The sequence below is a fragment of the Alligator mississippiensis genome, chromosome 2, assembly GCF_030867095.1.
Source record: "Alligator mississippiensis isolate rAllMis1 chromosome 2, rAllMis1, whole genome shotgun sequence".
Taxonomy (NCBI): domain Eukaryota; kingdom Metazoa; phylum Chordata; order Crocodylia; family Alligatoridae; genus Alligator; species Alligator mississippiensis.
This window is the reverse complement of record NC_081825.1, coordinates 82,811,551-82,883,639: the sequence shown is the minus strand read 5'-3', so window position 1 is coordinate 82,883,639 and position 72,089 is coordinate 82,811,551. Positions and strand designations below refer to the sequence as shown.

At 43.5% G+C, this 72,089-nt stretch overlaps 1 protein-coding gene across 1 annotated transcript; it reads right to left on the bottom strand.

Annotated features, from left to right (window-relative positions):
- Positions 1-22,300: 22,300 nt before the first annotated feature.
- Positions 22,301-71,249, bottom strand: MFAP3L (microfibril associated protein 3 like). The gene is made up of 3 exons (XM_019481393.2): positions 70,605-71,249; positions 33,781-34,182; positions 22,301-27,185 (listed from the first exon to the last, which is right to left on the bottom strand). Exons 2-3 carry the CDS (start codon positions 34,052-34,054, stop codon positions 26,323-26,325), a joined length of 1,137 nt encoding a protein of 378 aa, XP_019336938.1. The 5' UTR covers positions 34,055-34,182; positions 70,605-71,249; the 3' UTR covers positions 22,301-26,322.
- Positions 71,250-72,089: the final 840 nt, after the last annotated feature.

Genomic DNA, 72,089 nt, shown 5'->3' with positions numbered 1-72,089 from the left:
ATATGGCCCTCAATAGCTTGCCAAAACTTGGTAAGCAGCCCTCCACCTGAAATAACTGCCTGCCCCAGGGATAGTGCAACCCTGCTAGTGATAGTTAGGCTTCATCTAGTGCACAGGTTCTCAACAGCCGTACCTAAGTGATGGTTGCTCAAAGCACCTGGAACCAGAAGGCTTCAGAAGTAAAGTAAATGACAACCTATGCAGGACAGGGTAAGCATTGCACACAGTGTAAGATGTGTCTGGGGACAAAAGAATATTAACAAATATTGCTGCTGGTAAACATGAAACACAAGCCAATCAGTCAGCCTGTGTATTACAGGATAACAGTGCAGGGAATCAATGAATTGGACAAGCACCTGGCTGGGGTCATGTGACCCCAGCACTCTTTCCTGCCCAGGGCAGGGGGTTGGACTCGATGATCTAATAGGTCCCTTCCGACCCTAAAAATCTATGAAATCTATGAAACTGTAGTCCATGGACCACACCTGGTCCACAAGCTCCATTCAGGTGGTCTGCAGAAAGGTGACATAGAGCTAAAGCTGAAGAACATTATACTCGGCTTCCCAGACCTTTGCTCAAAAAAACAGGCACATCAATCACATTAGAAAGGTAAGACTACTGATATTAAAATATAAATTGTGGGTTTTGATTTGTAGAACAAAAAAAAATTTATTAAGTGGTCCACTGAGCACATCAGCAATTTTCAAGTGGTCCGCAAAAAAAATGTTTGAGAACCACAGATCTAGAGTATTGTGTGCAGTTCTGGGCTCTACATTTTAAGGTATGGAGAGACTGGAGAGAGTCCAGATGTGGGTGACAATAGGGTTGGAATGCAAGCCATACGAGGAATGACTGAGGTAATTAGGTATGTTTAACTTGGAGAAAAGGAGATTAAGATGACATGACAGCAGTTTTCAAATATTTGAAGGGCTGCCATAGAGAAGCCTGAATATTTGGGCACATTTTAAAGTTTTTTGTTCATAACCATAACATTTAGAAACTTATTTTTAAAATTAAACATGAGATTCTGGGAAATGAAAGCAAGCGAGTGTACCTTGAAAGAGGCGTTGGTACAGCACATGAATAAAGAAGAGCTGTTTTTGAATTCTGTCAGATTCTATTAAAAGATTACGGTTAGAAAGTATAGAAAGCAATGCAATGGCTGTACATTGCAGTGAAGTAGATATAGAACAGAACCTGGGGAAATGTCCTTACTGTTAGAACAGTGGAACAGTGAGGCAGTGGAATGGATTGCAGAATCTCTAAGAGGAGGCTGGACAGGGTGATTTAATAATAGTGTAGCAGGCTTACCTTTTGGAGCTTGGGCTGAGTCCCAGGCTTGAGATTCTGCTGTTTTGATTGGTGGAGCCCATCCACCAATCAGGAGGCAGCAAGAGGACTTCCACCAGCGGGGAGCTGCGGATGGCTCCAGTGGTTAGGTTCTTGGTGCATAGCAAGGCATCCGGACCCTGGGAGCTGCATGAGGTGGCTCGGGTCTGCAACCTTTGGCATGCGGCCAGAGACACAGTGCACAGACCGGTACACAGAGCAGGATTTTTGTAGCCACTTGGGCAGCTCAGGTCCCCAACCTCCACACAAGGCCGGGAGCTCGGTGCAAGAAGGCACTGCATGGAGGGTGAGAGACCCTGGGAGCCACTTGAGGTGGCTCGGGTCTACAGCTGCTGGCACGGGGCAGCAGCTCAGTGCAGACAACGCTGCGCAGAGGGTCCAGGAGCAGACTGAGCCCCAGTGCTGCACAAGGCTGCCTGGGCCTCCAACCCCTAGAACAAGGCAAAGTGCCTGCTACACACAGTGGTGCATGTGGCCCTAAGCTGGGCCAGTGGCAGCAGAGTTGGGGGTCAGGAAAGCCCGGCAGGGAACAGAGCTCAACTTGGAGAACGGGAGACAACCCTCTGGGACTGTGGAGTAGTAAGTTACCCTGGAGAGAGGGACCCACAGGGGAGGGACACCCAGGGTTGTGAAGGGGCACCATGTGGGCCGCTCCTGGGTGATAGGTGGGGGCTTAGGAGCCTTTGGGGTCTTCCTCTTCTTTTCTTTCCCCCCACCTTCTTCCCTGTAGTAGTACCTTGGGAGTGGGGCCCCTGCCCTGGAGGGTACCCAGGCAGTCTAAGGATTACTTGTTATATTTGTAGACTGTGCCCTATAGTTTATGTGAATAAGTTGAAGTAACAGTTTGTATATTTATAGAGTTATAAGGTTGTCCAATCAATATCCTTTGTTCTGGGTTATTTTATTGTTCACTTGTAGTTTTGAATAATAATTAGGGGTGTGTGTGTGTGTGTATTATTACAACAAAACCATTAAAGGGTAAGGACATAGATTATATATGTGTACAAATGTACAAAACAATAAACCCTATACCGTATTGTATATACGTATACATTACATATATATAATATGGTATAGGGTTTATTGTTTTGTACATTTGTACACATATATAATCTATGTCCTTACCCTTTAATGGTTTTGTTGTAATAATAAATTTGTATATAGTTAAGTAATTGATTGACTGGGCCTGACTCTACAGGGGACAGAGGCAGCCATGGGCTGCTGTGTTCCTCCATAGCACACTGCCCTACCAATAATTCCCTCAGTTGGAGAGGGGTGTACAAACCTGTGTACACCTGGGCTACAATAGCATTACTGTATTTGTTCAGAGGGGTGGGCCGAATGACTCTCAAAGCCCCTTACAACCATACACTTCTATGATTAAAATAAAATTCCATTAAAAGAATGCTGTGGAGGTGGCAAAGCCACGGTCTCAAAAGTGAGAATTTACAAGAGTTAAGGCTGACTGCACTTACAGCCATGTCCACCTATTCATGAATCCTGTCTGACTTCAGAAGCTAAGCAGTCCTAGGTCTGGTGGGAGACCACTTGTGAGTCCTACATACCATAGTCATATTCAGCAAGGAGATATACTTACCGTAAAGGAGCGAGGTGCATTCTCCACATCCTTAACCTGCCAGGCCTTGTTTTTACCCCTTGTTCTGTGCCATCTCACCCACTTCAGTAGCTTTACTGATACTGTCACAATTTCCACTGGCTAGCAACCCCTCTATCCTCTCTAATGTGATAAGGGCCTAAAATAGGAGGACTAAGGTCCTGCCTGTTCCATTGAATTCCAACCCAGGGGGACTCAGCCAAGCAGGCCTCTCACAGCCATGGCAACACACAGTACTTTGGGTTATTTCCTACTCCTGGTACTTCTCCTTTTTTGGAATTCTGTCCTGCTCCTTCCTCCATGGTTAAAACAGCTCCATCCTCTCCAGGCCTTCAGTACAATCCCTACCTAGTTCCCAATGAGGTGGGCCGCAGGTTCCCTATGTGGTGGACCCGTGGTTAAACATTCCCAGGCATAACTAACTCTTCTGTCCTGTCTTTTAGTTTTTATACTTTAGGCCATGTCTACATGAGATGCTGACTGCATAGTAGCTGGATACTACTGTGCAGTAGTGTCACGTGGCAAAAACTGTGACACAATGCTACTGTGCAGTAGTATTAGGCTTCTGAGCAGTAGTATCACAAAAAAGATATTTGCCAGAACTACTGCGCAAAAACTCAGGTTACTGCACATTTATTTAGTACTTGTTTATACAAGTACTAAATAAATGTACAGTAATGACTCTACAGTAGTGTCTTGTGTAGACACAACTCTGCGAATCTAAAGCTGGAAGTAATCAGTCACCTGAACCTTAAAGAAACCTTTATTTCTGGCTCATCTGACATGTTCCTCTTATAAACTTACATAGGGTTTACAAACTTCAACAAACTGACCACAAACTGAATGAATGGAAAGATTTCATTTGGCCTTATTGTGGCTCATGATTGGGGAATAATAAAAATAATGACTGGCTGTGTGTACAACCTTAATTCATAATCCTTGTATTTAAGTATCTATGATGCGAGCATCTTTAGTTGCAAAAGCACATACAAAAATGGAAAAGCACAAAGAAAAGTATTAAATTTCATAGTATTTTTTTCCCTAAGTGAGCTGAGAGAATTGTAGGGTCTTTCCTAGCTTTATCATCAAGATTTAATTGCTGGACTCTCAATAGTGCAGCACAGACATCTGATAACTCAGCTAAGAATTAACTAAAATAATTTATAGAAGGAGTTGGCTATTATTCTTTGTGAAACAGCCACTAGAGTTTATGGAATATGAATAGCCTTTGTATAAAGGCAGCCTAACCAAGCACATAGATTTGCCAAGCTCATTTTGAGAGGCAGTATCCTGACTGGGTCTCTATGGGTCTTCTATGGTCAGTCTCTTTTATGTTCTCATTGTTTATAGCCTGTCAGTAGGTATCAGGTCTTTAGTCATATGGGTTTTAAAAAGCATAATATAATTACCATCAGTTAAAAGTTTAATTTAGAAGTCTTCTGGTCCCTAGATCAAAGGGTATCTTAACAGAGTAAAGCAGGAAGAGGTAGAAAAGATGAAGACTGATTTTGTCTGCGTCCTGTCCAGAGGTTCAGTTCTATGTGGCCTGCAGAACTGAGATACTTTAGAAAGCAAGCTCATTGTAAAGGGAATGTTGAGTACACCTATCTGTGAGCCTCTGGCAAGTTATACAGAACTTTATCAACCTGTAAATGGTGACTTTAGCAGCTCTTGCTGAAATCTGAATCAGTATTCCTGGGAACACAGGAGTCATACCTCTACCTGTTGAGGTACCCCACTAGGTGGTTTCAATGACCTGCTGCAAATCAGGAAGTGTTAGAATATTTCAGAATAAAAGGTTGGAAAAGGAAGTGTAATCGCGCACATTAAACCATATAACTATCAGAGTCCTTGTCATGCCTAAAAATACTCCTAATTTTGGTTAGCTCTTGCACTTAGTCTCTGAAAACCTGCTGCTACAGTTTTACACATGCACAGACACACACTATATTACTTATTATTTTAAATACATAAATTGTATATTGGAAAATTAAAAGGTTAGAATGGAATGTACTATTTTTATGGTATTAAATGATTTTTTTAGCATTATGGGTTAGATTATGTGACTTGTTCAAATTTTACAGCATGGGGTGAAGTGGATCCACACTACTCCATATGCAGCACTGGAAGAATGCCTTTTGGGAACAGAGGCTGTGCCCCCAGTACTACATTCCTTAGCATTTTCCTGCTACTGGCTGGTGTGTGGGGTTTGAACCATATTCCAACCCCTTCTAGACTGCTAGATGTCTACAGCAGGAGTCAGAGGAGTTTGAGTTATTTTGAATTCTTTGGCACAGTATCTAAATATTTGCTTCACCATTTATGCAAGTCAAGGAAGGAGAGGGACAGGGAGGCATTATACAACTACTCCCCCCCAACGTATGCCTACAGGCCACACAGAAGGTCCAGTTTTGGCCTAGTGATTTCTGAAGTGAAGAGAGCAACTTGACTATTTTAAATATGTCCTGCTTTTCTCTGCACGTTTGTGCCTCATTTGTGATGTCCATGCATGTGTTATCTTATGGTAGAGTTCAAATTCATCATATTGTAGCATTCAAATTGACAAGTATACAGCATTTTTAAGTAGATATTTCTACCCTGAAAATTTTAGCGTACATAAAGATGAACTCTCTGGGGATTCTATCATTATTGTATTAGTTGACTGAAATGGGAAGCAATTATCTACTGAAGCATTTACGAGGAATTAGAAGATCCATTAAAAAGAAGGCATTTGTTAAAGTAATACAGACTAAACACCAAGCTGGCGGCCCTACTCTTGGAGGTTCTGAATGTTGCATCCTGTCATTGAAAGTAATGGAAATGCAAAGTGTTCTGTATCTTTCAGGAGGCACTAAGCCCCTTACAGGATCAGGCTTTATCTTTGTATCAGCTTTTCCCTTTATTGCTATACATAATTGTTTACTCTAAGTATTTTCTTGCTGTTGCTTGGAAACATTTGATATGACGGCAGTGTAATCGCATCTCATTTAAGATTCACCTAGAATGAGCTTTAGTTTAGTATTACATGTATTCAGATTTTTTTTTAAGTACCATTATGTGAGGAGTGCCTTGCCTCAGTGGGGGTTCAGTGTCTCGTAATTCATTTGATCAAGGCATCAACATTTAGATAGCAGCTCAGGTGTTTGTCCTTGATCCTGCACTCTGCATAGGAAAAAATCTCTACCAAAAGCAATGGTCCTTCTGTCTGAATAAGCAGTCCAGAATTGGCTGTGTTGCATGCATTACATGTAGTTAACTAATTAGCAGTCAGTGGCTCTTCAGTTTATTGTTTTTTTCCCCACTCCTTGAGTATATGCATAGAAAGCTGTGTTTTGCCAATGGATTTACAAATCCATCCCTGATACAGTAGTGCATGGCACAGGCATTTTTCCTTTGAGCATTCCAGGGGTTTGAGTCTACAAAATACCCAACACCTCCTGGGAGATGCATAGCTACATCCATTTCCCTTAGAGTCTGTGGAATGTAAAGGTGTACAGCAAGCATCAGCATTTTGTAGTATTGGGCCCAGGTCACTGGTTTGGGGGAGCTATGTCAGGAGCCGGGGCAGCAGGCAGGCCTACATTTTCCCCAGCTGCTCTGCCCCCATCTCTGGTTCCTCAGTAGGCTTGACTGTCAGCAGCCTACCTACTTCCAATTGTCCCCAGTTACCTTCATGAACATGGCTCTCTGTTTATAAGCAGCAGCTCTTTCTGTGCCCAGCAGTCTGCTCAACACACTGTTTAGCCTTGGGTTCTTGACTCCTTGGCCCTGGTTCTTACCTGTTTATTCTTAAGTGTCCTAGGTCCTGCTTGTTATCTTCTAGTTTCCTCTTCCTTGGGTTCTGTGTGTTGGCTTCCTGGCTTCATCCTTGTTCTTCGTTTCTGTCTGTTGACTCCTTAATCTAGACCCCTTTGCTCTAGATTGACTTCTTGCCCCCCGTGTGGCTTGAGGTTTGGTTTGGTGATCACCATGTCCTATATAGCTGCCTGTCCTGGACCTTCTGGTTAGTGACTCTGGTCTGGATCTCTGCTTTGCATTCCCGATGCCCCTGGCTTGTGGTTCTGCCCAGGGTCACCTTGGCCTCTTGACCTGCCTGCTTCTGATCCACCTCACTCTAGTTGGAAGCCTTGTCTCCTGAACTTGTCTGTTCCTGATCCCCTGGGTGCTGACCCTCTAGGATCAAGCCTCTACCACCCACTGGTCATACCCTTGACAACCTACAAGTCATTCACATGTGATGATAAATATTTTTTTAACAGGGATGTAGCCTGATGAAGAAGTGGCACCTAGCCACTCCTTCAAAGAGGGAGATAACTACATTTTGGCACATATATGCACTAGTACTTACTTTAGACTGATCTTCATGAGTGCTGGCAAGAGTGTAGACATTTGTCTGGCTCCACAGTCAGAAATTCATAGGCCTAAAATAGTACTAGTCAAATCATTAGATTATATCAGATCTCTGCAGGATTTCTGTTCCTGGTATCTGTGAGTTATGGGTAATACTTACCTTTAATTGTTTATTTTTTGTACAGGACAGAGAGGAATATGCCAACACTTATCAATCAGATGCTTTACAATACTGTTCATGGATCAAGGAATAGGGCCAGAAGGTTCACCTGGTAGTGGATTACATTGTGCTAGGACAGTGTAGTCCAAAACCCCAGGAGACAGAAAGTTTTTCCCAAATGTGAAAGACCTTGTACTATCTCTTTATACATTGCAGACCTTATGAGTGATAAGGTAGGCTTCTTTCAAATAAGACAGTTCTGAAACTACATTATGTCAGCTGCACTCCCTTTACTTCAGCATCTGCCTACAGTTCCCTAATTAAATGAGAAAACACTATTCTTTTCTGCATAAGAATTTCAGGCTGACTGACGCATGTTATTCTCAATATGCATTATGTAATTGAGATTCAAAGCACCGCAGAGAACTAGTGCCACATGAGCTCATTGGTCAACTGGTCTACAGTTTAATGAGAAAGATACTCCAGGGATACCCAGGGAGCTGTGAGTTCAGGACCCTGCGACATGCTTTCCAATTCTGTTTATACATTTTATCCAATGCAAAATGCATTAACAGCAGGATGAGCCAAATCCAGGGCTTTTTCTGTACCTCTGGCTGTGCCCTCACAAGCAGGGGCATGCTCTGTGACCTGTGGGGTCCCTCAAGACTCTGTCCTTGGACCTACTTTGTTCAACCTCTTCATTAATGGTGTGGACATTGGAGTCAGAAGCGGACTGGCCAAGTTCGCCGATGATAGCAAACTTTGGGGTAAAGCATCCACAACTGAGGACAGGGGTGCAATCCAGGCTGACCTTGACAAGCTCAGGAAATGGGCGGATGAGAACCTGATGGTGTTTAACACTGAAAAATGCAAGGTTCTCCACCTTGGGAGGAAAAACCTGCAAAATGTCCATAGGCTCGGCAGTGCTACGCTGGCTAGCACTACGGACGAGAGGGCTTGGCAGTCAGAATTGAACATGTACAAGATGAACATGAGCCTGCAATGTGATGCTGCTGCTAGTAAAGCAAGCAAAACCCTGGCTTGCATCCATAGATGCTTCTCAAGCAAATCCCAGGACATCACTCTCCTGTTGTATTCGGCGGTGATGAGGCTGCAGCTGGAGTACTGCATCCAGTTTTGGGCTCCACAATTTAAAAAGGATGTGGAGAAGCTTGAGAGGCCAGAGAAGAGCCACGCAGATGATCAGAGGTCAGGAAAACAGACCTTACGACAAGAGGCTGAGAGCTATGGGACTCTTCAGCCTGGAAAAGCGCAGGCTCAGGGGCGATTTGATGGGTTTATCAGGGGTGCTCATCAGAATCTGGGGGAACGTTTGTTCACCAGAGCGCCCCAAGGGATGACAAGGTCGAACAGTTATAAACTCCTGAGAGACCGTTTCAGGCAGGACATAAGGAAGAACTTCTTTACTGTCCAAGCCCCCAAGGTCTGGAATAGCCTGCCACCGTAGGTGGTTCAAGCACCTACTTTTAAACACCTTCAGGAGAAACCTGGATGTTTAACTTGCTGGAATCCTGTGACCCCAGCTGACTTCCTGCCCCTGGGGTGCGGGGGCTGGACTCAATGATCTTCTGAGGTCCCTTCCAGCCCTAATGTCTATGAAATTTGCAGCAACTACTTCCACCGTTACTTTGTGCTGCAGTGTACACCCCTGCTTATGTGGTTTGCACCAGGACACATTGTCCTGCTGCTCCATGTGCTGCAGGGGGTGCTGACTGGGCACAGGGTGCCTCAGTGTAGGGCTTGCTGACAGGCAGCCCCCATACTGAGGCACCCTGTGTCCCAGCCAGGTAGGGAGTGGCATGTGGAGACAGCTCATCTGCGATGCTTACACAGCATAGCCCCCACACTGAAGAACCCTGTACCCTAGCCAGCTGCTCCCCACCCTGGCTGGGGCACAGAGTGCCTCGAGATGGGGGAGCAGGCAACCCTGGGCTGGTTGCTCCCCTGTCTCTGTGTGCCTCAGCGTGAGAGCTGCATGCTGAGGCACATGGAGCCCCCATCTTGAGGGACCCTGTGCCTCAGCCAGCTCCTCCCCAGCTGGCTGGAGCACAGTGTGCCTTAAGACATGGGAGCAGGCAGCTCCCTGGGCTGCTTGCTCCCCCATCTCAAGGCACACTGCACCCCAGCCAGTGGTTCCACCCTGGGCTGCCTACTTCCCCGTCTCCACATTTTTCTCTGCCCATATCACTTTGGTGTGCTTTGCACTGCTTTTTTTTTTTCCAGGGTTTTTTTTTTTGCTACTGGGAAATCCCGGTAGTCAATTTTGTATCAGCACTGCAAATTAGCAGTGTCAGGCATGGTTTAACATGCATCCTGTGTGGTTTGTGGCACCCCAAATAGGTCAGCAGTGCCACTAACCACACATGCCTGCATGTCTGGATCTGGCTAGAGTGTCTGCCATGCTAGGCTAGTCAGGATTTCTCTTGATTGATTTCCTTCTGGCCCTATGGCTCTTTGTTCCTTTTTTCCCCAGTGGTCCAGCTTTAATGTTAGAAATGAAGGATGCTCATAGCTGTACTTAGCAGATAGCCTAGTGGTAGGACACTCTTGGGAAATGGGCCATGTTTGTTCAAATCCGTTCTGTTTGAACAGGGCTTATAGCCCAAGTTTCACTTCCTGGACAATGCCTTAACTACTAGACAAAAGTCCTGGTCCTTCCCAGCAGACTTGGATCTCAAGATGACAAAGGTGCCTACTTTGCAGGCCTGAGTGTGATGGCTGAGTGGTGGAAATGCACTTGTCATTTCCCACTGGCTTCCTGAAGGTGATTCTCCACATGTTTTTGAGGTACATATGCCAGAATGAAAGAGATCTATGTCTCCCGAGTAGACAAGAATCTTTCTCCTTAAGTGAGAAGCATATTTTTGTGGCTAGAAGTAAGGTAATGAGAAGCAAAGAACTGCTCGAGGAGAAAGGAGGATAGTTAATACTGGGAAAGATTCTAAACTATAGCTCTACTCGGACTACTCAGATACTTAAAACTGAAACAATATATTGATGCATTTTTCTGGATTAGGATTTAGCTGTCAAGTTCAACCACTTTCCATCAGAAAGTAAATGCAAGAAGAAGGAAAATAAGGCTTTTTGCTCAGGTTTCTCTAGTTTAGGGTATATTTCAAGCCACTATATCACCTACTTGCTGACCTTAAGGGAAATCTATGAAAGAACCCAAAAATATAGGCTGGGAGGAAAAATGTTGTCTACCTTGCTGTTTAGGAGCAACCCAAAGCCTTAGTTACCATGTCTAGGTACAGACAGTCAATAAGCCCAAGGCTGAATTGATTCAGTCTTTGCAGATTAGTCTAAACTGCTGAGATTAAACTGAAACGGAAGTGAACAGACCTTTGATTTAGGAAATGCAGCCACATGCCTACAGTGGCTCAGGCCAGAAGATTGGGGGAGGGTAGAGCATAGCTCTCTGGCTGTGTGTTCATTTCCTCTTCCTGCTTCACCTGCAGTCTCTGGGATTTGCAGTCCAAAATTACAGACTTTGCAGGGTTGCTCATCACGTCCTCTTCCCTCTGTCAGGTGTGGGACAGAACTTTCATAAACTGGTTTGACCCAAATCAGTTAAGTGTGATACTACATTCAACCAGGTTTATCTTAAACCAGTTTCAGCCATTTTGAACCTGGTTTATGTGCATTGAGCTTCTGTTTTGTTACAGGTTTAAATCAGTTTCTGATCACTTAAATTGGTGTGTGTGTAACTTCTGTCCCTAGCTCATAAGCTGTTGCTCCCTATCTATCTTTTACTCTGCAGTCTATTCCAAAGTTTTCCTTTTCTTGAGTGCAGCCCTTCTATTTGGGATTACTTGTCTCTCCTGAGCTTGGCTCTAATTACAGTTAAGAGAGGCCTGTGCCTATTTGCTATGTAGGGAGCAGTTGGCCTAAGCTCACGAAGAAACCTGTAAGCCTCCCTCAGGTAGGGAAACCACTAGATACACAACAAGTGAATCTGTGGGACAACAAAAGAGTTTTCTCCAACAGGGATGGGAGTGATAGTCACAGGTTCATAATGAGGGTTCCCAGGGGGAACATGGAGCAGAGAACACCGGCCAGAACCCAGCGTCCTTTGAACATGTCCAAGGATCTGTGGATGCTGCCCAGTGAAACTCAGTCTGGGACATGAGTGGGGGAGTGAAAAGCAAACAGCCTCACAGTTGCCCAGATTCTCCTTGCCAGGGCAACAGAGACAGGAAATGAGGTACAGATAGGCTGGAAGCCAGGAACAGGTTGTTGTGGGATTGCTGCTGCAGGACTTCATGCAATTGTTGGCTTGCAGTGCCTGGGGGAGGTTTGAACATGCTGCAGGCTGGGTTGAGCTAAGAGGCTGGTCAGCCTGGACAGTCGCTGGGGATTTTCAATGTACATGGTCACTTTATGGGCTTGAGATGCTCTGAGGTTGACTTTAAGGAGCAGTGTAGACATAGCTGTTGTTTTACTATGCTTCGGGTAACATTTCCAGATTGTAGGTAATAAATTGGGTTTTATGTCTACCTGGTGTTGTTTTTGGCTATTATTTAAACATAGGGATTAAAACATGTTTGCTTAATAATTTTCACATCATTTTCTATCTTCTACTACTCTTTGCGTGATCAGATTATGAACCCCTCCCAAAATAGTTCTTTGGTGCTAGGGACTTTCTAAAGACATTGAGGCTGCTCAGCCAGGTTAGAGACATCCAAATATACTGACTTACCAAGCAGCGTGTGTTGAAGTTTATGGGCTATGGAAGTTCCTATCAAAGTTAATGTACGGGAAACACAACACAGCAAGCTCATTCCCTGGCTGAGATACTGCCCTGTTTAGTTTGGCCTACTCTCAGGTTGCAGGTTGGCAGACTGAATTCTATGCCAGGTATTTTTGTATTTTGAAAGTTTTAATTTAACTAATAAACATGTGCAAGATACAGAAAAGTAATTTTTCCTTAATTATATCCATTTCAACTTGAAAATTCATGCTATTTTTGTACAAGTTTCCCCCCCCCACCCCGTGTAAACATAATGAAACAGAAACATAATCTATTAGTCACCTGTATTTTAAAGTCATGTAAGGGTATGATGAAACAGACAGATCATAATACAGTATTAATAGGTGAAAAAAAACATTCAGGACCAACAGGGCCAGCAAACATAACACAGTCCCTAACATACCAGGCGGCTTTATCCAATGAGTGTAAATAAAACTCACAAGAGGCATTAGAAAATGCAGTGCTTTGTTCTGAAGATTCAACATTCCCATTCTAACCACATATCCATAATCATAAGTCATTCATGACAGAAACCAATGATCTTACTTTTCTGACAGCTTTTGTTCGCTGTTCTGCAGAGCTGCTTTCTATCTTCCCTCAAGAGAGTATTTAGAGGTTTAAGCTCCCTCTCTTTGCTTGTTTATTATGTACAGTACCATTCATTTGCAAAGTGACCACAGTGCCAAGTTCCAGCTTGGCACTTGTGGAACATTTTCTTTTCAGTCCCTTGAGAATAGTGCTTTAGCCTCCTGGGTGACTTAGAATTCCCAGCAGTCCCATGCAACCTGATCCCTGCTGAAGTAGGCAAAGATGTTGTCAGTGTCTGTCTGTTACTATGGCTGCAATACTAAGGCAAAAAGAAAATTGTTTACAATGCCCTTTCCAAGAAAGAAAATGAAAAAAAACCCCTTGTGTTTTCTCCTTGTAGTTAATATTGGCGTTGGATTGAATCATATGTCTTATTTACTTAATAGCTCACAAGACATTGATTTTCAGTTTCCTTTCTAAAAAAAATGCTTCTTTTGGGATACACAGAAAACAAAACCAACCAATCGAAAAACCTTGCTTCAACTATGAAGTGAGACCCTGGGGGCCTGGATGATTCTGCACACATTTCTATATATGGTGGGAATTTTGATTTTGGAGTTAATGACAGTCTATAAATATCACTGGGCTTCAGTTGACTATTGTTACAGACAAAAAAAAATTACAGTATGTTGCAGTCCATGGCAAATTTCTAATCTAGCAAAATTTCCTTTGGTGATGGTATCCCATACTGTATCATCTCATGAAGGATTAAGTTATTCTGCTTCAAGGTAAATAACCATTTGCAATTAACTATATGGAGCATACATCAGTATCAAGACAATAGGGCTCTTTCACAAAATGGAAATCACCAGGATATTTTCTTTTTAAAAACACAATTTAGTTAATCAAAGGCACCTGTCAGCTTTTTGTCAATATTGCTAATTGATAAGCATGGAACACAATTCATGCTGTTACCTGGAGACAAGATGAAGACATTGCTGTCATTGAGAAAACATGTAAGGGGTCTCTGAGTCTGTGCAGTGAATAGCAAATACAGAAAAGGTCTTTAAATTACTATGTGGAGATAATATTGTGATTAAAATTTGGGAGTTCATTCCTCAGATTTCACAGATAAAAATACCTAAAAATTTCAAATATTAAACTGATTTTATAATAAATTGATGAGTTAGCATATTCTTGAATATATTGTCCAGCAGCCCATCTTCTGGACATCATCATTTTACAGTATACCATTGTGCTCTAGCTTGTGGACCCACCGTAGAAAATGAAAGCAGGCAGACTGGCACCATAGGGCACTTTTACATGTGCTCCAATGCATTCAGATTAGAATGTGCTGGAGCAGATTCAATTAATCTAATCAGGGCATGCCAGTGTGCTGTAGTGTATCATGTATTTAGTGTCCCTGCATTTCAAAATGGCAGCAGGGGCACTTTAACTAAAGCTTGTTTGACGAGCTTTGGTTAAAACACTCCTGCTACCATTTTGAAATGCGGGATGCTGAATACATGAGATGCTGTGGGTATTTTAATTAAAGCAGCTCTTGAGAGACAGTCTAATTACCCCACAGCCCCAACACAGGAGCATGTGTAAAGACACCTGTAGGGAATAACTGGTTCAGAGAGGCATAAGCTTTTGTTAGGCTACAACTTACTTCATCAGATGCTACAAATGGACTTGCAGCTCCCTCTCTCTATTATAGAAACAAAGACCCAAAGCACAGGTCATCACAGGCTGAGCAACATTTGTCTAAACAGAGATGTTAAATCAAATTAACTTTAGTTCGTTCCTCTTAAAGAGCCATGAACCTATGTACAACGTTTTAAAAAAATTATTATTTAGTATCTTAGATCACAGTAAGTAACTCTTTGGACCAGAGAGCATCACCAATTTACAATGAGTTTGTTCTCTTCGTTTGTCTGGACACATTCCTAATTATTCTGCTTTTAGCAGTCCTCTAGCTACTATCCCACACTGCACTGCTTTACACCTGAATTGGTCTGTCTGCCTCTGTGAGCCCTTCACTATTCCAGGGTCATCTTGACTGGATCTTGGTTCTTCATCTTAATGGCGGCAGGCACTGCTTCTGTATGGCCCTCCTCAAATGCCTAGGAGTTGGTTGCTCTATTTGGTAGCAATTGATGAATCACTGACATGCAAATGTCTGCAAGATACTATCACAGCAAATGAATTTATTCCAATGGCAAGTCAAAGCAAAGGAGCTCCTGAATGGAAGTACCTGAATATAAAGGAGCAGACAAAAAAGAACCTCTGGTAATGTGGCCACTACCTGCACACATTAGAAGAAAATGTAGTGTATTTTTCCATGTGAGACCATCACTAAATCAGAGAGTGATCTGAAACATATTAGGTAGCATAGTTAACACATAATAGCAGAATAGCTTGTCTGGCATAGAAAAACCCACAGAAAGCAACCATAATCCCTTCTATATCCTGTATTCACATCAGACCGTATTATTCAGCAGATCTGCAAGCTACTTACAGAGATAATTGTGTAATATGCAGTAACTTCTCCATTTCCTGCCCCTCCGCCTCTTTATTTCCATATCACTGAAACAGTCATCTGACTGGAAAGGCACATGCATCAGCCTGTTTGTATTAATAACTGCCAGATCACTGTGTCCTGCGAGCTGCCTGACATGAAAGCAAAAAAGGAGCTGGCAAACTTAATGGATGCCAGGATTGGAATTATGGGAGTTTCTTAATTTGACTTTTAGATCCGAATTCCTGCTGTTTTCAGTAGGCATCCCACCCAAAGCCAAGGGTGGAGCAGCTGAACGTTGCGCCACGAGCCATCTGTTCAGAACACTGAACAGGTCAGTCAGACAAGCACGGAGGCAGTGATTAGCAAGGAAAATAACTTACATTGGCATTAAAAAGTTGTGTACCTGTACTTCAGTTCAGTACAGTCAAATAGCTGCAGTAAGAGCCAACAAACCAATCAAATGAAACATCCCAATGTACATCCCAATGTACTTGTGCCCACAAGCCTGTTTGCAATTGAGACAATCTGCACACACATGCAGTAACACAATATCATGGTATCCTTTAGAGCAGTGGTTCTCAACCTTTTTTGTACCAGGACTCATTTGTAAACATCAATGGTCAGTCCTGACCCAGTACCCCTTGCTCTTGACCTGCTGCCCTCTGCCCCCAGGCTCCAGCTCCCCAGTGTATGGGGCAGGGGGTGGGTGTGTGGGGTAGGGAGAGTATGTGTGGGGCAAGGGAGGACCCAAACAGCCCCTAACAGCCCCCCCCGACAGCCTGCAAGGGAAAAGCTGCGGTTTCCTATGCTTTTCTCCTTTAAAGGGATATTCATTTTTTAAGCTTGTTTGTGACCCTTTCATAAATTCTTGTGGCCCACTTTTGGGTTGTGACCCATGGGTTGAGAAACACTGCTCTAGAGGCTGTGCTAGATGGCTGCTCTACAGCAACTAAGTTGTATCTTCCACAGCAGCCAAGTAGAGCGCTATATAGTTTGGGTTTGGAGCTTGAAACATGGCCTTTGCATTCCTTCAGTTCTAGACTGGTTGCATGCTGGAAGCCATTCCTGGCTAAAGAGAGGAACCTGGATGATGCTTTAATTAACCCCAGCTGCTACGTATCCCATGAGGATGTAATGGCAGCTGGGAATCACTGGGGATAGGGAAAAACCAACTGACAGCTGTGGTGTGGTAGGGAGATGGATAGAAACCAATGTTGCTGCACATCACTGGAAAATCCCTATATGCTGAGAAGATATGCTCGGGCCTAGATAAGGCATTTTAGTGCCATTATTGTGGTGCATCCACTTAAATAAAAAGTTAAGGTGCTCCCTGTTATCTCCTGTCACCCTAAAAACAGTGCTCCAAGTTTTCCTCTCTGTGGTTCCTTTGCAGAATTGGTGGACTATAGGAGTCTCATGTCAGCCTTGGTGTGGCACCATAACATGTGGCTGGCATATATAATACTGAATTGTAGCATCAGACACTGGGGATATTTCTAGTGTTGATATAGCTCTCTTTAAAGCCTGGAAACATGGAAGATGGTATGAACTTAAGTATATTACAAGCTCTAAATTGCAGCTAGTGGTTTTATGCAGGTTGCAGATGAATAACAGAGGTTTGGATCATCTTACTTCACTCTAGGCTAATATATGATATTAAATAGTGAATTTGCATGCAAGGGAGATTACACAGGAATAATGACATTTCTAAACGTATTTCAAAGCAACATTTTTATTCAGCAGCCAATTATTGTAATTTTACTACACATTTATGCAAAATTGAAGTTTCTCATCAAATAAGTGGAGAGAAATGGACCCTGTTAAGATAGAGTAATGCTACCTGGGTATCCAGCATTTCATTCAAAATTGCTTATGTACTTTTAAAAGCATTTATGCTGTATTTGAACTGATACTTGTTTATATAACACCACACAGGTATTTTAGATAGGCTTCCACAGTGAGGAAGTTACATTTAAAGTAAGCTACACATCACATAGAAATAACTGAAGACCAATATACAAGTGTAAGAACAGACCAAGAAAGGTCTATCAGCAAAGAAAAGTCAGGCAAAAGAAGCACAATCTCTTCAGGACAGTGGCTGTCATAAGGAGTAAATCAGTAGGACATTTCTTAAAAGTGCAGGAAAAAAAAGAAATGAACATGTTATCTTTACAACCCCATAAGCAGCTGAGGACACTTATTTCCCTTCTGTCTTGAAAATTATGTCTTAGCCTAACCTTACTTATCTTGTCAATGCTTTCCTGCCAAAGTAGCCCACTTCAGAGTATTGATCAGCTCCTTTTATAGGCAGTGCTCTGGGATTGCTAATATCAATCTGGCTCTTTTATAGGCAACTTCCAGGGAATGGAGAATATACACCTGTACAATTACAAGTTAGTTGTACAGCTGGTTCTGTGATTCTGCCCAAAGGCCTTTCTGACTTATTCTAAAAGGAACAAAGCCTGGGGCATTCCTCCAGATGAAGTGACGCTTGGAGGAAAACAAAAGTTGTTGGATAAAGAAAAATATAAAAAGGGATAATATGGGTATCAAAAACAGAATGCAAAATGACATGAACAAGTAGAAAAAAAGAAATGTAAGTTTCCTTCAACTTCTTATCTATTGAACACACAAAAAGAATTCCTTAAGAGATTCCATTTAATAAAGAATATTTCCCTGGGGCATGGTAGACAGAGGATCTTTCACCATTTGCTTTAAAGAGCTGCAGTCTTTTAAACAGAATAAGTGACTATATCAAGAATTCTCTTCCCTCTCCTGGATTACCCTGACAATAGAGTTGGTCAAAATTCTTCCACGTTACAATTAATTTTTTTGTAAAAACACCTTAAACATTGTTAATCCTCTGAATCTTTCTTGTTGTCAAAACAGAGACATAACTGCCCTGGGCAGTGGCAGCGTATGGTGCAAGAACAACAGCCAGAGGTTCCCTGCTGCAGGGAAAGATGTCACCTCCTTGTTTTGCCACGGTCACATGTAGCATTTAAACATCAAATTTTGACAACAGTAAAAGGAGGTGACACCTCCCCGCGGCAGGAGCAAACTTCTGGCTTTTGCTCCTACACAGCGTATCACTGCTGTTGCTCTGCCCTTGCCATTGCTGGAACTAGAATAGGGAAGGCTCTGGGGGAGGAAGAGGGTCATGAGGCAGCGGCCTGGAGGATGAGGGCCCCCTTGCACAGCTCCGTTGTGGCATACACCCTCCTTAGGCAGGCCTGGGGCTCATGCCCCACCCACCCATCCATTATGCTGGTGCACTAAAAGGAGAAGTAAAAACTTGGAGATTTTACAATAAAAGTTTTACTGCTTTTTAAATAGCTCATTGCTCAACTGCTGCCTTCACCTAAGTGCTAAGTAAAAACAGCGGAAGGAAAAAAAAATTCTACACAAGCAGATTCCACATCGTGCTCCCTAATGAGCAAGCTTCCATTTCTGACTCTTTCAGGTTCCTTTAAGCCTTCTGCTGCTCACTTTACTACACCCTACATAAGGGTTAGCATGACATAAAGCTCCTGAAAATCCTTTCGGCCTGTCTTAAATTATAAGCGAGGTAGAAAAGATTCTGTTTGATTATTTTTCAGTAATATTGCCTTGCCTGTAGTATATACATTCCTCTTAGGAAACAGTTCTGTGCAGACCAAACTTACTGTATTTACTTGAATAGAAGACGAGCCCCTGCCCCCAAATAGTGTAGGGGGAAAAGCTCCTTGTCTTATATTCAAATACGAATTGGAGTGGGGAGCAGGGGGCTGCTGCAGCTCTGACTCTGGCACTGATTCTGGGTTGGGGCCAGAGTCAGACCCACTGCAGCTTCCAGCTCCCCCTCTGCAGCTTTTGCACCCCTGTTCACCCCCTTCCCTCCCCCTTACTGTCAGGTGCAACTTGGCTCTGGCTGGCCTGGGATCTCTCCTAGACAAGGAGCACATGGAAACTCCTTCGCCTGTTCAGCCAACTAGCAGCACTAACACTAGTGCATTGCCTTCCTGGCCGATCAGCAGTGCTGACACTGCTACAAGTCCAGACAAAGGCTGAGCTTCCATGTGCGGTGCTCTGGGTTGGAGCAGCCGGAGCAGTGTCTGACAGTAAGTGAGGGAGGGGAAGAGGCAGAAACTATAGGGAGCAGGGAGGAGGGACAGAGACTGGGGGAAGTTGGGGAGAAGAGGGAGAGACTGGAAGGAGTAGGGGGAAGGGCAGAGGCTGTGGAGAGCTGGGCAGGTGGCAGGGGCACAGGAAGACTTCAGAGGGAAGAAACAGGTGGGGCAGAGAGCAAGGGGACCACCTGACCACCCCCTCTCCCCTAGCCACTGCTTCCCTTGCTGTAGCAGTGCAAGGGGGGGGATTCAAGACCCCCCCCACCCCCCAATAATAAGATTCTATATCTGGAAAATGTATAATTTTTCCAAATATAGAACCTAATTATTGGCAGGGTTGTCTTATGTTGAGAGTCTTCTTATAGTCGAGTAAATACAGTAGTAGTTCAAAGGCTTCTATTCCCAAGGTGGAAGAAAGCTACAGAAAGGCATATTTGAGTGACAAATGTGCTTAATCTTAAAAATACTATTTTTTTATTTGAAGGGTAGGCAGAAGCTAAAAAGCAAATCTGCTAAATTTATAGAGGGATGGTTAAGGTGTTTGAGTGTTGCTTTCCTTTGGTAGAGTTGGAAATAAAATAGTATTTTTCTGCTTATACAGTTTTCCTTTATTAGGTATGATATTACCCTGTTGATATAATATTTTTTGTTTTGGAAAATAATTTTTGGATTGTGTTAAAGACTGTGATTGGAATTAATCAATTTACTGCCTCGTGCACGATGCACTGGATTTGTGGCTTCAGTTTTGGCATAACAATATAGCTCAATACGAGTCCTGGAACCCGAGTTAAATATAATCCACAAGCACTAGAGCCTTTTATAGCATGAAAGACTGCTCCATTTGTAAGACTGTGAAAGGCAAACCTAGGACAGGAATATTTTCCATAGAGGTGTCTTGACTTATATAATGCTCAGTACACCTGCTAAAGCTCATTCACTATTTTGCCAGCAAAGCTATGTAGCATAGGCCAGGCTGTAGTGGGATAATAATACCAGATGTGATTCCAGTAGACAAAAACTCTATGAATTGGCATTGTGGTATTCTCTCTTTTGGGTTTATTGTATGTTTGCAACTTTCTTACTTAATTTTATCTACACCCACATTAAATGTAGATTTCTAATGTCCAGCACTACAAACTCAACTGAAACTTACATATTATCAAAAAACTATTTTTTTTCTGAATGGCCATCCTGCAAATAGTACGGGCAGGTTCAAGAACAACACTTCCATTTGCATTCCCACCACTGCTTTCTCTCTGACTGTTGGTGACCTGCCATTTTGGCAGCAGCAATGGCTTGGAGGGTTAAGTCTGCTAATGCCTTGAATCCTCTTTGAGACTAATAGGAGAAAGTTGTGGAGTGACAAACCTATTCTTCCTGTGGATCCCTTTATCCTCTCATTGTTTACGGTCACACAGACCTAAATAAGCAGAATAGGAATGAAAAAAGAGGATTATCCTGGCTGTCTTCAGCTTCTGTTTCTTTCTGGTCCTCTGCAGCTGGCCACAGTCAACTGGATCAGAGTTTAGAAACAGCTGCAACTCTCTTGGAAGACCGAGGGAGTGTGCTACATAGAACAGAGTGGACATCAGAGGAAAAGTTAATTTTAGGTAGAGATAATGTCAGATAGTGTCTTGTGTAGATGTACCCTATGTCACTATAGTGACGAGCTACGGCAACATAGCATTAGCAGGCACAACCTGTGATGCTGATGCTACTGCACAGCAGCAACAAGGGTTGGAAATGACTCGTGCGCTGCCCGGCAGTTAAATAAGCAGTAACGCTAGTTACTTCACAGTCATTTAGTACTTGCTAAAGCAAGTATTAAATGACTGCACAGTAACAACTATACAGTTAGGGGCACATGTAGATGCGCCCAGCCAGAACAAGCTTGAATTGTTAGAGTGCTGAGCTAGACTCAGTTTGGATCCAAGTTCTGAATATCAACAACTACAACCCTTTCCCCACTGCTCCAGAAAGTAAAATTTCCCATTTTACTTCTTCTTTATTTTTTTTTTGAACTGCCATCTTCTGTGTTTCAACCATCTCTACTTACTTCCTTTTCCATAAGCATACCTCATAGTGAATAAACTTAGTGATAGGGGTAAGGCTATTATCAGGGTTCGAATTACACTTCGACTCTGGCTGGGGGTGGTCTGCAAAAAAAATTGGGCAGCCCATCATGATGCCCTAATAGAATTGAAGACCCCCCAGGTTATGATTTTCAAATCTTACAGGGGGGCTCTTGTCTCTTATGGGGAAGGGCTCAGTCCCGCCCCACTTCCACCCCCAGCCTCCCCCTGGTTCGAACCCTGGCTATTATATATGTAGGTGTGGATTTTGGGAACATTGAATTGACTTATTTACTATCATTCAGTTGTGTGCTACAATGTGACTTAGATGTTCAGGTGTTAAATTCTATCTCATCTGCTTCAATTACAATGCAGTACTCTGTGGATACGTCCACAAATATAGGGTCCACCATCAAGTGCAATATACCTGGTGAAAGGTCAGCCTGGCAGAACCTGGGCCAGCCACCCAAGTACAAATTTCAAGCAAAGATAAGTGTTCAGAATGTTAATTTTAGTAATGCACCCTTCTGTTTCATGTGGGGAATGAAGGACTATTGCATAGAGAACAGACCTTCTCTGTCCTCCTGGTGAATCTTCCGGCCAGTTATATGCAAGTTACAAAAGCTTGCAAAGAATTTTACTGGATAAACAGCAGGTCTAAAAGACGCTGTCCCAGATTATAGAACTATAGGCATTGTGTGCATCTTGAATGTTAGCAGACATTCAGTGGAAGACAAGGGACATTTCAGCTTTGAAACAGAACCACATCATACTTTTTCTGAGCAATTACTATCACTCTGAGTGACCCAAAACTCAGCATACTCTGTGCAAATTCTTTATTGAAACGATGATCAATTTACAAGCTGGATCACGGTTTTTGCCACTTTAGCATAAATTAGTTTCTCTTTGTGGTTTACAGCTGTGAATTATAAAATCTTAGAATTGTAGTTCTTAAAAATCAAAATACAGCAAAATTATGCTTCTTAACAGAACACATTCATAGTTGTCTTTTTACATTTGTTGTAACAAAACAGAAAAAAAATCAGAATTGCTGAAATATAACTTAACATTTACATTAGTGCAAGCATTTTCTTTGCATCTAAGAAGCTTTAAGCAGTGCCACAAAATATGACAGCTATCTAGGAGGCTAACACTTTAAATAGTGCATTGCCAAGATTCTCTGGGTAGCAATTTTCAACCTTCTAAATTCAACACTATTAATACTTAAAAAAAAAATAAAAAAAATTAATCGGAATCAAGTTGTAAGTTACTTTAGCAAAGGTCAGGTGACCCTGGCTGTATATTACAGTACTTATGTGGTCAGTTCTTGACACAGGGGTTACTTTAAAGTTACAAGTCAGTAAATTGATAAATATAGACTAAGAAAATGGATGTGCGATGGGCAACCTTTAAAAAGTCAGTATCTGTCCACAATAAGTCATTCATTATAATTTGTGGTTCTATAGTATCTTTAAGTATAAACTTCTATCTCTGATATCAACTTCTGTATCCCTGATATCAGTAACTGTAGCTATTTGCTGATTTTAAATAGGAATCACTGCAGAGTAGGTTTCTTCAAGATTGCTTATGTCAAAGGCAGGAAAAACATAAGTAGCAGTGTGAAAAAGGTGGGGATTCCTTAACTTAATAAATCAAAAACAAAAATAGTGGTGCTTAATGAGAAGCTGAGAAAAATATTAAAACTTTCTGTTCAATATTTTTTTAATGTTCATGCAAAACAGAAAAAATAAATGTAAGAAAATAAACCTGAGTCTGTGATTTCATGCCTGGTAGAAATGACGTGCCATTTCACTTGAGATGAATTTAAATATTTACAATGGTGCAACTATATTATGTAAGAAGATCACCAGTAAGATGTTGCTAAAATTGCATTATGTGTTTAGAACTCCAAACACATACATCTAGGCAGGGACTTTGTCTATTTTGACTGTTGTATGGCACCAAACAAACTACTGGTGCTTAGCTAACAATAAGTAAAACAGCAACATACAAAGCTATGCCTAAGCCAAATAATAGGCAACTTATCACTCCAATGCCTCTGAAGTCCTTTAGGTGCATGATGAAACCCATCAAGGACTCAAATTAAAAGACAATAATAGAAATACTAGAAATATAATTATGGCTCCAACAAAATAGTTACTCAGTGCCAATTTTTTCTTGCACCATTAAATATGTACTGCGGGAGAAGTGCCTACTGTGAAATGATGCAAAATCAAACAGTTTAGTTTATTTGTATTACAAGCACAAAGGCTACACAGGAGGAGATGGAAAGTTTTTAGACCTTGTTTACCACAGCAGTCTTGAATGTGTGCTTGAAAGCATTAATAAATGTTATGCTTATAGGTATAATACAATAGATACAAAAAGATACTGAAGATTGAGCAATGTATATGAAAATAGAGATCAAATGTATAAAATAGATTTTATTTTTTATAAACCTACATTTCCCTCATATAAAGTTCTGTCTCACTCTGTTTAGTACTATGCTAAATTTCATCATGCTATTAGTTTCCCCCTCCCTCAACATTTATATGCACCTTCCAATTTTTTTTCCAGGTATACAAAGGAAAGAAAGTATTTAAACTGCAGTTACTGGATCAGCATCCAGTGGGTGAAATCGTAGCTCCATGGAGGTCAAAGGCAAAATGTATTAGACTTTCATAGGGTTTGAAATTCACACATTATATTGTATGAATACCTGGTCCAGATGATATAGGTAAGAATAAGTTCACTATGCACTTATAAGTCTGCTTACACCAGACTTTATTTATCGTGGTCCAGCCCTTTGGAAAATAAAGTGTAAACTTGCTTGAAGTTACAGAATTTGTTTTGAAATTCTCTTGAAATCTATGGAATTATTTATTAACAATATAACCCAGAATGCAGGCACTTTGATTGTAATGGGAACTGCATTCTGCTAGGCCTTCTATAAAACACATGGGATGCCATAATCCCGGGCTGTCCAACTGGGGGCCCACAGGCCGCATACAATCTACAGGCCCCTGCAGTTACCTCTCCCACTGCCGTGCTGCAGAGTTTGAAAGGGCAGGAATCCAGGGGAGCCCATTGAAGTTGGACAGCCCTGCCATGACCCCTACAATCTTGGGAAGTTTACAATCTTGAAAGGTTAAATTTTCTTAAATATATAATAGCACTCTGCTGTGAAAGAAAGCACATTTACAATACTGTTCTTCCTTAGGAAAATTAAGCTGAAGAATAGGCAAGTCTATTTAAAATGCAAAACTATTTGTTATTAATTGTTATATAATTAGGAAAAATCAAGATGCCTCTGTTGTGTAAGTAATTAAGGCAAATTAAAAGAAGTCAGTGCAAATGTCTACCCTTGCTTTACAATGCATCTCTTCTTTCTTTGCCAAAAGAAATCTAAAAACAGAACAAAAAGGAAAAAGATGAGAACATTAAAGCAAGATGTACTTTGGACTGAACAAATTACTAAGTATATTTCAATCTTGTGGGTCAGGATTCTAGCTTACACACGTCTTTCTTTCTGTACAGTATGTTCTAGATTTGTTCCAATTCACTGCAACTCGTTTATTTTAAATTCAATTTTTAAAAGGACTGTACTCTGGCATAGTTTTATTTTGCAAATGCAAATGTTTCCATTTGGATGTCTAATTACCAGAGTGGTAAAGGCAATTAAATAGTGAGACATCTGTATATCTGTATGCATCCTCAAACACTGGAATTCAATAAAAGAATCTGGCCTTGTATTTACTTATTTTTCCCCCATAGACAACATGGGTGATTCAATACAAAGATTAAGATTTTTTTGCATATTTTGCAGTTGGTGGTGGGTGCAAGACTTAGCCACCTTGATGCATCTCTGTGGGTTTTAACAGGAACATATGCAGACAAAGTACAGACAGTGCTCAACTCTCTGTTCATTATTATTAATTTCTAATGGCTGTAACTGCAGTGACCTTATTTGGCCTCAGTTTCTTATACAGTGAATGTATTTGAGCTCCAAACCAAAGACAGGCTTTATTACTAAGTAAGCGAATAGGATAACAAGGTTTGCAGATCCAAAAATCTCTTTCAATATAAGCTGCTGAGAACGTGAACATATGGTTAAGTAAATAGGGAGGAAAAAAAGCCAGAACTTCACACAACATTTTACTGTAGCTTTCTGGCAGAAATTAAGTGCTTTCCCTTCTGTATAAACAAATTTAATGTTTACTCTCTGTGTGAATGAGCACTGGTTGGCATCTTCATTCCAAGGATGAGGGAAAACTATTTCCCTGGGTTCTAAATGTAAACAGCTTGGTCTCAAACTAAGTGGACATATTTAATTTTCTTTAATAGCTTCCTCATTCACAACACAGCTCAGCAAAGTTGTTTGGTAAAATGGGATCTGCTAGCATATTATTTGGCTAAGGAGTGCTGGCTCTTGGACCAGATTTCAAATTATGGGACCAGTTTCACAGAACTGCAACAGATGAAAAGGAGAAGGGAAGAGAAAAATGAAAATCAGCTTTCTGTTTAGTAAGTTCAAGTGTTCTACATTAAAACACTACAAACGACTTCCAGGGGTCACTATAGGTGACCAAACCTGGAAATAGCTGAGGTAAACACTTCCGAAAAAAAATCCTAAACCGAAGAGAGCAATTAATATTAATATAATAGCAATTACTCTGTCATAAATCACAGTAAACTTAACTCAAACTGAGAAGAAAGTGCCAAATAATCCACATACATGCTTTTACAATGATAGTCTCCAGGTAAGGCTTAGCGGCAGGTACAATATCTATTTTTAAAGGCGCACCTGATTTTTCTTGCTATGCATAGATTTGCAGGGTAACCATCATACATGGCTTTCATAAATAATACAGGTATTTTTGTCAGTTGCCAATACTGTCTCATTAGAGTCGAGTTCAGTAGCAGGGTCAGGAGGGGGGTCTGTAGGAGTTGCTTGTATTTGAGGAATCTCTTCTTCCTTAGTTTCTATCTGTACACTATCTTGTGACTGGCCATCTATACAGTCCTTTTTGGACAAAGGGTGAACTGACACTTTTATCGCTATCTGTTGTGGTGGTTCATGAAGCGATGATGCATCCGAGTCAGCTGTAGGAGAGTCACTGCGCTTCAGAGCATTAGGAAGCATGTATACCTCATCTCCTACAGTGGTCTCCTGGCCTTCTGCTGTTTGCCGTACAAAATTCTGTCCCTGCTCCTCCAAGCCCACCACCTCCATGATCTCTTCCATTATTGTCCTGCAGTTCATGATGAGAGGAGGCAGAGGAACACTCCGGGCAAGCTCCTCAATGTAGCGAGCAAATTCCATAGTCTTGAACTGAGTTACTTTGGCAAGTTCAAGAGTTTTGGCTGAAGTTATGATTGGGATACGCTTAGCAATCTCAAAGGCTTTTTGGAGTTTTTCTGCTCCTTCTGTTCTGAAGAACTCATTGATAGCTTTCTCTGTTTTCTTCAAGTGGCTGCTCATCATACACAGCCTGGTAATATTCAAGATCATAACGATGGTAAAAGCTACAAGGCAGACAATCATGTAATAGATCCCCATATCTCCAGAGGTAAAGATGACCCTCAAAGTCACAGTGTTGTTCACACTGCCATAGATATTAGAAGCAACACATGTGTATTTACCTCTGTCTTCAAAAGATACCCTGGTAATGTTCAGTAGCCCACTGTCAAGAAACCACCATTTTCCTGAGGAAAGGATATAGAAGAATTTGATCAAAAACAATACTTGTTTATGTTGCTACCATAACATTTTAAATCATCAACTTTATCATATATGTCCATGTTTTAGAAAAAAAAGCTTAGCTCTCTTTGGGATTCCACCACAGTAAAATTTGGGGTACCGTCAAGGTCAACAGTGACATAATCTGTGAAGTCAGATCTTGTTCTAAAAATGTCTCATCACTCACAATAAATTATATTTTATATCTATTGTAGCAAGGTAAATTATAAGCCTAATTTTGCAGAGAGCATCTTGACCATATTGTATACCTCCTAAACTGCTGAATTTAAGGAACAGTAGGAGTGAGAGAGAAAAAAGTTCTTTTAGGACTCACTAACAATGCTGTATTTCCTACAATAAGTTGTCTAGTATTACAGTAAGTAATAGTATCTCATATGGTTTTGTTTACAACACACCAAAAAGTCTGCCATGCATCTTACAGTGTAAATATACATTGTCCCTGCCCCCAGCTTAATAAATTTTAAAACATGATTTGAAAAAAACAAGTAATGAGATAGGGGTCTCATAGGTGAGAAAAGAAGAGGCCACAACAACAGAATCATGCTTTTGCTCAAAGACTTATGCACATCATGGGAGACCTATTGTCTTTACGTATGAAGAAACTGTTCTGGAAGAACTTTCACAGAGATGCACAATATTATTGATACCTTAGATGATTATATTTTACTGAAAGTTAAAGTGCCCATTTTTTGTTAGATGGCCCTAGTGTGGCTTGTTAAGTGCACAGGCATTCCCTCTGGATTCAAAAAATGCAGGCACATGCCTGCAGTGGCTCAGGCTGGAAGCCAGGGGGGTGCTAGAGCAGCCCACCCTTCCCTTCAGCAGTGCTGAGCTGAGGGGGGTGTGGCCGGGCCCTGGCAGGACACTCTAATTAGGCAGGGGTCTCCTTCCTCACTAGTCAGTGAGGGAGCCAGCAGGAATTTACACAGCATTTACTTACACAGCAGGGAGTTACACAGGGAGCAGTTATCAACCCATCAGCAAAACAAAAGGCTCTCTTATTAGTTCAAGCTTTTCTTAAACAACTTTTTCTAAGAGGGGACATTACCAGCTACCTGTTGATTAACTCCAAAAAGTCCTAAACCAACACAGTCCTGTCTGCCTTTGTCCTGTCTTCCACAGCATGGACTACAGCCAGCATGTGGTGTGCTAGCTAATGCTGAGAGGTGTCTGTGTAAGGCAGAGGGAACAGGGGACTCTCTGATTCAGCAGGGAGTGGTGAGGGGGTGGGCAGGAGTAGGCAGCCAGGCAGACACCACTGTACCTGCAGTCTCTGCCGGAGCTGCAGCCAGGGAAGGAAGGGGGGGATTATTCTAATCTTTTTGGATTAGAATCATTTTAAAAAAAACTTTACTAACTTGTTTTATACCCAGTGAAAATCAACTCCTGATTACTTTTGCCATTATATAGGCAAAGTTTAGATTAGATTCCAGTTCCATAACCACGCTTCATTTTAAGTGATTTTAAGTGATCTTTAACCAACTATTTCAAGGTTAGGGAGATATTTATGCCCTATGACCCTTAACTTTTGAGGGAATTTAATTCTTTAGTTGTTTTTCTACAACTGTATAAAGTTCTATAATTTTTTATGGAGTTATACCATCAAAAAGCTCTTGATTCTATTTTCATTTTGTGAAAGCATAAATCTTTGAAAGATTTTTCGTGTTTGTAGGTATAATTTTGTGCATACTATTATGGAAGATACAAATTCTATAATGGTGGCTCTACAGCTGCAATTTTCTACTCACTGTATAAAATATAGTACAGCAGAATACACAAGGAATGTATATACTAAAGTACAGTTATGATCACAACTAACATAAAGCAATACTAGATTAGAAAGACAAAGTTATCACTTATAAGAAATGAGGAAATACACAGTTAATGCTTCTTTTAGGAAAATTCAGTATTTTGGTAAACCAGCTGATTACAGTATGCCACCTCAGAGTAAATTATAAGTTCAACGTGACTAAGGAAAGGGCTGTAAGTTTTCTGTGCAATTATATATAATTATTTAGGCTGGCATGTACAGCTCTATGAGTATATCCAAAACTTCATGGCTGTATGAAGATGTTTGTTTCTACTAGAAAAAATTTAGTCCAGTAGAAAAATTGCCTGGAAACTGTACTGATGTTCTTCCAGCCCTGCGGCTGGAGAGTTTCACAGGCAAGCTCTCCAGCTAGAGGGTACTAGAGGGCCGCTCCTTGGGCCACCCTTGCCCTTACAGGAGCCCATTAGCTGACAGCTGGTTCTCTCCCCTGCCCAGGAAGGGGGCAAGATGTCAAGTGGCGGTTGGCACTTGCTGAAGAGGTGGGGCCCCAGCCCCAGGAGAACATCCCCATGTTCCACCACTCAGCTGATTGGCAGTAAGGGGGCATTCTCCTATGGTGGGAACCCTCCAGGCTGCCCTAGGAGTGCAGGGAGAAGGTGGGGAGAAATCAGCCACTGCAGCAAGGCTCCCTGCCTCGCTCTACACTGCTTTCGGCTTACTTAGAGCAACATGGGGTAAGGCGGGGGGCATTTCATGGTGGTGGCAAGGCCTTGAGCCTTGCTGCTGTTACACAGCAGCCTGTGTCACTCTGTTCTGCTTTGAGTTAGCTGGGCAGTGTGGGCAGCAAGGAGAAGCCAGAGCAGCTGAGACTTGGAGCAGCTGAGAGAGTTTCTCCCAGGAGAATGAATGCCTGCACACTTTCATCTGTCTTAACTTGTCCCAGGGACCAGGAGGAGTGGAGTATAGAGAAGGCATGAGGGAAACTTCTGCCCTTCCCACAGACAGAGGGGAGGGGTGGAGCAGCTGCTGGGGTCCCCCATCTGGGGAAAGAGTCAAGGGCTCTGCCTCATTGCTTCCCTCCCAGGCTGCTGCTGCTTCCTGCCTCTTTTTCAAACTGGACACTGAGGAAGGGGTTCATGGGGCTTTCCCCACAGCTCCACCTGCTTTGTTCTATGCCTGGATACCAGAGATCTGTAGTCACCCCCAACAAAGTATGACCTTTGACTTCTTCCTTATTTGAGCCCAGGAGGTTCTTCCTCCGTGGTACCTCAGAATTACAAGGGAAAAGAGTGAAAGCAAAGAAAAGATTGGGTTCCTGCTTTCATTTCTGGTGCCCAGGCCTGGTTTTGCCTACAGCAAGTCCAAATCTCAATTTTTGGGAAAGGCCTGCTCAGTCCTTTGGGATTAAGGGTGTCTTTACACATGCTGCAGGGCTGGAGGGGGGCACTCCAAGAACTGCTTTAATTAGAGCGCCTGCAGCACCTCCTTATTCAGCGTTCTGTGCTTCAAAATGGTGGCAGGGATGCTTTAACTTTGTTTGCTGAGCTTTAGTTAAAGCACCCCCATTGCCATTTTGAAGTACAGGCAATCTGAGTATACAGATGAGGAGGCTGCTGGAGCATGCTAATTAGCACGCTTCAGACAACTTGATTAATCAAGTCTGCTCTGATGCGCTGTAATTACAGGACTTTGGAGCAGTGTCCCCACATGTCTACAGGCACCCTAAGATTCTTCAGTGAATTTAGCTTCCAAGCTGATCAGTATTTAATAAGCAAGCACAAGCTGAATGTGTCTACATGAGACATTTACTGCAGAGCTGATCAATTAGCTCTGAAGTAAATGTCTCATATTTACATGTGCAGTGCTGTTAGGCAGGAGTAAACTGCCTAACAATTAACTCTGCAGCAGGTTAGTACTGTAAATACTATTCTGCTGTGGAGTTTTTTACTCTGTAGCAGTGCATATGTACATGCTGAGCCAGCTGGTTGGGGCATGAGGGTGCTTCATGAGGGGCTCCCGGCTGGCTAGTCCCACACTAGAACACCCTTGTGCTCCAACCAGCCCCTCTGCAGCATATTGAGTTGGGTCAGAGCTGCCCCAGGCTGGCAGACTGGCCCCCTGAACCTCCTGCCAGCCAGAACTGCTCTGATCTGACTCAACGTGCCACACTTCCAGGTGCACGTGTAAACATGATGTCTAGGAAGCAATAAACTTTGGTACGATAAGTGCTGGAGTTTCTTGCTTTGACTTAATTGCATGTGTAGATGCACCCACTGATTTTGAAAGACTTATCACTTGGCTAAATTCATGGAGATTTTCACAGGGATCCCTGTGCACATCCCTGGTACAAAGGCCACCTGTGCCAAATGTTAGGTCTTTGTCCCAGAGCTTTTAAAAAAAAAAAAAAAAAAAAAAAAAAAAGAAAGAGCCTGAACTTTTCTGATCCAAGTTTTCTGAAAATTATTCAGTCTGAGGCAGAAATTTTGAATGGAAAATTTCAGCCCAAACAGTTCAATTTTCAGAAAGGTTACATGAAACTGAAGAAAGGTTGTTACAATGAAAAGTGTCAGCAAGTTTAAGAGAGTACTATTGGCCCCACTATGATAGAGTAAGATGCAATGTATTGGTATTGCTAAATTCTTTAATCAGTAGGTCCTTATTCATTGTAAAATGACAAAACAACTTGCTGATACAGCCTTAGTGCAGCTGTTACCAGTGACATAATGGCATTCGGATTGTGCCTCAGTGAGTGGTTTTGTGCCAAAGGATTGTGGCTGAGAATACAAGCCTAATGAGACAACAATTAGACATGGGTAAAAGGAAGGTACCAGTGCTGATTCTCAGGTTATATTTGCACTAGATAAACTGGAAAGTTATCCAAAGATCTTCAAAGATCTCAGTCACTGGGGGCAAAATTCATGGAACAGCAAAGGACCCACACAAAGCCCTTTGGGCTGGGGACAGACATTCAAAAAGCCTGAGCCTGAATTGATTCAATTTTTGCAGGTTAGTCTAACCTGGCTAGGCTGAACCAGTTTGTAACTGTACAGACATCCCAGTCATGCAGGCACATGCCTGCAGTGGCTCAGGCGAGAAGCCAGGGACACTAGAGCAGCCCTCCCATCCCTTCCACAGAACTGAGCTGAGGGGGGCGTGGCCAGGTGCCAGCAGGACACTCTGATTGGATGAATAGATAACACCCCATTAAGAAAGCAACAGAGAGACATTATCAGCTACCTGTTGATTCTGCCTGTGATTTTAGCACAGAGTGTAGCCAGTATGTGGTCTGCTAGCTAATACCTCCTCAGCAAGGCAGAGGGGATGGGGGGAATTCCTGCTTAGCAGGGAGTGGTGAGGGGAAGAGGGCAGGGGAGCGGCCCGCAGTCTCTGCCGGAGATCCAGCCAGGGAGCACAGGGGAGGGGTCAGCCCTGCTGTAGAACAGAGAGCCCTGCCCAGCCCAGAGAGCATGCTGGGAGTGTCTGGTTTATCTTAAACTAGTAGGAGGTCTGGGACAGACATTGCATAAATCAGCTTGAGCCAAATCAGTTAAGTCTTATATTACATTCAACCAGGTTTATCGCAAACCAGTTTTAGCCATTTTCAAACTGGTTTATGTGCACTGAAAATCTGTTCTGTTACAGGTTTAAACCAGTTTCTGATCACTTAAACCAGTTTATTTGTAATGTCTGTCCCTAGCCTTGAAGTATTTAAATTCTATTTAAGATGCATTCAGGCTTTAAGCAGACCCTCTACAGTGGTATGAATTTAATTCTGTATTACTTTAAATTTCCAGTTATATGAATATTCTATAATGGAGTGATACATCCCTACAAAAGATTTATCTTGTTTTCCAGTTTATGTGGAATCTACATGATTTGGAACCAAAGTCAATGTTTTACCTATTCTAAATTCTACGTGACCCTCGTCCTGTGATTGCCTATGCCACTGTACAGAACTTTGGCTGCTGTATTAAAAGGCCTGGGTGAGGAAATAACCATGACAGGAGGAAAGAATACATTTCTTATTGGACAAATATGCTAGGAAGGCCAAAGCTGAAGTAATATAATGCCTTAATCTTCACCCTACTTTGGCTGCTGTTCAAAGAGCTGTACTATAAAAATGTCAGAACCCCAGTTACAACACACTCCCATATATCCAATTGATTATGTGCATTTAATAGTTCAGTCTGTTCCTTTCTGTACCAACACACAGAAAATGGCTGGCTACTTTTGGAAAAAACTAAATAAAAAAACCCCCAAGAAAACAACTCACATATATCCAGTTCTACAGCAAGTCATTACAGAAACATTATGCTGTGGTACAGATAGCTGGGTCAATCATTATCTCATCATGCCAGGGTTCTCTTTCAGGTCACCTATTAATAAGACAAGCCACCCTGCATTTAATATGAAAAAGACTTAATTAACTATGTTGTGTTCAAAGCGATCAGTGTGAAAACTTAATAAAAGAACTAAGGGCATCTATACACATGCATTGGGGTGGGGCGGGGGGCATTCTAATTAGAGTGGCTCTTGGAAAAACTGCTGGTTTAATTGTTTCTCTCAAGGTTGTAAAATAAATGAATTTACAACTGCCATGATCCCAGGAGACCGATCCCTTTCAGCCCCCGCTTGTAACTCTTTATGGGAAAAGAATACAATAAAGTTGTTAAAATTCACATATACATACTTAGTCTTCTATAAACAAGGTATTGGCTTTAACATTCTTGTTTGGCTACAATAAATTACTCAAAATATTAAAAACTTACTATTTTTCTCTTCCTCCTTCAGCAAACGGCCATTGGAATTGTACCATTTGTAATGAGGACCAGGATTGCCTTGGACATTGCAGTCTAGCAAGGCACTACTCCCTTCTTTTACTATAATATGATCGATTCTGGAGATGACCACAGGCACAGATCCCAAGTTCATGTCAGTGCGATTTAAAGTGCTATTAGTCACATCCTCAGCAGTTGTCAAAGCTGTTAGTAAGATAAAAAGAAGTATGGCAGGCAAAAAGTTGTGGCCATTCCATATGGTCATTCTTCTCCAGTAGGCTGCCAGCAGGGAGTTAGGGGAAGGAGTCGTCTGTTAAGCGCAGCCCCTTGAGCTGTGCAAGTCAGAGGAAGGTTTTGCTGTGATCCATGAAGTTTTATATCTAAGAAAAAATCCTATAAAATAAATAAATGAGAAAAAATGAGACACGTTATATAACCATTTCATTAAATATGTTCCTTTAAAATAGTGACACACACTCTTTCACAATCACCATTTCAGTGTCTTTCCTAATGTCTATGTTATCACCAGGCATCCTGGTTTTCTCTGATAAAAAATTGCAATTTTTCTTATAAAAAATAGCAAGTTCTCTGATAAAAAACCCAAACCCACAATTAACATGCTACACACACACACATAAATAAAATACACAAATACATACACACACATCTATACACAAACACAAATAAAGTCAATTGAACACAACATTTTATTGATATATTTGCAATTTTGAAGCAATTTGGAAGCCTTCCAGTGCCTCAATCACAGTGTAATAAAATAAATTCTAAATACTTATAAATTTTGGTATTCGATTTTTGATTTGGGGGTTTTTATCATGGAAAATCAGAACTCGCCCTGCCTCCTCTCTCAGAACCCAGGTCTAGGCCTCTCACTCCCAAGCCACAGCCCCCTGGCCCTGCTGGTGCCCCTCACTCCCCCCAATGCCTCTGCCAGCCCTGCTGGTGCCCCTTGCCTCCCACACACAGCCCCTTGCCCCCCTCAGCCCTGATGGATGGGGCCACCAGCTGCAAGGGCTACAGAGCCAGGGACTCAGGTCCATAGCCCTCTGCCACCAGGAGCTGGCAGCTGCTGCAGTGTACTGGAGTGTGGAGCCTAGCTCCCCTCCACCTGTGGGCAGCACGGCTGAAGCAGAGCCCATGGGGAGTGGTGGGTGTGGGCTGCCTGCTGCAGGCTTGGGCCAGGAAGGGCCAGCTCCCTGCCACTACATACACTCCTGTGGGGGCAGGAGGGACCCATGCCCTCCAGATCTGTGTGCAAGGTGAGGACAGGTATGGGTGCAGGCTCCCTGCCCCGCTGCCCTCCCCGAGGCCCTCTGCAGCATAGTGGGTGGAACCCAGCATGGCAGGGCAGAGCAGGGTAGGGTGGGCAGGGAAAATCCTTGCTGCTGTGAATCCTGGGCCACCCTGGCAAAGTGCTCCCTGCCTACCCTGCAGCAGCGAAGGGAACAACCCCACACCGCTGCCCCTGCTGCTGGTGGGCGGGCTGTGGGCACTTCATCAGGGTGACGTGAGGCTTGCAGCAGCAAGGAGCTTCCCCACCCGGCCCTACTCTGCCCTGCCCTACCACGCTGGGTCCCACCTGCTGGGCTGTGGAGCCCCAGAGAGAGGGCAGCAGGGCAGGCAGCCCAGGTCTGCAGCCTGTATCCACCTTGTGCACAGATATGGGGGCATGTGCCCACCATACCCCCCCAGGAGGACATAGAGCAGCTGGGAGCTGGTCCTATCCCCCGCCAAGCCACCCGTGGCCCCGTCCCACTCCCTGCCAGCACCCTGCAGCCATGTATTCTGGCCCTGGGCCCCAAGCTCCATGCACTGCCTGGCTAGGCAGCAGCCCCAGCCCCAGCCCTAGCCCTGCCCAACTCCCTCCCTCCCTCCCTAGGGAGCCTCACACCTCGCTTCTCCCCGCCCTCCAGACTTACCTGTGGGAGCTGCTCTCCAGGCTGTCTGGCAGCCATGTACATATGCATGCACATCTGCCCCACCACCTCTGCCAGCCTGTAGAGAGCTCTTTGCAAAAGTGGAGAATCCACATGGTTCTCTCTTAAATTGAAAAATGTGCATTTTTCTCAGGTAAAAAGGGAAATCCACATTTTTTTCCAGTTTCTGTGGGAATCTGAAAACCTGGATCCCTGGTTATCACAATCCCCATTCTTACTAGAGAAAGATGCACATGTTTTTCAGAAAATAACGTTGTTCCAAATGACAGGTATGGGAGAAGCCCAGGCACTTAGAAGCAATTTTGCTCCAGAAGCAGTTACAATTTTATTCTAAAAATTTTACTTATAATTTTTCCCCCAAATATAGACAGTCAAAATGGAAAAGAAAAGGCCTGTCCTGTTGATATGATCTGTGCAACCTGTTCTGCACAAGAGGTTCTGTTTCAAGTAAGGAATATTCAGGTAAGGACTGCTGGAGTTGATGTCTAGGTTCTTAAATATGTGACTGCCCAAATGCTATAGCAACACGGGTGATATATCATTCATTTTTCTGAACTCAATTCAATGTGTTAAGCTCTGCAGGAACAATGGAATTTGCTCAAGCTGGAAGAATATACTTAAAGAAGAGTACCTAATATTTTATAAAAATTTTAACTTAAATTTTTATAGCAATCAAATCTAAAAGGCAAAAAAAGAGCAATTGGAATGTAATTATGGCTAGAATGTAATTGGCAGACTTGTTTTGGCTGTGTAACATTAAGAGTGCATCTACGTCCTCAAACAACTGCACTTGGGGTAATACAGTAAAGCAGGGCGCACCTGCCCTGTGCATGCTACACCCTACATGGATGCAAAGTAGCACCTTAGTGTGGTCCTGGCCATAAGCCAGAAAATACTGCAGACAGAATTTCACCAGCACATGCCAAGCACTGCTCTGTGGTGGCCATATAATATTCATTTCAAGTCACTGCCAATAAAGCTACTTCAGTGTGGCTACTGTCACAGGAAGAAAGAGGGCATGCTGTGTCTCACCAGGGTCCTTCTCAGCACACTTGGCAATGTAGATATGACTCAAGTGTTTGGGGTAGAGTATCTGTGACCAGTCTTATTAGAGTTCCTTTCCTTAACTAACCATCCTGCCTACTCCTTAAGTCCTGTCTTATAAAAGTGACCAGTTTGGACGTTAAAGGTAAGACTTAAAAGAACACTGACTACTGGCCTCATTATACTCCTGCAGAAAGCTATGGAAGTTTTATTGTTGACTGACAGGAACCAGAGTTAGTTCAAGCTAAGCATTTTTGAAAATCCCATTCATAATATAGTGCAAGGAACCCAATTTATGATAAATCTAATGATGTGTAATAATAGTAGTTTTACTGATAGGTTTCATTCTGTCACTCATTCAGCTCAAGTTACTTAGCAGAAATAAACTCTTATATTTGGCATCTCACTATAAACTACTGTAAACATGTAGGTCGCTGACATGTAAAAAAACCCGCAAAACTTAAACAAACTGCACTTCAGTGGAAGAGGCAGCATGTTAGTTAGACTCGCCTCCATAACGTCTGTATAGATTGGGCACTTCGGCAGGACTTCTTGAAAAGCCCCGCTGAAGCACATGATTTATACAGACATTGAGTAAGCTGGGTCCAACTAATGCAGTGCCTCTTTTGCATGTGCGCTGGGCTTAGTGCAGTGGTACACCGAGTTTAAAGCATAGCATCTTTTTTGGGGTTTTTTTGGGGGGGGGTTTTGTTTGTTTTTTTAACTTTTAACATCTGTAGGCAGCCTTAATGACCCCCCCGGCCAAAAAAAAATCAACGTTTTCCCTTGCAAAGTAGTTTAATTTTATTTAAGGATTTTGGTTACTAATAGAACACACTGTTGCTTTTTATTCATCTAAGTGTGGAAAAATGACTCTTGGCAAGATTAGTTGCTTCCATATATTAAAAGGAGCAACAGAAGTTGAAAAGGGCCTCTTTACTGAGTTCTAACTGAATGAATACACATTATTGTCTTCCATTGGCAAAATTCAACTTAGTTCTTTTTCATTCCCTTCAACACAGAACAATTTACTCCATTACATACACATGGGCATTACTGTTCTTAAAAGAGCAAAACATTTCCATTTGTTTACCAGAAAGGACCATTGTTATAGACACCAAACGACATTTTTAAAAGGCTATGTGCGCTTGTCAACACTTTAGAATTTGCAACTTTTTTCATGTTTTGATTATAATCAAAATTTGAAGAATGTCCAATTTGAAAAGCCACAACAAAGATGTCATTTGTAAAACTTTTAAAATCAAACACAGTGTGGTGAGCACAAAAAGAAAACAATGAATGAGAAGCTCAGAATTATATTTTCTATTCTTCTACTGACCTTGGGCAAGTCATGAGCAATTAAATGACTTGTGTTTGGTACTCTCAGAGAGAGAGAGAGAGAGATCAGATCCCTCGAGGTACTTAGGTGGAAGTTAGAGGTTTATATGATTAAACCAAATCACATCTGAGCATGGATAGAAGCCTTAATAAAAGTGCATAAGATTTTTTGCAGTACAAAATGGAGGTGCTGCAGCCACAGGAGCAGAGCCAGTTTGGAGTCCTCTTTGGAGCCTAGGCACCTAGATTCCATGCAAGTTCAGTTTAAGAGGACCAATGTGGATACACTTATGGCCTTAGAATCTTTTAAAGTGTTTAAAAATCACATGGAATCCCTTTCTGAGACAAACTGTCTGTTTTCTTCTGGACCTGAGCACTCATACTCCCAAATAAAGGCATGTGGAATGGTTGGCTCTCCACACCTCTGAAAATAGGGCTCTAGTGTCTCATGTTCATAGATTTCATAGACATTAGGGCTGGAAGGGACCTCGGAAGATCATTGAGTCCAGCCCCCTGCCCAAAGGGCAGGAAGTCAGCTGGGGTCATAGGATCCCAGCAAGATAAGCATCCAGTTTGCTCTTGAAGGTGTTCAATGTAGGCGCTTGAACCACCTCCTGTGGCAGGCTGTTCCAGACCTTGGGGGCTCGGACAATAAAGAAATTCTTCCTTATGTCCAGCTTGAAACGGTCTTGTAGTAGTTTATGACCATTCGACCTAGTTGTCATCCCTTGGGGCGCTCTGGTGAACAAACATTCCCCCAGATACTGGCGGTCACCCCTGATAAACTTATAGGTGGCCATCAGATCTCCCCTGAGCCTGCGCTTTTCCAGGCTAAAGAGCCCCAGGGCTCTCAGCCTGTCATCGTAGGGTCTGCTTCCCTGACCTCTGATCATGCGCGTGGCTCTTCTCTGGACTCTCTCAAGCTTCTCCACATCCTTTTTGAATTGTGGAGCCCAAAACTGGATGCAGTACTCCAGCTGCGGCCTCACTAAGGCCGAGTACAAGGGGAGAATGACGTCCTGGGATTTGCTTGAGAAGCATCTATGGATGCAAGCCAGCGTTTTGGTCACTTTACTAGCTGCAGCATCGCACTGCAGGCTCATGTTCATCTTGTGGTCAATGATGACCCCCAAGTCTCTTTCTTCCATAGTGCTAGCCAACATAGCACTGCCGAGCCTATAAGGATGCCGCGGGTTTTTCTTCCCAAGGTGGAGAACCTTGCATTTATCGGCGTTGAACACCATCAGATTCTCGTCCGCCCACTTGCTGAGCTTGTCCAGGTCAGCCTGGATCACCCGCCTGTCTTCTGGCGTGGATGCTTTGCCCCAAAGTTTGGTGTCGTCAGCGAACTTGGCCAGTCTGCTTCTGACTCCAGTGTCCACATCATTAATGAAGATGTTGAACAGTATGGGTCCAAGGACAGAGCCTTGGGGGACCCCACTGGTCACAGGACACCATGATGAGTGACTTCCATCAATTACTACCCTCTGGGTCCAACCCCGGAGCCAATTTTCCAGCCAGTGGTTCGTGGAGGACCCAAGGCGACAATTGGCCAGTTTCTCCAAGAGGTGATCATGGGAAACCAGATCGAAGGCTTTTCTGAATTCAAGATATATGACATCAATCTCTTCTCCCTTGTCCAGGTGATAGGTCACCTGGTCGTAGAAGGAAATGAGATTGGTCAAGCAAGACCCACCCACAACAAACCCGTGCTGGCTATTCCTTAAGATGTTGGCGTCGGCCAGTCCATTAAGGATGGCCTCCTTAATAAACTTTTCTAAGATCTTCCCTGGGATAGAAGTCAGGCTGATGGGCCTATAGTTAGCCGGATCCCCTTTCCTCCCTTTCTTGAAGATAGGCACCACATTGGCCTTCTTCCAGTCTTCGGGCACTACACCAGAGCGCCAAGAGTTTTCAAAGATCTGTGCTAGAGGCTGGGCTATGATGCTCGCCAACTCCTTGAGTACCCTGGGGTGAAGATTGTCAGGGCCGGCTGACTTGAAGGTATCCAGCTACTCAAGATGTTCCTTCACAAAGTCAGCATTAATGGAGGGCAGGGGATCACCCTCACCCAGACTTCCCTGTCCCGTAGTGGGCATGGGCGTCCCATGGGATTGATGAAAGACCGACGTAAAGTACCTATTTAATAGGTTGGCTTTTTCCTGGGCGTCAGTTGCCCCATCTGGTTCAGCAGGGGTCCAACGTTGCCCCTGCTTTTCCTCCAGCTCCCCACATATCTGAAAAAGGACTTTTTATTGTCCTTGATGCTCAAAGCTAGTTGGAGTTCAGTTGCAGCCTTGGCTTTCCTGGTATGCTCCCTGCAGGACCAGACCAGTGCAGAATAATCCTCCTTGGAGGTGACTCCCATCCTCCATCCTTTGTAGGCCTTTCTTTTTAGCCTCAGGAGGTCTGCTAGGTCCCTGGAGAGCCAGGGGGGCTGCTGTGCCCTCTTGCCTCCTTTCCTCCGAGATGGAATAGACTTAGTTTGTGCATTGAGGATCGCTCCCTTGAGGGACAAGGACACGAACATACCAATAACTCTCTCACAATTTCTGTTTCTGAAACTCGTTAATGCCTACCTAAATGATACCATCTTTAACTTATTTTTTCCCTTTCATTCTGAACATATGCTTGCTAAGTTGTTTTTATTACCTTTGCCCTGAGCAAGCCAACAGAACTCAAATCTACAGGAATTGAGAACCTGCAGAATTCAAGTGTTTCTGCAGAATTTTCTGTTTTCTAGAATGGGAACGTTCATGTAAACAAATGAAGAGCTGTGCTATCTCCACACAGCATGGTGGAAGAAATATAAAAAGCAGTAAGCCTGGACTTCCTCCCTCTTTTCCTGCCTGTTGTTTTTAAATAATTTTATTCCTTTATAGTTAGTACCCTTGCTCTCTACAAGTCCATTCATTGCATTTGATGAAGTAGGCTGTATGAAAGCTCATTCTCCTCTGAAAGAGTTAGTTTGTTACATGCCATTATAGGCTGTCTTCATTTTATAATGCTTTCAATTAACCTCTTGGAAAAAAACGGGGGGGAAGAGAGACAATGTAGCATTAGTCCTCCACTGCCACTATCAAAGTGCATGTAGAAACAACATGCTAAATTACCATAATCATCTACTCTATTAGGTATTGCATCTGTGCTAAAGTTAATGCTGACTTTTCAGACCTAACACTTCTCCTTCAGAAGGGATGGTCTGATCAAGAAGGAAAAGAGGAGACAATGCTACCACGGTTTCTTGAAGAGACAATCTGACTGCTGAGAGAGTAGTATGAGAGGGCTGGCCCTCTACATAAATACTCAGACCATGTGGTAGGAATGCCACCTCCAAGTCCCCAGCTGCTCAGCTAGTTGAAGTTTCCATTTTTTTGCCCAATTTTGCCACTCCTGTGGCATTCTTGTTGGAGTGTGCAGACATGTTGCAAAAATACAGTATTTACAATTAACCTTACAGAAAAACATAGTGTCTGTTAGGGCTGTGTGAAATGGCACCATCCCGTCTTGACTTGCGTTTCAATGTTTCAATGGAACAGCATTTCGTTTTGACTTGAAACCGCTGTTCCGTTTCGTTTTGTTGAAACAGTGTCACTGTTTTAATGTTTCGCTCATAGGCTATAATTGGGAAGCTTGAAACAGCCTATAATTTTCTCCTTTCTGGCCTGATGTGGATGAAACTTGCAGGAATGGTAGCCCCTTCTGAGGGCATGAAGCCTGCCAAGTTTCAAGGAGCTAGGTGCATGGGGTTTGGGGAAAATGGACCTCAAATTCTTGAAAGCAAAACTTATGTCACATGTACAGTAAAAGCTGCCTTAACCGGCACCTTATAAGCTGGCATGCTCTATTAACCAGGGGGCTGTGGGTGGGCCTTTAATTGTAATCATGGAGTTTGGGGTTTTTATCAGAGAATTTCCATTTTTTATCATGGAAAACCAGGATCTCTGGTCATTAGTATGCTAGAATGTATCAATATGACCATCACTTGCAAGTCAAGGGAAGTGATTCTTCCACTTTATCCAGCACTGACAAGGCCTCTCTGGATTATGTTCACTTAGGTCCTACGCTTCAAGAAAGAGGTGGAAACATTAGACAGAGTCTAGAGAAGGTCTAGGCGACATGGCTTATAACAAAAGGCTGGAAGAACTGGGATTCTTTAGGCTGAAGAAGAGAACACTGAGTGGGCATTTGATATCAGTCTTCAAATATCTGAAGGTAATAAAGAGAACAGTGAAAGACTATTATTCTCTGTAGCCACAGGGGTAATTTGTTTTAAATTACAAAAGGAAAATTTAGCGAGGAAGTTCTTAATATCCAGCCTAAGAAAGTGCTTAAGATTGGAACAGAGCAGGTAGAAAAGTTGTGATATGTCCATCCTTGGAAGTTTAAAAAGATGGACACCTGACTGGAATGGTTTAGACAGGTATGCTGCTGCTGCTTGGGTTGGAAGTTAGATAACTTCCTGAGGTCCCTTCCATTCTTATTTTCCTATGATTTTATTAAGTATTTTGACCTGTCTGAAATTCTTTATTTCAATTTTGATTGAAAGTTTTCATTGAATTCAGCAGAAATTTGCTAATGGTTCCAGGCAACCACGTCTACATTTTTCAGTGAATAAAATATTTAACTGAAAAAACAAAAAAAAATCACTGAACTCTAGGAATAATATTTGAAAAAAAATTCCTTTAAGCTTGCCTATTCATCACAGGAACTATTCATGTGTTACCGTTAGCCCATTAACACTGCATCTAGTCATGCTTTATAAAATTGCACATTCACCAGTATAGGATTGCATACAGAATTAATTTAGACAGTGCTATAGATCTGCACTGTGCTATGCAGAAAAGTTACAAGACAAGTTACAGTGCTTGGCAAGACAAAAGGAACAAAAAACAGTTTAGGACAATGGGAAGGAAAAAGCTACAACATAAACAAATCAAGAGGTTTATGGCTCCTGGCAAATTAAATCACTGGGAAAATCATGCCAGATAGGGTACAAAATGAGCAGGGTAGAAATGACTGCCTCCCTATTATTGCGGTAGAACTGGTGCGTGATCAATTAAAGAAATTAGACATATATAAGTCAGCAGGACTGGATGAACTTCATCCGAGCGTGCTAAAGGAGCTGGCTGATGTCATTGAGGAGCTGCTGGCAAAACTGTTCCAAAACTCGTGGCACTCCGGAGAGGTCCCCGAGGATTGGAAGAGGGCCAATGGTGTGCCCATCTTCAAGAAGGGGAGGAGGGAGAACCGACCCAGGTAACTACAGGCCAATTAACTTAACTTCTATCCTAGAAAAATCCTGGAAACAGTCATTAAGGAGTCTATGTGCAATAGGCTTGAAGAAGGTATGATTCTGAATGACAGCCAGCATGGCTTTGTTGCAGGCAGGTCTTGTCTAACCAACCTCATCTCCTTTTACAATTATGTGACTCGCCACCTGGATAAGGGAGAAGTGGTAGATATTATATAACTTGACTTTGAAAAAGCCTTTGATCTGGTATCCCACAATGTTCTCATGAGAAAATTGGAAGATGGTGCGCTTAACTGCGAGACGGTTAGGTGGGTACAAAGCTGGCCGTAGGGTAGGACCCAGAGAGTCCTAATGAACAGATGTATGTCTTGGCAAGAAGTGGGCAGAGGTGTCTCGCAGGGGTCAGTCCTTGTTCCTGTACTTTTCAACATCTTCATCAAGGATTTGGATGAGGGGGTAAAGAGCTCACTGGCCAAGTTCGCAGATGACACCAAGTTATGGGGAAGTGTGGTCATGCTTGAAGATAGGCTACAGACACAGGCAGATCTAGATAGGCTAGCAAGTTGGGCGAGTCAGAACCAGATGAAGGTCAACATCGAGAAATGTAAAGTGCTCCACTTGGGGACGAACAAACCCTTGCACACCTACAGGCTTGGCAACGACAACCTGACAAGCACTACGATTGAAAGAGACCTGGGGGTAATAATAGATGACAGCATGAATATGACAACTCTGTTGCCAGCAGGGCAAATAATACTCTGGCATGCATCGATCAATGCACCTCCAGCAAGACCAAGGAGGTGATTCTTCAGCTCTACTCGGCACTGGTGAGACCCCAACTGGAGTACTGCATCCAGTTCTGGGCGCCGCACTTTAACAAGGACATGGTACAACTTGAGAGAGTCCAGAGAAGGGCTACCCGTATGATTAGGGGCTTGCATGGCAAGCCATGCAAGGAAAGGCTGAGGGACTTGGGACTCTTCAGCCTAAAAAAGAGAAAGCTGAGAGGGGACTTGGTAGCAGTTTACTGCTACGTCAGGGGAGTACATCAGGGGCTTGGTGAACAACTGTTCACCAGGGTGCCTTTGGGGAGAACCAGGAGTAATGGCCACAAACTCCTAGAAGACTAATTTCAGGCTCAACATTAGGAAAAACTTATTCGCAGTTAGGGTGTCCAGACTGGAATAAGCTCCCTCCAGAAGTGGTGCAATCACCTACCCTGGAAATCTTCAAGAGGAGACTGGATAGTCATCTTGCTGGGGTCACCTGACCCCAGCTTTCTTTCCTGCCTGGTGCAGGGGGCTGGACCCAATCATCTTCTGAGGTCTCTTCCAAGCTTACAATCTATGATTTTTTTTAACTTTCTGTATTAGTTTAGGGAACAAACAATTTCAGGATAGTGGTCAAAGGAGAGTTTAGCTCAGAAAATAAGTGGAACCTGAGTAGAGGCAGGAGTGAAACTGGAAGGATGTTCCAGGTAAGGGATGAAGAAGAAATATAAAAAGCATGAAAAAAATATGCAAAAAAAAAATCAAAATTGCATGAGAAAAATCAGCAACGCAGCAATGAGCACTGAGTTAGAGTAAGGGACAAATGGGAGCATAAAGGGTCACAAGACAAAATGTAGGGCAGAGCTATGCAGGACTGAAGATAAGGATCAGGCATTTGAATATAATATAGGAATAAAGAAGGCAATGGAGGACTGATTATTCTACTTACTACGTTGGATGGCTGTATTTTGTAGTCTGGGGAAATGAGAGAGAGAGAGAAAGTAGGTGAAGCAGCAAAGTTAAGGGATGATTTGGGCAAACACCAATGTTTCAGACATACAGACAGGAGGAAAGGACAGATTTTTTGGATATCAAGGTAATTTTCTGTGATGAAACAAGAAATACTACAGCTTGGCAACAGTGCCTGGTTGTGGAGGGGAAGAACCATGTAAGAAGTTAAGGTTATTTCATGTGTGTGTGTGTGTGTTATGTGCGTGCGCGTGCATAACACACACACACACATTCATTCTACTTCCACAGGTGTGACTAGAGCCATAGTTCCATGGTAGACTATGCATGAGCCACTAGCCTATCTTCCCGGGCATACTTGGAACTTACTCAGAAGTTTGGTAACTTTGAGCTACAAAAGTATTCATTTTTATCCCCTACTAAAATTACATGGCTTATGGTGCAAATAGGAGACAGCTGTTTCTAAGGAATTCCAGTGTTTTAGGATTAGTAATTTAAGGTTTCATATCCTGAAACACCTCATAGGATGACTGTATTTAAACCTTTTCAGCAATACAAAGTATCTGTTTCTAGCACTGGGAGTTTGCAGGCTAGCAGACTTCACAATCACGACATCCATAAATTGTGCAAAAGGTATTTTAGATACTTAACCTCCTTGTATAAATATATTGGCACTTATTTCTGTCACTCAGATACCTGCACACCCTAGGTAACTAAGGCAACCTGGGTTTATAGCTGAAAGGATAAGGAAAATAGCTGCATTATTTTTTTTAAAAATGATGTTGCTAAAATTCTTTCCTAAAATGATATGCCATAAACATAATACAGAATGGGATGATGTAGTTGGGGATAAACTGCTTACATTATTTGTGGCTTTGTTGCCTGTGAATAATGCACCTATTTCTAATGCCACAGCATGCAATGTGTTTGCACTGTTTAACATACCTTTTTTTAGACTATGTGCAACGTGGTGGCATTCTAAGAGTCCCTGGTTATTACGGTGCTACACATCATGGCCACATTGAAATTTCCAGTGGCAGAACTCAGATTCTCTTGCTACAAAAATTGCTTTCACCTGAGATCTGACAGAAGCTATACTTCTGTTTTAGGACAGTCTGAGTTCTATTGCTCTGAAAATCTATATCAGCTGGGTGCACTTCACAGTAATAACAAAGTCACAGACCTGTTGTGCTACTATCAGAAAGGTGAAACTCGAAGATGTGCTACCATTGAAACTCGAGGATGAGCACTATCTAATTCACAGAGTGTTTAATGAGCCAACTAGTATATATACACAACTCCATTCAATGCTGAACAAAGTCAGAACTGCTCATTTGCATGTGCTCTCTCTAGCTTACTGCAACACCCACTTTTCTGTTTGCTCAGGTGCAGAGGGGCTCTACTATTAGAGGAGGAGGAATGGAGTTTCATTGCCTTGGTCACTGGAATTCTCTGCCTGGCTGTGCAATGTTGTGGCCCCAGGAAAAAAGTTGAAAGCTAAGCTTTGCTATAGTGTATGGTGCTCATATATCACAGTGAGGGACAGAGTATGAGCATCTAAATAAGATAGCCTGTGTTATACCCATTTTGATTTTTCCCACAAGACTCACTGTCACTTGTGTATGCCTCATATTAAACTACAGCCTACAATGAAAATATAACCTTACAGTAGGTCTGGATACTACAGTGATGGACACTTTAAAAACCATGCATCTTGACAATAAGGCTTGGGACAGACATTCAAAAAGTCTGAGCCTGAAATTATTCAATTGTTACAGGTTAGTCTAACCTGGCTATGCTAAACCAGTTTGTAACTGCACAGACATCCCCTCTGGACTGAAAAAATTCAGGCACATGCTTGCAGTGGCTCAGTCTAGAAGCTACAGCAGCCTTCCCTTCCCTTCCATAGTGCTGATCAGGATGCTCTAATTAGGGAGGGGTTCCCACCCCCACCCCCCGGGGCAGCCCAGCAAGGAGCTGATAATAGTGTTTATGACCCCTAACTCAGTGTTTATCAACACACTAAGAAAACAACAGCTTCTCTCCATTAGTTCAAGCTCTTCTTAAACAGCTTTTCCAAGGAAGGACATTACCAGCTACCTGTTGATTAGCTCCAAAAAGCCTGTCTGCCTTTGTCCCGTCTCCCACAGCACAGACGGTAGTCAGCATGTGGTCTGCTAGCTAATGCTGAGAGGTACATGTGTAAGGCAGAGGGGAGGGGGGAATCCTTGCTTGAACAGAGAATGGTGGAGGGGACGGGGGGCAAGCAGAAGGAAGCCAGGCAGCTCCTGTTGTGTCTGCAGTCTCTGCCAGAGGTGCAGCCAGGGAGCAGCAGGGAGGAGCCAGTCCTGCCGGGCTGCAGCAGAGAGCAGAGCTTCACCCAGCAAAGCATCTGGGATTCTGGGGGACTCTGATTTAACTTAAACCAGGAAGGGGCTTGGGACAGACATTGCATAAACCCGTTTGACCCAAATCAGTTAAGTCTGGTACAAGTTTCCCTCGCTTTATGCTGTACATGCGTTCCTGGAAAGCGGTGCGTAACAGGAACCCACTTTACAATGTAACAAATAGGGATACATTCCAAGAACTTGACTGTACTGACCCACAGACCCATTTCTATGACTTTTACAAGACAGTTTTGGTACTCACCAGTAGAAGACAGTACACACAAGCATAGGGTGGTGGTGAATGTTACCATAATGGGGATGGCAACTACAGAAACACGTGTCGCAGACATCGAGTGAGAAGCACAGATCCACATGGAGACTATATTTTGGCATGTGTCACTCACACAGTGCACTGCACAAAGCAGCTGACTGCAGGCTTCCACCACCCTGATCACATAAGAGTGAATTTACCTTGCATATACAGCAAAAGCTCCATTATCTGGCACTCATGGGAAATGGGGGGTGCCATATAACCAAATGTGCTGGTTATTTGAGAGGCGTCTTTACCTTGTCGGGCAAAGATGCCCCTCCTGCCGCGTCCCCATCTCAGATTAACCGTGTCACCCCTCCCGCCCCTCCCCTGATGTCAGTGCGCCGGGGGAAAGGGAAGAGGAGCTCCATGCAGGCTGCTTTCCCCCGGGCTGTGAAATTCGACAAAACAGGAAGTCCCACTTCCGGTTTCTCTTTTGCTGCGTTGACTGGCGTCAACTGGCATGCCAGTTAATACAGCATGCCAGTTAATGAAGTGCCGATTAACGCAGCTTTTACTGTAACAATTTTTTGTATAAAAAAGGTCATCGCATAAGAGCAAATTTGCACATACAGAACCCGCATAAAATGAGGGAAACCTGTACTACATTCAACCAGGTTTATCTCAAACCAGTTTCAGCCATTTTCAAACTGGTTTATATACACTGAACATCTGTTCTGTTACAGGTTTAAGCCAGTTTCTGATCATTTAAACTGGTTTATGTGTAATGTCTGTCCCTAGCCTAAAAATACAAGACTTCAGCTATTCTGTATTAATGCAACAGTGCTTAAATTTATTAGTATGAAAACAACAATTAGATATTATTATTAATATATCACTTCTGTTTAGATATGTCAAATTTAACCTGTTCTTAACATGACCAACATATTATCTAAACATACTTACCAAAAAACTTGTTATTCTGGCACTGTACATGCACCATAAGCTGCAATACTGCTTATAATAATTCATGCCTACTGTAGAGGATAACAGTAATACTATTTCTATGATTCCTGGAAAGTACAAGGTTAAGACAATGTAATGTATTCTTACTGAGCTTAAAATAAACAAAATTAAGCTTTTGGATAGTGGGAGAAATAATCAATTGATATTCTCGAAGCACGCTGGAATGAAATGACAGCAGTCTCTGTTTTTATTTTTTGCTTCAGGAAAATTTCCTGATGCTCTATGAATATATTCCAGGGTACAGAGAATAGGCAACTTTTGAAGAATTTTAAACAGTTATTTAAGACTTGGGATTTTGACAGCAAGTGTTTTCAAGCACTACAAATATCCCTAGAACAACTGAAAAAAAAGATAGAAAATCCTTCTCTCTGTGCCTAAGCTTTGCTAGAGAAAAAGAAAGAGTGGAAAAACAAAACGAAAGATCCCAGCTGAAACTGCCACATCTGCAATTTTAGCTTGATTCTGAAGTCCTCACCCAAGTGTCATATTGAATGAAATAGTTTGAATGTTTGTAAAGGTTGCCCATTAGCCAGTTTCAGGAAGAAGATAAGATTTATCTCCTTATCTAAGTCATTGTTTTGGGACTATGTGCAAAAGGTCCTGACTTTGCTTAAAGTCTTAATTTAAATTTTATCTTTAGAAGTCTTTTACAAAGAGAGCAAATATCCTGAATTCCGAGAGATCAAACCCTAAGGCCTTTTGACCAGACTGGTAAGAAAAGGGCATTTGCAGTGATATGGAAGTTTCCTAAAGGTAATTTAAAATGCTCAACAAAGGCAAAAGAATCTGTTGAGTAAGATCCGAGCCCAAATTTGGGGGTAATGACAAGCTTGAGTAGGAGGAGCCCATTGACAGCAGCTCACTCAATAAAAACTGTAACTTACTGTCCCAATTTGGAGGTGACTTCACTTGCAGAACAACGAAGGAAGAATCGCAAGTGTAGGCTGGGTCAGACTGATCACCTGAACCACCCTCTCCGTGAACACGAATCTCTTAGTTCACACTGAAGCCGCGGAGCACCTGAAAGGGACTGAAGGAAGGGGACTTAGTCCTATCACTGCTGAGGCCAGCCTATTGAAATGTATTGCTGAGGCGAGCCCATTGAACTGTACTACTGAGGCCAACCCATTAAATCGTACTACTGAGGAATGAAACCATATTTTGGTATTTGGCTTCTCGGAATTCTAGGATTGTAAGTATATTATGAAAATAATAGTATTGATTCAAATTTAACTTTTAGTTGTAATTGTAGTTGTTTTTGTAACACTAATTCTTATAGCATTGTTTGGGAAGGAAGTGCATTCGGAGCATTGTTTCTGATGTATGTAATTATTGTGTTTTAATGTTTGTGGTGTTTCTTAAAGCTAAGCAGTGTTATATGTGTAGCAAAGAGTTTTAAAATAAAATTGTGTTGTATGAATTAAGTGTGTAATCATTGTGAAATCGTGCAATCAGCTAACTACTCCCCCAGCCAGTGCATCAAAACAAATCAGTAAATTGTGTGGGATTTTCTCTATTCCATAACCCACTAGAGACACCAAGCCAAGTTTTCACCGAGTTCAAGAATCCTGAAATATCTTTCTTGCTCTTTCAGTTTCTCATGTCCCAACAGCTGGAGCAGTGTATACTAATGAATGCCATCTTTTTCATATATACACGGTGTCTCTGTTCACATAGAGACCCAGCAACTGTGAGCATTTTTATCATTGAACAGGGAATAGTATAAATAAAAAATCATTTTTGATGCTGGAAATAACTTTACAGTTCCTCTTTGGTTCCTGCACAGACATGTATACAAGCTATTTGCTGAGGTTACAAGACCTTAAGCCTATGGCGGTTGGCTTTTTTGTATCATCATATTATCTTCTTTTCTGGAGGCCTGTACAATCCTGTCATCCATGGAAGCTGGTCCATGTATATGGAACATCTGTCTTTCTTTGAAGGTCCCTGGGTTGTCATGCTTGAAGTGTGGCTACCTTTAGTCCCTAGTCTAAACACTACTTCTTCTAGCTCAGAGAAGCAAATGATGAAAAACTGAAAGCAGCACCATTAACTTTCATGAAGGAATCCAGTGAGAAACTATATTATGTGAAGGGATTGTAGCATGCATCTCCAAGGGACATGACCACAAAAATTCCACTGCAGTGTCAACTATCACTGGTGTGAAGGAGTCTCCCTAGAGCTTGTTGTACTTTATCTGGCATTTACATGTACTGTATCTACTTAGCACTGTGGGGAAACAGCCCCTGGTCTTGGAATTGAGTATGAGGTGGTGGGGAAACAAGCAGCTACTGCTGCTTTGGCCCTGGTCCTGGCCTTGGCCCTGACCCTGACCCAGGGCTGGGGCCAGAGCCACACCTGCTGCTTGCCTGCCCGACCTTTGCCCCTATGTTACTTTAAGGGAGAAGCTGCATCAGGGATGTCTCCAGGTGGGGAAAACAGCACATTATAGGCTAGTCATCATGCCAAAAAGAAGACCCATGTTGGTGGCTGGAGAGTCACCTGACAGGAAGGTGCAGGGCTTTGGAGGCACACAAGGCTAGTGCCTGGGAATAGGCAGGCAGTCTGGCCCAGCAGGCATCAGGGAGAGGAGCTCCTGTGCAGGACAGCTGCAGAGAGGGACTGATTGGCAAACAAGCTCTCCCTGAGAGATGCAAGTAGAGAGCTAAGAGGACTTAGAACTAAGAGGGAAATTATTGGCCTAATATAGGGATGTTTTTCTTTTTGTTATACAGCCAGTGGGGTTACATTTTGGTTCTAGTTTATACCAGAGAACTGGGTGTGGCTGGTAGGGGGCAGAAAGGAGCCACAGGGGTGCCAAAGGGGGACACTAGTTTTTGAGCACATGCAACCTGAGGCCAAGAAGGCCAGGCCCTGAACCAAAAGTGGGCAATGGGGGCAGCCCAAGGCCAAGAGGGCCAGAGCCTGAGCTCAGAGGGGGGCAAGGCAGGTAGCCAGGGGCTGTTGAGAGGCTGAGATTGAAAAGCCAGGCCAGAGCCAGTGGGCCTAGGCTACCAGTCTATAGCCAGAGTAGGCTAAGGTTAAGAAGGTCGAAGCCTATACAAGGGAGTAACTGGTAACTGAGTGACATCTGTGAGGGATGGGTGTGGCTGTAGGGGTAGGAGGCAGCCATGAATAGCCCTCAAGGCAACTGGTGCCCTGGGGCATGGACAAAGCCAGGAGGGCTTCACTTTGTGCTTGAGGAACAGGACTAAGATCAGCTGGGTCTGGGAGAGACCTGCTGGCCTAAGAATAGATAAGGGCTCACTCTGGGACCCTGGACTCTTTACAATCAAATAATTCCATCAAGGCATGGCGGGAGAGAGGAGAGGGAGGGTACCCAAGGAACTGGAGTGGGGCAGCAGCTGCATGGCCATCAGGGGGCATCATGGCTGCCCTGGGGCTCGGTTCTGTTACACCCACCCCTACACGGCCTCTGCCCTCCTGCCTGCCTATCCCCACTGTGCAGCCTCGGGCCCCCCACCTGGCCCTCCCCACTTACACTTCTTCTGGCACTGGCAGGCTCCGTCTCCACTCCGGCCTGGGGCATGGAGCATGGCCCCAGCCTGACCCAGTAGCAGCTATGCTGCTGACACTGCTCTTGAGCTGGGCTGGGAGCATGCTTCATGCTCCAGGCTGGAGCAGGGATGGAGCCTGCTGGCGCTGGAGCAAGGCTAATGGAAAGGGAACGGTGGGGGGAAGTACAGACAAGGGAGCAGGGGCTGCAGGAGGGAGGTGGGGGACAGAAAGCCAGAAGCTGTGGGGAGGGGACAGAGGCAGCAGAGGCAAGCTGCTTCACCATCCCTACCTCGGCCAGCTTCCCTCACTGCCTTGCCCCCTAATGCCTGCCTCCCTGCCACTGCTTTCCCCGCTGCAGGGCTGGTGGTGTGGGAGCAGCGAATTTAAGATGACCCTCCAATAATTAGATTCTATACATGGAAACATTTATAATTAAAAACATTTTCCCCCATGTATAGAATCTAATTACTGTGGGGGTGGGAGGGGGTTCTTTTAAATTCAGCCCCATCTTGGATTCAGGTAAGCAGGGTATTTGCTCTTACCTGTACAACACAGAAGAAAGGTTAGCAGGAACTATAAGGCTTTGTGAACCTTATTATTGAAGTTAGGTAGCGTTGTGGATGTTCTAGAGCAGCGGTCAGCAACTTTTTTGCAGCACATGCACGTCTGGGTGGATTGCAGGGGAGCGGCTTGAATTGCATTGCTCCAGACCCCTCCCCCGCTGTGCTCCTGGAGGTGCACGTGTAGCCACAGCTGCCACTGCCATGGAGTCTGGCCAGAGCTCTGGAGCCCAGTGCAGCTGCTTGCAGCCTCCTGGGCAGGTATTGCTAGCCACGGAGCCTGGGCTACTTGCAGCTGGGCTCACAGCCTCCTGGCCACCTGCTGCAAGCATCCTCGGCTATGTGGCTGGTGGCAGCTGCCCAGAGTCCAGGCCAGCTGTGGCATGCTAAGTGAAATGGCCTCAGTGAGCCATGCTCTAGCACACGTGCAAGGGGCTGCCAACCTTTTTGGCAGACATGACACAAATTAGACATGCACCCTCCCCAATTCCCTTTCTTGGCCTGATCTGTTGCCCAGTTTTCTGCTCCCAGCGCTGTGCTCCCTGCCAAATTTGCTGCTTTGTTTTTTGCTTCCTGCCATCTCCCTGATCTGTCATGTACCACACACGCCATGCCACTTTTGGCACCCATGTCACAGGTTGGCCACTCCTGCCTTGGAGGGTGGGATTAGGATTCAGAATAAACCTCGATAAACTGGAACAAGGCCAGGTATACACACACACGTGTGTGTGTGTGTGTGTGTGTGTGTGTGTGTGTGTGTGTGTGTGTATTTCTGTTTACACCAATCCCCTTTTCTAGTTTCAGCCATGAGCAGTGGGGGAAAACATTATTTGCGGGGGCTGAGCCCCACCTGACCCCCCTCCTCCCTTCCGCAGGGCTGTTGCGGGCCCGGCACATGCTGGTGCTGTATGTGGCGCTGGAGGAGCGGCTGCATGCTGAGCGATGCTGGGCACTGTGGAATGCAGCGCTGTGGGGCTGCTGCTGCTGTGAAAAGTTTGTGGGGACTAAGCACCGATAACCCCGGCCTTCCTCCACCTATGGTTTCAGCAGAACATTTTTATATAATGGACAGTCATAAAAAGCAAATGGGTTTCAGTGGAGCAGAATGCAGATGCCAGGAATTTTCTGTTGTACAGAAAGTTAAAAGTCCACTGGGAATTTGTAGGCTCATGAGTGTGAACCACCAAAAGAGAAAGTCTGTCTAGACCAGGGGTCATCAAGTGGCAGTGTCTGTGTGTAGCACACAGTAGCCTGGGGAGGGGACAGCCAGCACAGCAGAAGACAGGATAGAAAGCAGGAAGAGCAGCAGATGGGGAAAGAAGCACAGGCAGGGAGCAGAACCCAGAACAGCTGATTGGGCAGGGGAAGAGGGAGGATTGTAGTAGAGCTTGGGGAGAATGTGAGGCTAATTTGTGGAATGCCTGCCAAAAATGTCGGCCCTCACTGGGCTAGACCACTGCTGTCCACTTTTTGAGTGGCTGGGGGCTGCAGAGCCTCTGCCACACACCGCACAGGCCACACTATGGGGGCAGGCAGTGGGAGCTGGAGGAGGAAGGGAGAGCCCGGAGACTCTGGCAGCAGTGGCAGGAAGAGCAGTGGGGGAAGCAGTGCCCAGACCAGGAGCCTGGGGGCTGCAGTTTAACCCCACATGTGGGCTGCCAGTTGGACAACCCTGATCTAGACAGTAACAGTAACACAGTTCACTTACAACTGGCAGCAAATACCTGACTCTTCTTGATAAAGCAGTAGTCTCTCAAAAGGGACACAACGGTATCTTCTCACTCTATCTGGGAGATTCCATTACTTGGACCTTCACAATGTCTTTCCCCTCGGGCAGTGGCAGGATGATCTTACAGCAAAGACTAAATGCTTCCTTTTGAGCTTCTGGCATCTGGTTCTTTGACTAGCATCGTGGCTTGCAGCTTTCCCCTCTGTCCATACAGCTGCTTTCAACTGCCTTGGAATCCTTCTGAGCCTTCTCCTCTAGCGTCTCTGACATCAGTCGTGCCACCAGTCTGCTGCTCTCACCTTCACAAGAGAAGCACGGGATGTATCAGGGATAGTGCCCCAGCTGGTTGGAGCGATGGTGTAACAGCCAAGCCACATGGCTGACCAACTTTTTTTAGCCCTGTTGCACACCACCTGTGATAAGAACTCATGTGAGACTTGTTCTAGGGACTCCAAAAAAGAAGAGAAGGAACTGTGATATAATGTGGGTTTTATAATCAAGCCTTTAAAGCACCGAGGAAAAGCTAGGAATCACCATGGCAACTTCCCTATAGCATGCTTTTATACTTTTGAGTAGATGAATTCTTGAATAAGAAGATAATTAGTGAAAGTAACAATCTGATAGAAGTGGAATTAGAGCCTGGAAAGATTGGACTTGGCCTTGCCATGTAAAGCAAAGGCAAATAAATTAAAGTGCCTTTTCAAATGACTTGTTTGAAGATTTGGCAATAGACATAACTCCAGATCACCAAATACCGAAGTAGACATGGGTGTGCACTGGAACACTGTATTTTGTGCAGACAGAAGGAATCTAAAGTGTATGCTTTTGATTCATAGTACTAATTAATTTCTTGTGTCCAGAAATTGAGTTCAGTTGTGGTTACCTCCATATAAATAAAATAATAAAGCAGAAGTAGAATGAGTTCAGAAGCTTACTAGGATAAAGGCTAGAAGATTATTTATCTTGAAGAAGAAAAGAGTAGTGAGGATATGATAAAAATAATACAGAAAAAGACGAGCATTTCTGTTGTACCTTTTCTCACAATACACAACAAGAGGACCTTCAGTGGCATAGAAGACAGCATATTTAAGCAGGTGGGAGAAAATAATGTTTTATGTAGCAGCATTAAAAATGGACCCACCTGAAGGAATAGAAGGGGCTGCCTTGCAGAGGGACAGAGCGCAAAGAGACGGAGTTTGTCCCAGGAGGGACACTGTTTGCCCTGAGGGTGAGTGAAACTGTTTTGGAGGTAGCCCTCTTGGAAGTGGGAAGGGTGATGTAACCCTAGCAGGGGCTAGTAAAAGCCTGGAAGAGTCCCGGCCTGGGATTGGCCGAGAGGCTTGGTTAAAAGAGAGGAGCGGTTTTCCCAGGGAGAACAAAGGAGAGAGAGGGGTGAGAGAGGCTGGAGACCAGGAAAAGGATCTCCCCAGGGCTGTCCCTCTGAGAGCCCCTGGCAGCACCCTGCAGAAGTAGCAGCAGAGTGTGCTGCACTGTGTCTGTTCTCCCTCCCTTCCCCTGGGAGCCCTGCCGGGGCAGGACCAGGGAGGAGCTGCCTGTGAGGAGACTCCGAGCCTGGGAAGACCCTCCTGCAAGCCCCAGTGCGGCTGGGTGAGCACAGCAGGGGAGGGGATGCAGGACTAGGGGGAGACTGCTGGAGACTGCCCTGTTTTTTCCCCTGTGAGTGAGAAGGCCCCGGGGAGGGGCAGGCTCAGGGTGCTGGAGGGAACACTAGGCTAGAGGGGCAGGGACTGCTCCAGCCACCAGAAGCCCCAGGGTAGGCAGGGCCTGCATTTGCTGGGTGCTGTGAGACTGCTGTTACAACCTACAGCCCAGACACTGGTCCCTGCTGAGCCAGGGAAGGGAGGGAATGGGTCCGGGCAGGAGTCAGTTCTTGCAGGGACTGCAGGGGAGGAGCCACTGCCTGCTGCACAGAGACCCCTGGAGCTCATGGGAGGGACGCCAGCACCAGGGACTGCCCACAGATCCTGTGCCAGGAACACAGATGCAGGCAACAATAGTATGCCCCGCCAGGGGCTGGGCACACAGGGTCTTCAGTACAGTGTACAAGTTACACTGTAAATAAGCTCTTGATGGTTTATTAGTTGGAGTGTCGATGTATTTATTTATTGGTTCCTTATTTATTGTGGGTAATTTGTATACCTCCCCCTAGTGTAATGTGTATCCAAGAAGCATTAACCCTTAAGCCACCATCACCAAGTCATGCAATGTAACATTTGTTCAATTGCATTGGCTATATGTTACCTTGTAAATAATTAAATCCTGTAAATAGTTTTAATGGTCTGCAAGGTTTTTTGATTGTAAGGGGTGCTCAGGGACCTTGCAGCAGCTACCCAGGGAGCTAGACAGGGCCACTGGCTACCGGGTACCCCAGGATCCCACTATTCAGGTGAAGGTATGGGTAGTGTCACGCCCAGGGTTACATTTATATAACACACTGTTAGCATGTGAAATTCATTGCCACGAGGCAATGTGAGGCCAGGAATGGGACAGGATTCAAAGAGTACTTGGATATTTATGTGGATAATGAGACCTTTCTGTTAAATTAGTAACAAGACACTTATAAGTGGATACACCTCTACCCTATGTTTGCACAGTCCTCCGAAGCAAAAAGTACTGTCCTTTGTCAAACATTATATTGTAGAATAAATAGCCTGCAATGTGTTCGTTAGTCTCAAATTCTTCACGTAAGAAAAGTATACAAAATAGTATAGTGGGAGCTATAGCCTAATTTTGTCTGCTTTGAAGGCACCCTACTAAGCATGCAAAAACCTGTCAACCTGTTTTACAAGGTGGTAAGCAATGAATAAATGATGAAAGACCGGAAGATAGAGAATTCAGGAATAGACACTGGCTCTGAGGAGGTAACAGAAAAACTAACTGTGGCAAAAATCAAGTCTAGTTAATAATGAAACCATTCCAAAACGGTTCGTTACAGATCTATCCAATCCTGCGGAAACACGGACTGGTTAGTTTTCTTTAACCTTTGTTTCAAGATTCAGCTGCATGTCAATAAGTTACCATAATAAGACACCATGTATTAAGACACAAAATCTGATAGACGTATATAGATCGTTAAAAAAAAGAGTGTGATACAGTATAATGTCATTCACTCAGTTTCAGGAGCACTTGATTTGAGCAGTAAATAAAGTTAAAAAGAAAATTCACAGCCACTAAAGAAAAATACTGCTTTGCAATTAGGTTTTTCATTTTAAGGCCAGCATGAAAAATCCCATGGCTACCACTCTTGTAGTGCCCTGAACATGAAAGGCTTGTAAGGATACTAGCCCCAAGGAGACACTAAGTGAAATTGGGCAGTTTTGAGGTTTCCTTTCCCATTTGTAAAACTGAAGGAATTTGTAAATATATTTTTCCAGCGGACAGAGCAACTTAAGTAACTCAGCAAAAAATAAAACTTATGAAAAGGTGAATAAAAACAGAGCAATATTGTAGCTGCTGAGTTAAAACAGCAGCATTCTGATGGACATATTCTGTTAGTGTACTGGAGTTACAAGATACAGCAATATCTGCTGTGAAATCGGTAGCAAAGAAACTTTCTAAGGTTAGAAATTGACATCCAGCTAGTTATCAGGTATGTAGTCTTTGTAGTGCTTTTACTATATAAGAGTATAAATACTATATACTGTATAGATAGCTCTGGTACATAAATCATCTGGCTTTATTAACAACTGCATTTGTTCAGAGGTTATGCAATCACCACTTCATAATTTGGTACACAAACAGCTGTATCATTTTATTAAATAGTTGCTTAACTCCTTACAAGTATACCCTTGGCTACAGCTTGTAGCACATCTGCTTCTTTGGTGCAGCAGTAAACAGATGGATCAGAGACTTTGGGTGGAAACAGATGTCGCCTTTCATTGCCTTTGTGCCACCACAAACATTATTGTGGCAGCACAGAGGTTAAGCAAACAGCTGTCCATGCCCCTTGCCACATCACAACACAAATTTGTGGCCACAAAGATAGTATTCATTTGTGCTGCTATTTAGCACAGGAGATCCTGGGCAATGTAGAGCTACCTGCACTCTCCAGCTACTCTAGGCAGGTACTCAGGAGTCAAGGGGGGCTTATTCCTGTAGACCCTGGGAATTTCCATGAAAGATAAGGCCCCTGAAACCCTAGGGCTAGGGACAGAAATTACACACAAACCGGTATAAGTGATCGGAAACCGGTTCAAATCTGTAACACACCAGAAGTTCAGGGCACATAAACCACTTTCAAAATGGCCAAAATTGGTTTTAAATAAACCTGGATGGAGGTAGTAGCAGACTTAACTGATTTAAGTTAAATTAGTTTGTTGAACTTCTGTGCCAGATCCCCTCCAGATTCAAGTGAACTCAGTCCTTCAGCATCCTAGGATGCTTTGCGCCTTCCTCACAAATCCCCTCTCACAGGGTGGGCAGGCTAGCCTTGGTCCAAGCTGTCTGCTCCAGCAGAGCAGAGAGGGATGCTAGAGCACCCCCTGGCTTCTGACCTGGGCTATTGCAGGCATGTGACTGCATTCTGGAATCAAAAGTGAATGTCTGTTCACTTGCTGTTCAATCTACAGAGTTTAGATTAACCTGCAAAGATGGAATCAATTCAGCCTTGGACTTTTTGGCTGTCTGTACTTAGCCTAGAAGTGCCTACCTGACTTTCCCTTCTTAGAGACACACCCCAGGGATGTCCCAGCACAGCTGACCAGCTTCATTTGCTGACATCTGTTTCTACCCCTAACTTCCTTTTATTGCTGATAGTAGTAACAGAGAGGAGGGATGTAGAAGCTCTCCATCCTGTCCAAATACCATTTCTATGAGTTGCTTCATGCCAGGTGACACTGTGTAATTCTCATTTTCTTAATGTCCTTTCTCCCTTTTATTTTTATTTGTGACTGCAAAATCACACTTGGGTGGCTTGCAGGTGGCTGCAAAATCCTGCTAGTTCTATAAATAATGGAAGACACTTGGTGTATGAGTAAAAGACTATGCAAGAGAAAAAGGCAAAAGGCAATGCAGACACAGGCAAGTACATCATCTTCTCTTTCCCTATTCAATGACCTTTCTGGAAAGGTCATCTTTGCTTATGGTGGATCTGGTTAATTTTTCCTAGATGATGGGGAGAAAAAAAAAAACCTTTGCTTTTTATACTTTCTAAAAATAGTCTGTAGATACTATATGTTACACACATTTGAAGGGATCAAATTACAATTATAACCTAAGTTTAGTTTTAAAAGACTTTTTAGGACTCATAATTTAATACAGACTATCTGCTTGGTGTTATATGAAAAATTGGAAATGTTTAGTATTTTCAATGTACTCAATGTAGTATTAATTAAGAAACAGAATTTTAACAGAAGGACTCCTTTCAGTAACAGAAGCATAATGAATTTGTATATAACAACTCCCACCAGATTATTTGGTGACTTTAGGCAGCTACAGTGATTATATAAAAATTTGTAAGGATTAATTTACAAGATGCAAGTTGTTACCAGCTGTTATTGAATCTCTTTGGATGTGTTTACATGTGCAATTAATGCGACTGAATATACTTTGCTTCAATTTGCGCTGAAGCAAACTAATCCTAGCAGAACCGTCCACACATGCATTTAAGTGCAGTAATTTACTGTACTGCTGGATACCACTTTTATCTGATGGGACTATTTGGCAGAGCAGCAAAGTAGTGTACTGTTCCCTAATTGCCATGCACATGTAGATGGTGATGTTATAGTGCACAGCAAATTAGTCTGCTGTGCTGTAGTCTTGTGTAGATGTGTCCTTTCTGTGCTTATTCGCCTCCGGGAGATGGTGTGAAGAGATTAAGTACGGTCATTGTGATTATGACCACTTTAGAATTCTCAGAGGTGGTTTTCAAGGAGTAATTTAGCAGTCATTTAGGTGAGTTAATGATGGCAATTTAAAGTTTAAATTTCTTCACTTATTAGTAAAGAGCTTTTTGGTAATTCTTTGTAGTCTCCCATACCATGAGGCAACCCAAAGTAGATCTCTGCCTTGAAGTGGAGACAAATTGAAGTGAAGTGGGGCCTGGTCCAGGTGTTGGGCTTCGTTTCCATGCCTCTACCACACTGGAGATCTAATCGTATTTAAATTTGAAAGACTAGATTTTCCAATTGTCTTTTCACTGTTTTATGTTCTTTTTATCTTTCATGTTTTGCCCTTTTCACTGCTATGATAATAACAATGCAACTCTTGCACATTTGTATATAGTCAATACAGTGGAGTCGCATCTTACGCGCATTTAACTTGTGCGAATTCAACTATATGTGGGGGGGAGGGGGGACTTGGGTTTGCATGCGGCGCTGCCGCTTACCTGGAGGCCCATTATGGCAGTGATGGCCACTGCCTCCAAAACCTCCCCCTGTTGCCATGGAGCCGTGCCCGGAGCTGTGTGGCCGGCCACCGGGCGGCAGCGTGGTGGTGGCTGGGTGGCACGTAGCCACCCCCACCACCACCCTGCGCTGTGCCACTGCCACCGGCTGCACAGCACTAAGCACAGCGCCGTGTTCAAAAATCAAGCCCCGCCCCCTCCCACCCCCTGCATAGTCGCCGATTTTCACCTTACACGATTTTCACCTTATGCGCCGATTTCAAAACCTAACCCCCGTGTAAGATGCGATTCTGCTGTTAGTTTCTTACTCTCTCACACAGCAGCCATGAGGCTGTAAGTGCTGTAGGTGAAACTAAAAAATAGGTTTATATTTTATAATAAAATTGTAATGAAAACAGTCGCATAATCATATCCAAACTATAATTAAACAACTGAATACAAACAAAGAGACTAAGGTTCTGACTTTCTTATGCCATAAGAGGACTTAGAGCAGGTCTACTCAAAATAAGCTTGAACCGGTTTAGCTATTTCGATGCATGATCTGATTTTCACAATAATACCGCCCAAAGCCATTTTACCTGAAATCTGTTTGTTAGATCTTGCCAACAGACAGAATTTATGCCATTAATACCATTTTAAGTATGCAGCTTTGAAACTATAGTTAAAGCAGTACAGCCTGTTAGTGTGGATGTATTTACACCATACCATATGCTATATACAGCTTATCTAGTCATATAACTTATCCTGTTACAGCATGGTATGCATCAGGAAAGCATTGCCAGTATGGCTATATGCTGACAACAGATGAGCAAAGTGTTTCTGGGAAGGTCAAAACTATATTGTCCTAGCTGCACTTCGTACTTGTATGGAAAATCATTTTTTGTGAACGAACCAACAGATACTGTTTTGCTGGTGCAACTGTGTCTACATTAAAGGCTTCTTCTGGCAGAACTATTTCAGAGAAATGTAATTAGCAGTATTAGTCTGAAGTCGAGTAGAAGGCAGGGTAGATTTGCATCTCATAGGCTAACCAAAGCATGTGTGTGGTGGGGGCAGGGTATAATTGCATACACACATACTATATAAAATATAGAATGAACTCTTGTGAACTGAAGCTCACTTCATCAGTTTACAAAAGCTTGTGCTTCATATCCCTAACATACACATCCCTTCTACCAGAAGTCAGTGGTGTGGCCCTGACATGGAATAAGCTATGCTAGTATAAAGCACATTATAACCACGTAATCTTGTGCTTTAATTATTTTTGTTAAAAAAAAACATAATATCTCTAACCAACATATTTAAATGGCTACAAAGCCTGTGTGTAAACCAAACCTTAAGGCTTTTCTGCATCTGGAGTTGTTTTGAACAAGGCGTTAATTGGAAGCACTTATTCTAGAGTAAAACATGCACACATGGAATTATTTAGGAAGAGCTCCATATGCAAGCATGTCCTCGTTGACAGCAGCTACTTATATTCTGAGATACAGAGTGTCCACATACCACCCTTCACCAAATAAATAAGTCTGAAGTCACACGTTCTATTACCTTGGTACATGGTTGCAAGTCAACCAACCCTCAGCCAAAATAAATGACTCCTGATAGGGAAAGAAGCTTAATTTGTATCCTCTCAGTTCAGTCTTTCTGTTCAATGCACATTGTGGTGCTTTACAACTTGGATATGATTGATTTAATTAAATCACAGTATGATGACCGGGGAGAAGTAATCATATCCCCATTGTTTTGGTAATGGCATTTCTAGAATGCCCTTATAATTTCTTATCCACATATATTATCCTAGCTAATGCAGGATTTTTCAGTTTCAAAGAACTAAATTAAATTAGTATTTCACCCAAAGGTGTCTGCATGATGCACATGCACGCTTATGTACAAAGTCACATATTGGCTCTAAGTTTTAAATGTTTTTTGTCCCAGCAACAAAGAATCCCATAGAATAGTTAGAACCAGATCTCACACACCAGACTTTTAATGTCATAGTAATGTTCCATGTGATCTGCTCTGATCCCACCAACTAGGAAAAACATCTTAAAGATGTGGAACAGGGATTCTTACTATTACAATGCAATCCCAAAACTGTAGCTACTCAAATCACCAAACCAGATTCAGACCACCCTCCGACTTGCTACAATACCAACCCTGAGACACAGACAATGGAATTCCTCTGGTTGTCACCTACAGCCCCCAGCTTGAACACATCATTAATAACTTAGTCATCCTTTTCAAGGAGGGGTTGTCTCTTAAAGTATCCTGACTTAGAGACAGCCCCTCAACCCAAGTGCCATCTCTCAAATCTAAGTCCCATCCTCACTGAGGTACCAGCTCTTGCAATAGACCCAAATGCCTGCTGTGCCCCATCACCATAGACCACATCATCACTGGACTGAATAACAAGGAGTGTAATATTCAAGGTTAATTCACCTGCAACTCTACCAGGCTAAGTACAGACAGTCAAAAAGCCTGCAGATGAATCGATTCAGTCTTTGCAGATGAGTCTAAACTGCAGGGATTAAACTGAGAAGCAAGTGAACAGACATTCACTTTTAATGCAAGAAGTGCAGCCACATGCCTGCAGTGGCTTAGGCCAGAAGCTGGGGGGTGCTACAGCTTGCCTCCCAGCCTGCCAGCCACTGCCAAGGGGAAGAGACTGAAGCTCCCAGGCTATTCTCCCCTCCCTGCTTGAGTAGAAGAGGCATGCCCAGGCCCCAGCCCTGGTGCTGAGGCCTGGAGGAGGGGTGCTTTAAACCTACTGTGGCCCACGTGAGACCCCAGCCCAGGTCTGGCTGGGCGGGGTCGGGGGACAACACCTGCCAGACTTCTGTCTCCCACACTGCTCCCCGCTCAAGGCTGAGGAGGAAGTGGGTGGGGAAACAGGCGGTGGCATTGAATTCATAAAAGCTTGAAGAAGAATAATGCTTTCTCTGAAGCACACAAAGAACAACAAAAATCTTCGCCTAAGCTAAGTTATGGTGCAGTAAAACACAGTGAGAGCACATACACCTTAGTTTAACTTAAAATGAAATGTAAGAAACCAAAAAGACAAGAGAAAGTCTGCATAAGTCTCATGTAATTCTGAAGGCAGTGTCGCCTTAAGCCAGGTATTAGAATCATAGAATAGAATCACAGAATCATAGGGCTGGAAGGGACCCCAAAGGATCATAGGGTCCAGCCCCCTGCATGAGCAGGAAAGACATCTGGGGTAAGATGACCCCAGCCAGGTGACCATCCAGTCTTCTCTTGAAGACCTGTAGGGAAGATGATTGCACTACCTCTCGGGGGAGCTTGTTCCATAGTCTGGAAACCATAGTTGTAGAAACGTTTTTCCTAATGTTCAGCCTGAAACTATCTTCCAGGAGCTTGTGGCTGTTGTTTCTAATTTTCCCCCAAGTTGCCCTGGTGAACAATTGTTCACCGAGCCCCCTAATGTACGCCTCTGATATAGCGGTGAGCCACAATTAGGTCCCCTCTCAGTCTTCTCTTTAGGCTGAGGAGTCCGAGATCCCTCAGCCTCTCCTCATATGGCTTGCTATGTGAGTCCCTGATCATGCGGTTAGCCTTTCTCTGGACCCTCTCAAACTTTAGCATGTCCTTGTTGAAGTGTGGCGCCAAGAACTGGATGCAATACTCCAGCTGCAGCCGCATCAATGTTGAGTAAAGTGGGAGAATCACTTCTTTAGATTTACTGGAGATGCATCGATTGATGCATGCCAGAGTTTTATTGGCCCTAGCAGCTACTGTGTCACATTGCTGGCTCATATTCATGCTGGGATCTATCGTTACCCCCAGATCCCTTTCATTTGTAGTGCTGGTCAGGTTAGCAATGCCCAGCCGTTAGGTATGCTGGGGTTTTTTCCTTCCCAGATGTAGCACTTTACATTTCTCTACGTTGAACCTCATCTGATTATGTTCTGCCCAACATGCCAGCCTGTCTAGGTCTGTTTGTATCTGCAGCCTATCTGCGGGTGTGTGCACACAACCCCATATCTTGGTGTCGTTCGTGAACTTGGCCAATGGACTTTTCATCCCCTCATCCAGGTCGTTGATGAAGATATTGAATGGCACTGGGCTAAGTACCGAGCCCTGGGGTATGCCACTGCCCACATCTCACCAGGACCACAACAATCCATTAATTTGGACTCTCTGTGTCCTACCCCACAACCAGTTTCGCACCCACTTGACGGTCCCACAGATGAGCCCGCTATCCTCCAGTTTTCTGATCAGTACCTCGTGGGATACCAGGTCAAAGGCTTTCTGGAAGTCGAGGTATATGATGTCAATTGCTTTTCTCTTGTCCAGGTGACAAGTCACCTGATCATAGAAAGAAATGAGGTTAGTTAGACAAGACCTGCCCACGACAAAGCCATGCTGGCTATCATTCAGTATCATACCTTCTGCAGGTTTGTCACATATAGCCTCTTTGATGAATGTTTCTAATATTTTCCCTGGAATACAAGTTAAGCAAAATGGCCTGTAGTTCCCTGGGTCTTCACGCTTCCCCTTCTCAAAGATGGGCACAACACTGGCCCTCTTCCAGTCCTCTGGGATTTCTCCAGAGGCCCATGATTTTTGAAAGACCTTTGCCAGGGGCTCTGCGATTACTTCAGCCAATGCTTGCAGCACTCTTGGGTGGAGTTCATCTGGTCCCGCTGATTTATATACGTCTAATTTCTTTGTTTGATCATACACCAGTTCTATGGCAACGGTGGGAACAATGTCAATCCCGCCCTGCTCGTTCTGTGCCCTACCTGGCGTGTTGTTCCCCTTGGTCTTGTGAAAGACCGAGGCAAAGTAATCATTTAGGAGTTACATTTTTTCCTGAGCGGTAGTGACCAGGTATCCTGAGACACCGAGCAGCAGCCCCACACTCCCATTAGTTTTCCTTTTACTTCCTATGTGGCTAAAGAAGGACTTCTTGTTGTCCTTGATTCTTGTAGCTTTAGTTCGGTTTCTGCCTTAGCTTGCCTAATCTGTTTTCTACAAGTGCGGGCCATTGTTAAGTAGTCTTCCTTAGAGGCTGTCCCAAGCTTCCATTATTTGTACACCTCTTTCTTTTTCTGTAGGAGGGCTGCAACTTCCCTGCTTAGCCAATAGGGTTTTTTGACCCTTCTGCTACTTTTTCTCCTAAGGGAATGGATTCAGCAAGTCCTTCTTGGGGAATCAGCAGGTGGCTTTAGGTGTTGGAGTGGAGATCCCACAGGCCTTATCTCTACCTGGGTTTTTATAGGCACACTTGCCCCCCTTCTTCCCCTGGGTGCCTTGACATTAGTATGCTTGTCACCTATAGTACCTTCGGCAGCACTCTCATGCAGTCAGTGTCTTTTGTCTCTGCTTAGGTATTCCAGTCTCCTACCTTTTACAGGTTCTACTTTATAATGTAAATATACTTCTCTACTTCCTTTGGTCACACCAGTCCAAGCAGTCTGGGACCCTCTCCTGTTGGCCAGCACACTGAGCTGGGGAAGGGGGGATTAAAGCCCCGCCCAGACCCCAGCTGGGGTTAGCCTGGGGGGGCCCATTGCCTCCCCAGACCTGCCTCCACCCTCACCACTCCAGCAGGGAAAAGTCTGGCAGGGGCTGCCCCCCTCCCACCAGGCAGACCCAGCTATGGTCCCCAGCTAGTTTCCCACTCCCAGCTCCTTGTCAGCCAGCCCTCACTGCTCCAACTAGGGAGTAGAGGGGCAGGGCCAACCCTGCTGTCTGGAGTAGATAGCACAACCCAGCCCAGGGCTGCATAGCATCCTGGGAAGCTGTGGGACTGTGGTTTAACTTAAACTAAGAAGGGGTCTGGGACAGAAACGTCATAAACCAGTTTGACCTAAATCATTTAAGTCTGATACTACATTCAACCAGGTTTATCTTAAATCAGTTTCAGCCTCTTAAAAACTGGTTTATGTGCACTGGACTTTTGTTCTGTTACAGGGTTAAACCAGTTTCTGATCACTAAAACCAGTTTATGTGCAACTTCTGTTCCTGGCCCCAATGTCATATATACCATCACCTGTTTACAGTGCCCCTCTGCTGTCTACACTGAGTGATCTCTTTGTGCATGAAGGAATGAACACTGATCTGACATCAGCTGCAGAAAAACAGAGGTTTCTGGCAGAACACTTTAACCTCCCTGGATACGCCAGTGCTGATCTCAGGATTCCTGTTCTCAGGCAACAGAATTCTAAAAACTAGTCTGAACAGGAAATTGTAGAACAAGAAATCATCCATAGACTGGATTGTGTTAAGCATGGGTTAAACAGGGGCTATGGATTCTTATCCCATTACCTGGATTAGTTTGTGACCCCTTTTTCCCCCATAGGTGCTCTTGTTATTTGCTGCCCTCTTCTCCCCTCCTCTCTTCCCACCTTTTGTGTTCAAATCACTCACCTCACTTCATCAGATGCTGTGAGAGGACAAGCATACAGTGTATAAAATAAGATGGGAGTTCACAAAAGCTTGTGCTATCTCATTTAGTTAAAACATTGCTAATACTCCCTGGGCATAAGACTCCAGATTCTATGATGTATGGCCTCACCAGCAATAGAAATGCAAATGGCTCTGATCCCATTTACTTTGCTTCCCTGCGCTCTTAACCTTGCAGGAGATGACACGTTTGTTGGAAACATCTGAAAGTCATTTTGTCTTCTTGTGAAAATGGGATCAAGCTATGTATGAAGTGTTTCTTTTCCTTAACCATTATACAGCCATGTCTGTTAGCAGTGCTATAGAACACATGGGGAATATGGTAGAAACAACTTGGTACTGAGAGCATATTTCAATTTTGTTGGACAGTTAATGTACAGTATTTTATTAATGTACAGTATTTTAGGCAGTTTCCTAAACACAACAATTATTGCAGTATAGACAGGAGCTGTCACAAACTGTTGAATTGGGGAAGATAGCTGAAACTGTGCAATCTAAATTTTTCTGTGTTCATAAGTATGAAGTGCATATCAGCTGCTTGCACGAATTACAGTTATTAATTTAATTGTGTTTAAAAAACACCCAATTTAAACTGCAAACTCTTCAGGACAGGAAATCTGTCTCTTTGACAAACACCACACACCTCTATGATGCTATATAAGTACTATAATAGTTACTGTCCAGGGGAAGATTCCCCTCCACTCTTGCTTCTAAGTTTGCTATTTGGAAGTGCTTAACTGAAACTTGTTTTCTTAGAGTTGTTTAAAGTTATGAATATTCATTGTAATTTACAGTACTGTAGTACTGTATTTTTTTTAATTAAAAAAGTAGAGAAAAAGCCACAGGTTTTCTGTTCAGTAAAATGGTGTTTGTATCCAGTAGTTTAAGCTAGAAGGCTTACATGGTAAAGAAAGGGATTTTTACTATCCCTGGCACAAACACAACCACAATGCTTTTTGCTGCCTGTAAACAAATAAACCAAACAAAAGATGCATACCCTGCCAACAGGATTTCCACTGAAACTAGTCAAAATACAGCAAAGATCTAATTGACCCTATTGCAACCAAATAAACTGTTAAAAATGTGTATATTTAAACAAGTATAAATGCTATATGTTACTTGCACATAGCAGTTCACAGTAGAACAGTTAATGTATTTCAGTTTTACAGCAGAGATATATACTGGAGGAGATGCTACTAGTAGCATTTAGGAAGGAAAACAACAGCAGGCAGGATGTCTATCAGGAGATAAAATCAATTAGAAAAAGCTGCAACTTATAGACTGTCAAAGACACTAATGTTGTCTGATAGTTCAAAACTTTAGTTCCTAGGCAAAAAGCCTGGGCAGCGCAACCAAAGAAGTAAATATGCAACTGCTCAGTGTCATTGTTTGTTCTTTACAATAGATCATCTGATATTATAGTGCTTGTATTGTATTGCTGAGAAACATTATATGATGGCATTATGTAAGACCGGTTGGACATTTTTTAGATTGTATGACTGTTGTTCTTGCAGGGCACTAACAAAATACAGATACCTCACGAGTGTATTCCACTGAGCAAAAATTTTAAAATGAATGCAGAATACTACTTTCAATTAAACCAGTACAATTTGAAAACTTTCCTGTAAGGTTTGCTTTATCCTACTTAAAGGACTACATACTTTTTCTTTTCCAGAGAGGGACAATTAATATGGAACAGATTTACTATCTATCACCCGGCCAAAAATGAAAAGGTCTAAGTGAAACAGGGAACACAACAGTTCAAGATCCCAGAGAAAAAGACTTACAGTTTACTGAGAAGCACCAGAACCAATCCTTGGGTTTCTAAGCTGAATCACACACTATTGTAAAAACTGGCATTTAGAATTGTTATTGTTAGGATTATTTATTCATCTTTCCAACTATGTTCTTGCACCTTTTTCTGAACCATCTGGTAATGGCTAGTCAGATGGGATACAGGCCTATTTGGACCACTGATCTAAGCATCAATTCCTGTGTGTGTGAAAAAAGGCTTAATAAAACAATGCAAGTCCTAGGTATACCCCACACACCAGGCTGGAGGATCTCACATTCTGCTGCAGTTCACGATTTGGTTGCCTGGAATCAGCAGTGCTGCAGATTAGAAATAGCAACAGGCTGTACTGCTGCAGATCCTTATCCAGAGCAGTGAATAGAGCACTAGAGAAAAAGGCAAAAAACTGAGGTCAACTCTCATCAAGCCCAGCCCATAAACCAGGGTGCTATGAAGAGCAAGTGACACCCAGAGAGGTGTGACTACTGACATAGTTAATGTGACATAGGCAAAAGCAATGTTGCAAGGATGAGGAAGAGAAATGAAAACATTTCCTCAAATGATCAGCAACCATAACAGCCGTCTCATCCAAAAGGGATGAGGAAGCCCCTTTCCTGCAGTCTAATCTTAGGAAAGAGATGGCAACTTACTGTGCTGCAGCCTGCCACCAGGTCAGGAATGGACAGCAACCACCAAAGCACCTTGAGGAGCAAATCCCCAGCACAGTACACGGCGATTTACCATGGCTAGGTCATATGTGGCTCGGACCTGAGAAGTCTGCCTTCTGCAAAACCTGGTAGCACCTGCACAGCTTGCCATGCCCATGGGGTCTGAACTGAATGGAGGCAAATTGTAAAACACCCCTCCCACCCCGCAAACTAATTTCCTTGGGTGGCAGCTGTAGGATCTCTTCCACAAACCGCTGCAGAGAAGGCAGGTGAAGGACCCCACCACCTCTGATCTTGAGGCTTCCTAGGCCTCCCGGAGCTAGGAGTCAGGCTCCCCCTCCTGGCACAGCTGGGTCGGGGCTCCCCTCTCGCCTGGCGTATCACCAGCAGCAGGCTGGAGCCCAAGAGAAGAGCAGACAGCCGGTCAAGCTCTCTGCTCCCGGCCCCTCAGTCCTACGTGCTTCCCCGGGGTTCCCGGACAGCAGTTTACTGTAATTCCCCCCACCCCGGTGCTGAGGACACGCTCTGCAGGCACGGAAAAGTTGCAGGAATAAATCCAGTCTCCAGCTGCATGCCGATCCCTCCCCCCGCCGGGAGCAAAGCCTCTTCTGCTCCTTTCTCCGCTGTCACTAATGCGGGTCCCCCCGAGATCCGGAGCTATCTACCCGTATGGCTCCGCCGGAGGTTGCCGCGCAGTCTTTCGCCTTCATCGGCACAGAGAAGGCAGAAGAAACTGAAGCGAAGCCCTGGAAAATGCTTACAAGAGAGAGGTGGCTCCGCTGCGGCTGTTGCCGTCCTCCTCAGTCAGTGCTCTCCCCGTAGCACACGCGCGGGCCAGCCGCAGGCGATCTCAGCTGCGTTCGATGGTGGAACGCTCAGCTGTCAAGACGTTTGATCGTGGAACGTTGAGGTACAGCAACGTTCCAAGAGCCGCTGCCGAAGACCGCCGCACCGGCTCGCTCTCACTCAGCTGAACAGCCGCCGGAGCACTCCAGACTTCAGCATGCAAAAGTAGGTCACAGCTGCACTGAGCATGCTCGACCTAGAGCCAGGCTGCTGTGAAAACGCGTTGAGTTGCCCGGCTTCTTCTCTTCCACCTTCCTAGTGAAGGTCACAGAACAGAGTATCAAGCGATTAGGGGATCGCATCTTCCGGGGGGAGGCATAATGTAATAGGTTGTGCCTCCAGCAAAAGGCGATGCCAGCGGATTATTACTTGGTTTGAGAGAAGAGCGTTAACAACACTGCTTTCCTGCTTCATGTGATTGACAGAAGTCAGACAATATCATCCTAATGAATCTTTCACACCTTCTCATTCCCTTAAAAAAATAGCTGTGTTTCAAAAAGTCTAAAACTTGAGTGCTTCACAAATTGTCTCTATATTTTGGGACAAAAGGAGGAATTTGAGTCAGGATGTAAATAAGCACCACTGAAGGTTTAGCATCTTAAGGTCTGTTTGAAGGTGACAACATCTGATCCACCTTGTGAAAATGAATCTTCTTTATAGATAATGTCTTTTTCTTATCTGGAATAATTTACTCCATTTTAACTCCTTTTTGAATTACAGAACAATACAGTTTAGGCATTGCAAATTGGAATCATGACACTGCGTCTGTCCTCAATTATATTGTCAGGCTAAAGAGCGCTGCAGCAATGGTGTAGTGCAAAATGATGGGGCTGAGAAAGAAAAGTTCTGAATATTATTTCCAGTTGCCTGTCAAGGCTCTGTTAATGTTGGGCGAAATCCACAAAGTGACCGAGACACCTAATTGTCTCTTTAGATACCTGAAATCCAGCCTTTTTGTGCCACTGAGATCTTTCAAATCCAGTAGAGATGCTGTCTAAATACAATAGTTATATACATTTCTGGTGCTGGTAACTTCCCCACATCCAGCAGTCTGATGTTTAGGGCAGTCACCTGAAAGGTGGGAAACACACTTTAAATCCCCTTTCTATTTGGAGTAGGACTAGAAATCTCTCAGGTGAGTGCTGGTAGGATATTGTGGTCTCCCTGTTGTTAGAGTTGTTTCACTTTGTACAAAAGAATAAATTAGTCTCTGGCGCAAGAACTAGAAACCAGATCTCTCAGATGAAGGCCCAAATCACTAAGCTATAAGGTCATCCCTATACTTTCCCTGGTGCAGAGTGTTTTTTATACAAAGGAAAAGATCTTTAATAGCAGTCTGAGAGAGTCCAGGCTGCTGGATAGCCTGATGATTTTGATGCTCTTGTTAGAAGCTGAGAGAT

Excerpts from the sequence above, each read along its gene's own strand:
- MFAP3L (XM_019481393.2), bottom strand. The coding sequence starts at position 34,054 with ATGACCATATGGAATGGCCACAACTTTTTGCCTGCCATACTTCTTTTT. Across the intron at positions 27,186-33,780 it reads GAAGGAGGAAGAGAAAAATA|GAAAATGGTGGTTTCTTGAC; the intron begins GTAAGTTTTTAA and ends TCCTTTCCTCAG.